General features: G+C 35.7%; 4 protein-coding genes and 2 long non-coding RNA genes across 6 annotated transcripts in view; 2 read left to right on the top strand and 4 right to left on the bottom strand.

The window, feature by feature from the left end:
• Window positions 1–17576: 17576 nt before the first annotated feature.
• On the bottom strand, window positions 17577–18322 carry LOC134805678 (uncharacterized). The gene is made up of 2 exons (XR_010146357.1): window positions 18252–18322; window positions 17577–17891 (listed from the first exon to the last, which is right to left on the bottom strand). It is a non-coding gene; the product is annotated as an uncharacterized LOC134805678 (long non-coding RNA).
• A 3778-nt stretch (window positions 18323–22100) lies between these two features.
• LOC134805671 (uncharacterized) lies at window positions 22101–24796 on the bottom strand. Its single transcript, XM_063778933.1, has 2 exons — window positions 24744–24796; window positions 22101–24385 (listed from the first exon to the last, which is right to left on the bottom strand). The coding sequence occupies exon 2, from the start codon at window positions 23523–23525 to the stop codon at window positions 22128–22130; it is 1398 nt and encodes a 465-aa protein (XP_063635003.1). The 5' UTR covers window positions 23526–24385; window positions 24744–24796; the 3' UTR covers window positions 22101–22127.
• Window positions 24797–27296: 2500 nt separating this feature from the next.
• Window positions 27297–33255, top strand: LOC134805667 (uncharacterized). The gene is made up of 6 exons (XM_063778929.1): window positions 27297–27803; window positions 28155–29425; window positions 32196–32255; window positions 32825–32911; window positions 33005–33076; window positions 33189–33255. The coding sequence occupies exons 1-6, from the start codon at window positions 27297–27299 to the stop codon at window positions 33253–33255; spliced, it is 2064 nt and encodes a 687-aa protein (XP_063634999.1).
• Window positions 33256–60889: 27634 nt separating this feature from the next.
• On the bottom strand, window positions 60890–61635 carry LOC134805676 (uncharacterized). The gene is made up of 2 exons (XR_010146355.1): window positions 61565–61635; window positions 60890–61204 (listed from the first exon to the last, which is right to left on the bottom strand). It is a non-coding gene; the product is annotated as an uncharacterized LOC134805676 (long non-coding RNA).
• A 3778-nt stretch (window positions 61636–65413) lies between these two features.
• On the bottom strand, window positions 65414–68109 carry LOC134805672 (uncharacterized). Its single transcript, XM_063778934.1, has 2 exons — window positions 68057–68109; window positions 65414–67698 (listed from the first exon to the last, which is right to left on the bottom strand). Exon 2 carries the CDS (start codon window positions 66836–66838, stop codon window positions 65441–65443), a length of 1398 nt encoding a protein of 465 aa, XP_063635004.1. The 5' UTR covers window positions 66839–67698; window positions 68057–68109; the 3' UTR covers window positions 65414–65440.
• Window positions 68110–70609: 2500 nt separating this feature from the next.
• LOC134805668 (uncharacterized) overlaps window positions 70610–72089 on the top strand; it is a 12130-nt gene continuing 10650 nt past the window's right edge. Inside the window, exons 1-2 of the mRNA XM_063778930.1 lie at window positions 70610–71116; window positions 71468–72089. The exon at window positions 71468–72089 is cut by the window's right edge and continues 553 nt beyond it. Coding sequence (XP_063635000.1) covers window positions 70610–71116; window positions 71468–72089 — 1129 coding nt within the window. The remainder of the gene's footprint in view (window positions 71117–71467) is intronic.

Consider the following 72089-nt stretch of genomic DNA (forward strand, 5'->3'; position numbering starts at 1 on the left):
CCCATATCTGTTTGTAAATTGCTAGGTACGTGATTAGAATCCAAGATGTTTTGGAATGCTTGGGTGGTTTCTATTTTATTTTTCGTTTTTAAAGGTATTGCCCACGCATATTTAGAAAAACAATCTATAACAACCAATATGTATTTATATCCATTATTCACTGAACCAAATTTAATCATATCGATTAAATCAGCTTGCCATAAATCATTAATTCCTTTTAGTACAACCGCGCAACGTTTAAAATTTTTTCTTGCATCCCTATGAATTTCGTTTACAATTTCTTGTTTGCTCATTTTTATTTCTCCTTTGCGATTTTAATAACATCTGCTTTGGTGCAAAACTTTTTGTCAAATTCGTCTAAGATTGAGTTTATGTGTTGGAGACGAATTATTATGTTAGCCATATTAGTCTGAACTGTTTTATTTATATGATCAACATACTCCTCATTAACCGCTTCATCGTTTGATAGAGGGGATTTTAAACCTTTTAGCCTTGATGACCTCAAATTGTAATCACCGTTATCAGTTTTTTGTAGTGCATCATCATAGTTTTGATCAATACGTAAACGTTTATGTACGTGGTGACCAAATTTGTCAATATTCATTGTCCGTGTGCATTTGTTCAATTGTCACTGTGAACTGATGTGCTTATAAACGAGATGAATGGTTTTATTGAATAATGCCAGCTTCACGTAATTCTTCAACAATCGATATTATTTCATTTTCAAGACCAGTGTTACCAGCGTCGCGAGAAGCGATTAGTAACTTTAGCCTATCAACTAGCTCGTTTGGATCATCCCAGTAAACGTAACCGGTATTAGACTGAACTTTCTTTAATAAATTTAAGCCGTCACCAACTGCAAGATTATCTGTACTGTTGCTAACTCTTGTATGTTTAAATAACGGCTTGATTACTTGCAAATACTTGCTTCCTCTATTACTTTTGATAGGTTTTGTGGAGTCAAAATCCCGGTGGTGTGCATTAGTCTGATGTAACATTAATTTGTAGTTTTCTTTATCGTCTTCGGTTACTAAATTTAAATTCGGAATTTTCTTAAATAACAATTGAACAAGCCCTTGAGTTTTTTGAAAAGCATGTCCATTAATAGTAATAGTTTTATCTGCCACGTAAACCCTCTGCAACCCCATCATAAGTTTTCCTCTGTCTAGTCTGACTCCATAAGGTACATCTTCAAATGCCTTTGCAGAAAATGATAGTGGAGACGAAAAGTTTCTATCTAAACTGGAAACACTCTCGAAAGTCTCCTCATCTGTTGCAACACTGTCGCTGTTGGAATAATCTTCCTCTAATTCACATTCTTCTTCAAAATCTGATTCATTTTTTTTTACATCTTTTCCTTCTAAACGATGTTCTTTAGATTTTGTGCTCGAACGATTTAGTTCGAAAACCGTTTCATCATGAGATGAACTTGGTTTAGTATCACTATAATTCAACTTCAGTTTTTTTGGTGTACTGTGGTAATCAGGACTCTTTTCATACTCATTTTTCGTTTTTTCGTTTATACCGCTTCGTTCTGCGATTTCATTGAGAGGCTGCGTGATTGGCTTAAGAACTGACTCTAGGAATGTTTGGTTTTCACTTGTCATATCACGCATCAATTTTAGTTTTCGCTTAACAGCCTTTGCTGATTTTACAATTTCTTGTTTAGTCATTTTTTCCATAGTTACTGCGAATAAAGACCTTACTTTGTAGACAGACGATAATATTTGAAATGATGAGCAACACTTTGTGTTTATTCTTATATGTCTTTATTCAGTAAGAATAACAAAAGTGTCAAAGTTCTTTCTGTAGCATCCTTTATTTCTTTCACAATCTTTATTTATTACTAAATAATTATATGGTGCACACCAAATTTTAGCGCACATTTCTTTAAATTGCTGCCAAGACATATCTGTATTTACATGTTCGTTATATACATGACGTAAATTATGTTCGTCTTGTTTAAAAAGTATAATAAGATTAGCATTATCTCTTATTAATTGCTTGGGAATTTTTGTGTATGTTTGGTTAAGATAAAAACAATCTATTTTGGAATGTCGGCCCATAGAAAAGTAATCTCTAACGTTGTTTTGCTTTTCACATGCTATATCATCAAATACCATGACTGAATCTGGTTTTGCTTGATTTGGATTTAAGACTTGTTCGTTTTCATTATATTTATAAAATGATACTCCAGACACCTGTCGAAGTACTTTTTCTAGAAATAAGTATTTAGGTTGGAATAAAGTTTTGGAATAAACATACACATTTCTAAATCTTAATCCGTTTTCGTGCATAAGAAGACCTATAACTAAATTAGTTTTTCCACAGTTAGATGGACCGCAAATGAGACAACGAATGGTGCTTGGTAAAAGTTTACCATGACGTAAATGTGTTTTATTAGAAATCAAATAGTCTTTGTGTAAATCAAGTGACTGTGCTTGCTTAATAAACTTCATATCTTGTCAATTTAGTAACGTCTACACTATGTAACGTTTTTTCGTGTAATGAAACTGATATTCAATTATAACTGTTTATAACGTTGCATTGGGTGTTTTAAAACACGAATCGAGATCACTAGGTGTCTAAACGCAAACTGCTAAATCTTTCGTGGTGCATATTGGGTATTTTAGATCATTTAACCCTTTCTTGCCTTAACGAGACAGAAACCAAGCTGTTTATAAGGTCACTTACAACAAAAACTTTCGTAAAACGCATAGAGCGAACGCAGTGAGCGACCAAATGCGGTTACACGAAAGTTTTTGTTGAAAGTGATCTTATGAACAGCTTGGTTTCTGTCTCGTTAAGGCAGGAAAGGGTTAAATGATCTAGAATGCCCAATATACACCTACTATAAAATTATAAAGAAATATTTTGTAGCCGCCGTGCAGGTCAGGATCTCGACGACTCAAATAAAAAGCTTCGATTTGAAGTAAACTATTATAATTTCAATAGGTACTGGTTTTACAAGGGTTCCTTGACTAAACGGTTAAATGTAAAAGTGGTGTGGTAATCGTATGGAGGCTGATGAAAGAGTGATTTGCATAATTTGAATGTCCGAAAATAGTGGTTAAGATTTGGGTGCCTCTAATTGGCCGCGATACATAATATGTGGAGCGCTCCTATTGGTGCTTTAGAAAAAGCTTCCAAATACTAGCCGAGCCCGACGGCTGCGTTTAGTTACTGTATTATACAAATAAAGGTTGCGTTCGCAACATATTTTAACTTATTAACCATAGGTATAATGTACCCATGTAACATGTTATGTTGAAATAAAGTGGCAATGTTATTGTGACGTAGGCCCGTGTCACTCTGGGAATGGAAGACCATGTTTTATTAGACCATGACCAAATCGATTTTGATATAGTAATGAAGCTGTTACCACATTTTCACAGATAATAAATTTGCTGTAACAAAACAGTTTATCGTAATGTGGGCCATTATTTACGGATTTTGAAGGCATCATAGAAAGTTAATGATATGTGTGTAGATAAAGTCACTTATCTAACTAATACAAATAGAGAAATAAGTAAACTAATGGGCTTAAGGGCTCACTCCATACAAATTGAGCTTATAAATTTAAATCGAGGTCTGTGAAAAATTATTTAAAAAAAGACTAAGCGAGCTTTAAACGTACCTATTAATAATACGTTTTACCATACCCCCCATACAACTTATTATTTATTAGTTAGATTTTTTTTTTTTATCTTTATTTAAAGAGCTTGGTAACTTATGTGACGATGTCGCTCTGTAAGTACATACAAAATGTAACTTTATCTTCTACTTCAACTTAATCCTAACGCAACAAGTCTATATACACATTTTGCATCCTCAGATAGTGGGTGCCCCAAAATTTGGTTGCAACCCCCAACTTCAGAATGAGGTTTCTTTCATTATGTCCTTTCTCTCACTTTCGTTTCGGTATGCATCCTTTAAAAGATAACAAAAGATAAGTACATGACCACAACTACTTGTAAGGCTGAATCGTTTACGCTAATGTTTATTGCCTCGGCCTTTATAACTTTTATAAGTTTGCCAAAATCGCATATTTTGCTCTTAGACCCTGAAATTGATAGCCCCTTTTCCTGTAATAGATAATTCAACATTTTTATGAGATTGTATCTTAATATATGTATTATTTATTTATTTATTTTTAAACTTTATTGCACATACAAAAAGTACAACAGGCGGACTTAATGCCGTTATAGGCATTCTCTACCAGTCAACCATAGGGCGAAACAGAAAAGAGTCCATGTGGGTGCAGTGAGAAATAAACAGAAAAAACGTATGTATGTGAGAATTATGTACCTAGTAGTATATAGGTACATTGCATATATTTTATTATTTTTATCTGAGTATTGTATATTATGTAGTTTATTATGTTTTTCAGTCGTTTGCAATAGTTCCTAATTAAATTCTCTTACTTTTCTCCTTGCACCCTTTTTATTACATCTCTGTTTAGCCCTATGGTTGACTGGTAGAGCATACCTTTAGGCATTAAGTCCGCCATTTGTATTTTTTTGTATTTTGTGCAATAAAGTTTAAATAAATAAATAAATATACCATCATTGACGTTCTTGGTTCTTGAAAATAAATTGAATGCTTTTTTGGTAGAGAAGTGTTAGGTACTTGTATACGGTAGATTTTTTTTTGACATAGTTACCGGTATAAGTTGACTTTTTTTTTAATTATTATTGTATTATTGTATTTTAGTTTTTTTTTGTATTCCATTAAGCACTTAGGTACATAATTATAATTTATTATTGTTTGACATTTTTTAATATAATAAATTAATAATGCTTTTGTAAATATTAATTCTGTTTATTTTTAAGATAGGTAATTGTTTTTTTAGTATTTTTTATTTGTTAAGTAATGTTTAGAATTTTTGTAAGTATATATTATATTTCATACACAATCGATATTGTTAATGAATAAATAATGATGATGATGATGGCAGCAGTGTCATCATCTTCCTCGCGTTGTCCCGGCATTTTGCCACAGCTCATGGGAGCCTGGGGTCCGCTTGGAAACTAATCCCGAGAATTGGCGTAGGCACTAGTCTTTACGACACAGTGGTGTAGCTAGAGGATATGGCGCCCGGGGCAGGCATCAAATTTGCCTCCAATCGAAATGAACTAACGAAAGGATTACTTTTTTTCTTATTAAGTTTACTTTTAATTTAGACAAATAAGTGTTATTTTAGTACATCGGTGGCTAACAAGCTTACGACCCACCTGATGGTAAGCAGTCACCGCATCCTGTGGACGTCTACACTCCAGGGCGCGTTGCCGACCATTTTAAAAGTTATACACTTCTTTTTTGGAGATCTCCTTAGACTTAAAGGTCAAAAAAGTGAGACTCAGTAGTCATAATTTGTCAGAGTCGCAGGTCAAAGGAACTGAGGTAGAAAGCTTCCAAATTAGTAATTCATTACCTAAACAAAATCCTCATTTGTTATTTGTACTATTGTTTTATGGGGTCACTTCCCCATTGGTCTGTTCGAGAAACTGAAAACGGTGAAAAATAGAGATAATACTCCTAAAAATACGTGTGACACCTCATTAGATTCCTCATGATGCTTAATGTATTCGAAGCGTGTATTATTAGCACACAAAACGCCTCATTTTCGGGAAACGCGCGCGGCGTGAAAAAGCGACTACGTAACATTAAATATAATTTTAAAGGTATTAAAATATTCATTGAAAACATGTCAACAAATGTAATACTTGTAGAAATTTATCTTAAAGCTTTTTTTTCAACAAGTTAGGTGTTCGTCATCATCATCATCATATCAGCCAGAGGACGTCCACTGCTGGACATAGGCCTCCCCCAAAGAGTGCCACAATGACCGGTCTTGCGTAGAGATGGGTAGGGGTGAGTAAATACTGAGTATTTACTCGGTATTTACTCAAAGCACCCGATAAATACCCGTATTTACTCATTTAGGTGGGTAAAAACGATTGCTTATGAAATATTAAAAAAGTGAGATTTAAGAACAAAATTGTCTTTTATTGAGGAGTGCTAACGTGTATTAACAAAATCTATAAAATAAAACGCATATAGGTAGCTTAATTTTGGAATAAAAGGTAATTATCAGTGAGAGGCAAATTGTGATAATGCATAGTTAACAATTTTGTTTTAAATAAGAAGGTATTTACTCTAAAAATATGGTACTTAAATTCTATCGATGTTCTCGATAAGTGCATGTCGCGCAAAAGTGCGTGTTAACGCGGTACTTACGACCTTTTACTAAGGGTTTTTTAAAGAAAACTCAATACTGGCTCAGCCGACATTGTTCAAAATATTGTTTTTTGTACTCTATTATATTTCTAATCTCCCGATATGTTTTCATATTTTTTCTGAACTTTGGTTCGAAAGATAAAGAGAGATAAACATTATTTTGGCCATTCGAAACGGTTTATTTCCAAAACTATTCAATTTATCCAAAAAAGTTTTTAGAAACATTCCAGTTATTTTTAAAGACCCATTTAATGATGTGCAACACGTTGGTGGTTTCTGAAAATTTTTTTGGTGACAATTAGTTACATGTATGGAGTGCCCCTCTTAAAAATACATTTCTTACAATTTTGAGTACTTAACCCAGTAGCGGCTTACAAAATACACCTATATTTCAAATTGATATGGCCCTTTCAGCCCTCTAAATAGTTTATACCCACCAATTTGGGTATAAACGAGTAAATACGGGTATATTGAGTAAATACTGAGTATTTACTCGGTATTTACCCGTGAGTATTTACTCACTACCCATCTCTAGTCTTGCGCCACCCGCATCCAGCGGACTCCCGCATAGCGGAGTTAGGTGTTAGGCAATTGTTAATGAACAAAATTTTCTCGAAATTTCTTCTTTATTGAAAACGAAAAAAAAATTATAAATAAGTATTGTAAAATTTTCTCGCTTTCTAGAGCCCTTCTCATATACATGCTTAATAAGATCACGTTATAAAAGCTCTGAAAAAATTAATAATTTGGTTATAATATTGTTTTATATTTTACAATTTTTCGTTTTTCGTCAATTTTCTATGTTATATAAAACTTATTTTAAGCAAAGTATTAACTTTATTAAAAAAATTATAATGTTATCTTATTAAGCATTTATATGAGAAGGGCTCTAGAAAGCAACACAATTTCACCATAGTTATTTATACTTTTTTTTCGTTTTCAATAAAGAAGGATGTTCTAGAAAATTTTGTTGATTAACAATTGAATAACTTGTTGAAAAATAACGGTGTACTTTCGTTTGGGCCAAATACCTTTCGCCAAATTTCACTTCCCAATAAACTTATCGCAATAGTTTCATTTCCCAAAGGAACCTTTAGCAAAGTTACACTTCGCATATAATTTATTTGGTCAAATTATCACTTGGCATGATTTTACTTTGTCAAATGTTGTTAGGACAAAAAAATATTTAGCAAACGTTTTTTATTGGCTAATATTATATTCCAAAAAAGCCGTTAAGTGGGTTAGGTTAGGTTAGAACTGCGAGCCTTACAGAAACGAATTGCTACTAGAAAAGTGGGTTTGATTAGGTTAGAACTGCGATCCTCACAGAACCGAACTGCTATCAGAGAAGTGGGTTAGGTTAGGCTAGAACTACGACCCTCACAGAAACGAAATGCTACTTGAAAAGTGGGTAGTGCACCATTTACATTCTACAATAATCTTTCACCGGCCCCCATAGAAATCGATTTTTTTCTTACAATAACTTGCCAAAATAGACTATTGCTAACTGAAAAATTGCGATAAGTTGTTTTGCCAAACATTTTTTTGGGAAATGACAATTTGGGAAACATAGTTTGGGATGTGATACTTTGGGAAACGTTTTTGGCCCATTCGTTAGTAAACCAAAAATAACTTTATACAAGTAGTACATTTGTTAACATGTTTTAAATACACCATAATTAAAAAAAAATTCAATAAGTATTTCATATCTTTCAAATTATATTTAATGTTACGTAATAGTTTTTTCACCTCAGCAGCTCGAACAAGGCTACTTTGCTTCTTAAAAACAGTGAGCAAAATGCGATTTTGCTCACTAAGTCATTTTGTCTCACTCAGTGAGCAAAATCGCATTTTGCTCACTGAGTGAGCAAAATCGCATTTTACTCACTGAGTGAGACAAAATGTCATTCAAGTGACCTTTATAGTCAAATGTCATTTCAACATGCGGGGTCTAATAAAATTTCGATATACTTGGGTTCTATTATCTCTGTCCCTCTAGGTATGTTCTCACTGCTTAGGGTGAAAAATTTTGTGTACTACACGAGATCAAAGTTATTTAGATCTCGTGCGCTTTTGAATCCCTTACTACGCTCAAGATTCTAAATTATAGAATCTTTCGCTTGCACGGGACTCAAAATAAGCACTCGAAGAAATATCAAACTTTGATCTCTTGTTGTACAAATAACTATTTCATGCCGCGCGCGTTTCTCGAAAATGAGGCGCGGAGGCGGAGGGCTGTGTTCAGTTGAATAAAAATAGATAGAGTTCTGCAAGTATGGAATGTTCGATTGGAAATATTCACCTCTGCTATAATATTCATTTTGGTTTCCTAAATTAGGTAATATTTAATATTAATACGTTTTGAGATATTGGGGAAAAAAATGTACCTTTTTCCCCCTTTTTTTGTTAATAACTTTTTATACTCTTGTGTCAAAATATTTTGTGTTTCCTATATAAGGAAACAATAAAATTCTTGCGTCAAGATATAAAATGTTTCAACGTTTATTATTTGAGCAAAATATTCAATACTTTATCCGAGCTATAAAAAGTTTTTTATTTAAAATATTAATACAATATTCTCACCAAGAGCGATTGCGTGTTGTTTTATGTATTGTATTTTTTGAATTAAACCTAAGTGTCTTAGTGCAAGACTTAAAGAACTTGTGCCAAGAAACTTTGTTTCTTGGGGTGAGATGCTCATAATTGAATTGAGAATTATATTTCTCCATAAAAACAAAAAAAAGCATTGGTTCAAGAGTACGTTACTCAATGTAAAATACCTATGATATTATTTATATCTAGAGCTGAAATTTCTTAGCGCAAAGTTTAGTATGTCTTGAAAAAGGAATTAATTTTCTTAAACCAACATGATTTTCGTGATTCGTTGAAGATGTAATGTTCGTAGTTCTAAACAAAACTAAACTAAAAGCACTCTTGTTGACTATTAGAGCTGAGCGTTTTTTTCCGTCAGTGTTTTTAAAAACACTTTCTTGTACTGTAACGAAATAACAGTTTGTGGTAGGAACGACAAACTGTTTTTATAAAAACGATGACAAAGAGGCGATGACATACGATAACATAGTCGCGCATAACGGACGAAACTATCGCAAAGCAAAACGCAGCTCCAAAACTGTTTTATTCGTTTTCCGATGAGCAGGGACAGATATAGGTTATCGGCTAACGAAAGAGCAAGATAGAGATAAAAACGAAACGAAACGGATTGAGCTTTGTTCAGGTAGACGCTAAGCGCGCTTTTTACCAGGCCATTATATTCAAAAACTTCAATGTTCGTTAGACAAGTAAGTGCCCTATTTTCTAAGCATTAGGGTTTACATTAAGGAATCTTTTAATGCGTAAAATTAAAGCAAGTAGCGAAAATAGCGTCAATTGAACCACGTTAAAAATGATTCACGACGCTTAACGAACACTCGCTAGCATCACGAATTGGGGAATTGGGCAAGTGTTTGAGGGGCCATTTTATGTGTGACCTATCGATTTATCTTTATAAAGTACTGAAGTTAGGGGTCAAGTTATATTAGACATTTGTGAGACGATGCAAATTAGGTTTTTTGAAATGTGAATTGCGTATTGTACGTTTTATTACTTCAATACGATTTCGTTTCGTTTCGTTCGACACACACAGGGAATCCAGTTATTTTAGAAACTGTTTTTGAAAACAGTTACGTGATTTAAAAAAACGGTTACGTTTCGTATCTCAAAGAAAAGTTTTTGGTGCTTCTTCTTTGAAATAACTTTGGCTCTTGACTATAGGTTGAAAACATCAAACCAAGAATTAATATATAAAAACTCAAAAGTCTTAAAGCAAAGTTTTGGCCCTTGACTGTATATTGAAAACATCAAATCAAGAATTTATCGATCTCGTCTAATAAGTTAAAAGTCTCAAAGGAAAATTTTGGTGCTTCTTCTTTGGAATTTGGTAATATTTTTGGTTTGATGAAGAGTTACTCAAGCTAAAACCGTTTTTAAGAGCGTGCAATATCTCTTGCCAAGACATTTTTTTTATTGCGACGAATAATTAATTATCTTAACTCAAATCACTGCCATTAGCTTTAAGAATGAGTAAACATACAACTAAATAGTTTTTTCACATCTCATGCTCAAAAAGTGCACCTTTATGTCGTGCGTAGACGACATAAAATCGCATTTTATGCTCTAGAGCATAAAAGTAAAATTTTCTTCTAAGACTAAGGTAATCGGTCTCAACAGCCAAACAGTTAAAACATATTGCACAATTTTACTGAGCAATAAAATTGTGTAGATGACAAAACTTGTTATATTATTTTATTTTTGATACAATTTATTAGAAATCCGTATTTTCTGTCATTAAATTTAGTAAATCACATAAAATAGGAGTCGATTATCGTTCAAAAATGCTCCGAAATGTTTGACTTGGCAGAAAACCAAGCGTCTGAAACTCTGATCACATGTTGAAAATTTAAAAAAATAATTAAAAAGTTAGTTGGCGGGAATTGGTTACCTATGTATTATGTTATTTCGCTTTACGACAATTTCGTGATGTAAATTGCCGTGAAAAATATAATTTATTTTCCTCGCAATCGAAGTGAAAAGCAGAGTGTACAACAAGGGCATAAATGTCAATTTTTACCCTCGTTTACTATTTTGGTTTTCGCTTCGCTCAGACCAAAAAATTGCCTCGGGTGAAAATGGGTCACTTTATGCCCTTGTTGTACAATCTACTATTATTCTTCTTTAAAAAATCACGATGTTTTTAACTCAAGCAAGTCATTTATGTTAGTCTAGACAAAAAAATTCAAAATTGCTCTCCTTCTTGATGCGACTGGCAAATCATATTACTTTTTGGCAACCGAGTTTTTTAAGAGGTCGTTATCAATTTTAGAGCAGAAATGTGAAATTGATGGATTTGGTCGTTGATATTGTACACCGTTTGTTACGTAATATCTAAATACCTAGCAAGTATTGGTTTCTATTAGCACGTCTTCTCATCTTGGCTTTTAATTATGAGGTCGCGAGCGTGCGTCACCGGTAATACATGACGAGAAGGGGCAGTTTTTAAGAAATCATCAAAAAATATGGTAGTAAATTATACTAAATGATGTATAAGAACAGTTTTAGGAAATGTTGTCAATTGTTTAAGTATCAAGATTACGTTGAAATTAAGTCGAGTTTCAAAGATATTGTCACTTGTTTTTGCAGTAATTTCTGGAGAAAATTGATTTCGTTTAACTTTCATTTACACTACTTCAAAGTCATAATAACAAAAATGTACCATGTAATACAAATTTACCATTTTTAGCAGTCCAAACTTTACGAAATTTACAAATAAGATCGACAAAATCAGTGCTTTACGCGCGTTTACCTAAACGTCCTGCAGAAAAAACATCATTACTAATTTAACACTGATTTAAACTTTCACGATTATTAAACATTATCAAACTACACAACGGGACTCAATCGCGTATTTAAGTTTTAAGATTTGCCTCCGACGTTTCGAGGACGGCGTTTTATTTATCGACTGTCGATATTAGTTTCCGCTTACATTAAAAAAAAACGCGCGTAGAAAACTGCGGGAAGCCATTTAAATCAAAAAACATTGCAATTTTAATCGGGACGAGGGTTTTAAGATCTCATCCACATGGAATCCAGTCATTAGTAAATGTATGGGCTACCATAGCAGAACTTACCTTTTCTCTCGGTGTCACTTTACCGCGAGTCGACGAAGAGACGAGAAGATAGGTGCATGCAATCAAGTGCAACGCTACAGGAACACTGATCGGAACGATAATGCACAGGCCCTTTCGGTTCTACCGATCCTAGTGCCGTTTTAACCAATCAGGGTTTGCCGCGACCGTTATTGGCCCTTAGATGTCGACGCCTACCTGATAGTGCACCTGAGATGCATGATAACAGTGATAAATCGAGTACCCCCCATCTCTAACGCTTTCATGACACCCTTACGTTGACGAAATATAATCTGCACCGATTAATCAGAAAAATCATAAACTTTATCCTTATGAATACACATTCGCAAAACAGCGACAAAGTAGGTATGTTTTTATTTATCTTATACCTGGACGAAAAAATCGATCTAGCTTATCTTCTTCGTCTTATCTCTGGAGAAACGCGCATTTTTGAGTTTTTATATGTTTTCCGGGCAAAGCTCGGTCTCCCAGTTATTATTAGGAATAATTACGAGGGTAAGTACTTACATCAAAAAGTCTTTAGAATTGATATCAGCTAAACACATAATGATACGTTTTGATTATTGTTTTTTTTGGTAATAAATTGCATAAGTAAAGACATAAATAAATTAATTACTTTTTATGTTATCGATAAACAATGACAGTAGGGTAGGTGATGTCTTAATATCAGTAAATTCAGGCAAGTTTTTGTGATCATTCAGGAACGATTTTCTCAAAATTTTTGGTGAAGAAGTCATAAAAATTGGTACTTAAATTAAAACTTGGGTTTTTAAGAATGAATAAGTATTTAATAATATGCTTGTAAATTTTAATTTTCAGGCTAGGATGTCCTTTCAATGTTAAAGGTAGTAATTTTAGGTCTTCACACATTTATTTGTTCAATTCAGAAAAAATAATGGAAACATACCACAAAAATAAATATGAAAATACAAAAGAAGGCCTATCAAATATTGTTCAGTAAAAATCAGAAGAATCTTTTTAAGAAAAACGCAATTATTTTAAATAAAATACATAATGTTAAGATGATTTTGGGCCCAGACCATGCAGTTTCCCAAGAATGCTGCGCAGAATCTTGTGCTTGAATTAAAGAGTTGCGTATTGCGTAATCAAGGGTATGTCTTTTGCAATTACTTCACATTCTTTGATTCTTAAAAATCTCCTATAAATTGGCTGTACTAGCGATAAACTAAAAAAAAAGTAAAATTAATACCTAAAATTGTGATTCTTTTTTTTTATGGACGAAGATGCCAGATTTTTTAATACTGAATATGCAGATAAACTAATAAAGAGGTTGCCCAAAAGTAAAAAATAACAGGATACCTGTAAAACCATGATATCATAGCGTTTCTAATTTCTTTTTGATTCCCCCTCGTAGTAACTAATAGTTGTTACTAGTTATGATACTTTTGTTTGTTTGGATTACTATTTCATATAAATACGTAATTAAGTAAATAAAACTTTTTTCAACCATTCATTCATGGTAATTCTGACGCATGGTCCTATATATTAAATTATTTAAAACAATATATAAATAAAAGAATATTATAATATAAATTGAAAAGTTGGTAAACCAGAAAAACTTTGAAACAATATTTAAACTTCAAATTTCAACATTATTTTCTAGAGCCTTAGCGGCTCGCCTTGCGATCCCCTTGGTCACGTCACGCCAATTTATATACGGAACCCTAAAAAAGGTGTAATACCTAATTTAATAAAAAAGTCTATGAACCTATACATGTTGACGACCAGTCTGGCCTAGTGGGTAGTGAGTAGTGACCCTGCCTGTGAAGCCGATGGTCCCGGGTTCAAATCCCAGTAAGGGCATTTATTTGTGTGATGACACAGATACTTGTTCCTGAGTCATGATTGTTTTCTATGTATGTATTTAAGTACATATTTATATATTATATACAGTGAAACCTGGTTAAGTGGGACCTGGATAAGTGAGAAACCTCTATAGCTGGGACTCATGGTGCGGTCCCGACACTTTAGCACTGAATTACCTCTGTTAGTAAGATAAAACGAACCTCTATAACTGGGATTAGTTGTTGTGATTTTGTAGTCACATTTACCTCTATAATTGAGACAGAGTGTATTTTACCTCTTTTACTGAGACTATATTTATAAGATTACATTTTCCTAATTGTTTTTTTAGAATTTTATACGAATTACCTCTGTATCTGAGTAAACGTCAATCTATGACCTCTCTAACTTGGACTTTGATCTATTTCCGTATTCTTACTAACTCTTAGTCTATCCACAAATTCCGCATTTGCTTAATTGTGTCTAAACGACTTCAAGTTTCATCTAGTTTCTTTACGTAGTTAAAACTATCGAAACGAAAGCTGAAATCTTGATAAGTAACAAGAATAAACAAATTTTCATTTAATAAATTTCTAAGACGCAATGAAGTCCGTATCAAATTTAATTGAAAAAATCTATCCTTTGGAAAATCATTCAAAATAAATTCAAAGAAATATTTAAACAGACTTAAAAAATATTTAGGGACAAGGATTATTTTACCTAAACATTTAAAGATAATTACAAAATACCTTATTAACCACCTCTATAACTGAGATATATCCTCTATTCTCACCTCTATTAATGGGACCCTCTGTAAATGAGACAGAAATTTATTTGTACCTGGCTAACTGAGAGCCTGGGTAAGTGGAATACCTCTTTAAGTGAGACAAATCTGCTCGTCCCTTGAAGTCTCACTTATCCAGGTTTCATTGTATATCGTTGTCTGAGTACCCACAACACAAGCCTTCTTGAGCTTACTGTGGGACTTAGTCAATCAGTGTAAGAAAGAATGTCCTACCTATATTTATTTATTTATGTTATATAAATATAATTATCAAAGCTGCTCAAAAATTTCATGAGAATCGATAGAGCAATCCAACCGCCAAGCACCCGGACAAACGGCGTAGGTAGGTACCTACAAACGAAAGCCTATGTGGCTTTCCATTAGAGCAGGGTCCTCATTATGCTTCATGTGCAATAAGAACCTTTCTGTCAGAATTTCAGATAAATAAAATATCATAAAAAGGACATTAATGCACTTGAAGCGTTAACCCTGCTGTATGGAAGGCCATATAATTTGCCTAAGCTGAAACGGAGACGCTTCGCTCGCTTTCGCTCGGTCAGTGAATAATTGAATACCTATGTGTCTGGGCTTGTAGTTGTAGCTTTTAATAGGGAAGTTTCCTCTACTCAAAACATTTTAAGTATTTCATACAGTGCACGAAATAAAACACCAGATAATAATTAGAAAAACATAAATAGTAGTTATTTTTAAACACAATAACTATATAATAAATCATCTAGGTATACACACAAATATAAAAGTAGGTGAGTTGACTGCGACGGTGCGACGTCACTATACTCGTTTTCATACAAATTCCATATTAACAAATCGTTTTGACAGTTCTAAAAAAAAGCTGATTTGACTAGTAGAAAAGTAGTCTATAATAATTATAATTTTTTTGTGTTAACGGTAGATACCTACTCGATTAGAAAATCGTATTCTGATTGCAGTCGACTAATACCTACCTACTACGAGGTAGGGTGGTCTAATGATAACATTCCATTTCTGACCGCAGCTGCACTACCGGTACTGAACGCGTCGCTGTCATTGTCAATTTCCATAGTAAAATTGACAGTAGTGCAGCTGTCGTTGGAAATGGAATGTTACCCTAAGACTGCGCGGTCGATAAGAATGCGCATACGTCATAACTTAGATTCAAAGTGAAGTTCGTGGCTAACTTTAGTGTTGTTTTGAAGTGTAATGGCACCTGTTATTGCTCCAGGAATTAATTTAGTTTACTGTGAAAATACGACACTCTAGGTGAGTTTGAAGTTTTTATCACATGTTGATCTTATTTTTCTTCAATTTAAATGTATTGACACTAAATAGTCTTAAGTAAATTAAAAGATGAGATCTTGAATTTGAATCGCGTATGCGATTGCGCGTTTAGATGGGAGTCGCTAGTTCACGTCATTTTACATAGGTGGCGTTACCAGTATATGCTTTAGTGAAAATGAAGGAATGTGTAAGAATGCGCATGGTACAACCGTGTAAAAATGCGCGCGCAGTCTTGCACATCCATTTCCACATGAATGTGAAAAATGGCTCAGAAATAACCCAGGAAGAACTATAACTGTATTCCAAATGTGTAAAACCTTCTCACCAGCTTGTCTCAAAGCTGCAAACCCCGCAGGTGATGCTGAAAATTTAAAAACTACAGGAATATCACCTTATAGTCCTAAGGTATTCACTGAAGCTGATTTATTGGCTAATTCTGTCACCGATATTATAGAACGATATAACTAGGCTAATTTTGCTGAAGGCAAAGAGACACATCAAGCGCAATCTACAAGCCATGATATGTTGTTGTAAATCATGTTGACCCTCTTGGACATGCCCGTGATGTGGCGAGATCTATAAAGATCCTATTACTGAAGACTGGATCGCTGCCACCTTTGTTTGTGACTTATGTAAATAGTTATGGCCTTTTTGGGTATTGCGCATTCTTACCCTACCCGCGCAGTCTTACACATCTTGCTGCGCATTCTTACAACACAGGTAGTGTAAGAATGCGCATTTCTCATTTTTCAATTATACTCTAATATATCTAGACTGGTTGATTGTCACGATTAGGATCTAAATCTAGAGATGGGTAGGGGTGAGTAAATACTGAGTATTTACTCGGTATTTACTCAAAGCACCCGATAAATACCCGTATTTACTCATTTAGGTGGGTAAAAACGATTGCTTATAAAATATTCAAAAAGTGAGATTTAAGAACAAAATTGTCTTTTATTGAAGAGTGCTAACGTGTATTAACAATATCTATAAAATATAAAGCTTATAGGACGCTTAATTTAGGAATAAAAGGTAATTATTAGTGAGAGGCGAATTGTGATAATGCATAGTTAACAATTTTGTTTTAAATAAGAAGGTATTTATTTACTTTAAAAATATGGTATTAAAATTCTATCGATGTTCTAGATAACTGCATGTCGCGCAAAAGTGCGTGTTTACGCGGTACTTACGACCTTTTATTAAGAGTTTTTTAAAGAAAACTCAAAAATGGCTCAACCATTGATGTTAAAAATATTGTTTTTTGTACTCTATTATACGGCTAATCTCCCGATATGTTTTCATATTTTTTCTGAACTTTGGTTCTAAAGTTATAGAGAGATAAACATTATTTTGGCCTTTCGAAACGGTTTTCTTCCAAAAATATTCAATTTATCCAAAAATGTTCTTAGAAACATTCCAGTTATTTTGAAAGACCCATTTAAAGATGTGCAGCACGTTGGTGGTTTCTGATTTTTTTTTTGTGACAATTAGTTACATGTATGGAGTGCCCCTCTTAAAAATACATTTCTTACAATTTTGAGTACTTAATCCAGTAGCGGCTTACAAAATACTCGTATATTTCAAATTTATATGCCCCTTTCAGCACTCTAAATAGTTTATACCCACCAATTTGGGTATAAACGAGTAAATACGGGTATATTGAGTAAATACTGAGTATTTACTCGGTATTTACCCGTGAGTATTTACTCACTACCCATCTCTATTAGGATCTTAACTACCTTTTAGAAGAGAGAAATGAGTAATCTCGATTCGTGCAAAAGAATATTTAATTTAACTAAAAAAACTAAAAAAAACTAAATGGCCAAGAGGGTCGTAAGTTTGGTTTTATAAATCCACACAATATCCACTTTACTCTGCGGTTAGGTACTCTCGCCTGGGTGTGCGCGGGCGCTGAACTGTGGCCGACTGTACTCAGGGCCGCCCGGTGCTTGAGACGGGGTGGTCTTCCGACTGACGAGAGAAGCGTAGCGCAGTGTAGGTGTGGCTGCGGCGAGTGTACTACCCAACGTAGTAGTAGGCTGCGGTGGATCCTCCACCACAAAATTCAGCCCGAACTTTGGACCCTGGAACGCGTCATCCAAACGCATGAGATTACAGTCCGGCTACGTAATTTGTGAGCATCCCCGGCGAGCGGCAGGAAAAGAAAGCACCTAAAATGTAGCAGTGATGCCGTGGATGTTCACAATCAGAGTCGGAGATTACAATATGTAAAGATGATGCAATAATTTACTATTTCAAAATGAGGGTGGAAATAATTTCTGATGCAATATCGTTACAGCAGCATGATCGAGCAAAATCATTATACACTTAGTATTTAATTGTGAAATGGTTTGATGAAATAAAGTAAAAGCACTAAAATTATCTTAATATTTAATTAGCATGGAAAATCTACATTTGCGTTACCTAATAAATTTACCACTTACCCAATTTGGGGTTTACTTTCACTCGCGATAGTACATAGTCAACGTATTACGACGTTAAGGAAAAACATTTCGACATTTCGAGGAACGTTAGGGACGACAACATATTAAGTTATATCGGTTACATTTTTATAAATTGATGTACGTATTAGAGACCGATGATTAGTGTGACGTGCGTTCTATTTCGAATGAAGATCGGGAATGGTGGACGGGCGATCCGCTAATGCAACTGACTGACCATACGACAAACAAAAGAACTCGTTTCCGTGAGCTCTAAAATGTTGCATTCACAAATCTATCGGAGCGCTAAGACGGCGCTGACGAATACTTGTTGCATTTTTTATGTTTTAATATAGTTTTAATTGTAAATATTAGCTTGTAAAATTAGTTTTAAGTGGTATTTTTATCTATATTTGTATTTTATTTTAATAATAATAGTTCGTGTAACGCATAACGTTACATATACCCGCCTCGTCTGGGTAAGGATTTTGGTCTTAAACAAAATTCGTCTCATTATCCCTAGCATTTACAAATTCATTCTATCATCTTCTATACAATCTTTCAAATTTCACTTTCACTAAAACAGCAACAACTTTTAAAACGCTGTTGATGCACACATTTATGAGATTCGAGGCATCAGCTAGCATAGCTTTTGACTCATGCTAGAAACTAGATGTTCTTGGGGTCGTACCTATCTATACTACCTATTATTATAAAGTTTAAAATCTTTTATATGCCAGGCTCCAATATTCTTGCCTGCCATATCCTCCAAGATATACACTAATGGTGAACTCTTCTCAACTACTCTGCATTGCAAATATTTTGGTGCTAATTTCTTACTAAAATATTTATCCTTATCACTAGGAACGTAAGTTCGCTTAAACACTATATCGCCTACGTTATATTCTGCTGGTTTTCTACGCAAATTGTAATGCATGGTATTCTTTACATGTGCATTCCACAATGAGGCTTGTACATCATTGAATACCGAAGCGAGACATCCTAAGTTCTCAGCATAAATATCACGCGGCAAGAACAAAACTTCATCACCTAGGTCCGTATCAGTGTAGTGCGATCCACATGTGACCAGCTCCCTACCATGTACTAAGAAAGACGGAGAGTAATTAGTCACTTCATTTACGGAGTTGTTCATCGCAAATTGAATCTTTGGGATAAAAGTGTCCCAGGATCTATGGTCATTACCTACAAACGTGGACAAACAAGTGACAAGAGTCTTGTTAAAACGTTCCACTAAATTTATTTGTGGACAGTACTTTGGTGTATAATACACGTTTGGCACCTTGTATTTCTTAAATAACGCGTCTGTGACAGAGCTAACAAATTGACTTCCGTTGTCTAAGAAAATTGTTTGTGGTATACCGTATACCAAAAAAATTGAGTCTTCTAAGACTTTAACAACTGCGTCGGCAGTAGCGCGACGAAGAGGAAATATGTTACAATACTTTGTGAAACAGCAGGTCACGACAAGTATATAGCTATTCTGTTTTCGAGAGACTGGAAGTGGACCTACAAAATCAATGGAGATCATTTGATGGGGGCGGCTGCACTGCTTGGGACGTCCCATTTCTCCCAAAGTAGTGTGATTTTGTGACTTATATGACAGGCAAACGGAACAAGAGTTAACAAACTGAACGACGTCCTGATGCATCCCGGGCCAGTAATATGATAATGCCAGACGCGTGTACGTTTTGAAAATGCCGAGATGTCCAGCAGTTGGTTCAGAGTGGCTCTCGGTTATGACCTTGTCACGATATTCGCTGGGAACAACCTCCTTCCAAGCGAACTCTGAGGTGAGTTGTGATTGTGATACAGTTTTGGAGAGCCTATATAAAGAATTATTTTTTATTATAAAATTTGGAAAATTATTTGGACTGTTTAGACAACCGTTATACATTTTAATGAACCATTCGTCCTTAGTATTGGCTACCGCGTTTGCAAGGGAGATGGCAGACATGGGGACAGCACGTGACAGAGCATCTGGGATCACATTGTCAACGCCACGACGATGCTTGATTTCGAAGTTGAAAGAACTTAGACGGACTCCCCAGCGTGCAAGTCTACCGGTTGGATTCTCCAAGGAAAGAAACCATTTCAACGCGATATGGTCTGTACACAGTGTAAACTTTTGGCCATTCTCTAAGTAACAGCGCCAGTGCTCGAGCGCTACTATTGCACTGAGTGTTTCCCTCTCAGTAATGCTGTAGTTTTTTTCGGCACCGGTGAGAGCTCGGCTCATGTAGGCTACTGGGTATTCCTTTCCATCTATGGTCTGGGTCAGCATGCCGCCAAGACCATAGTTGCTAGCGTCAACGTGAACCTCAAAGGGCTTAGAATAGTCCGGGCAAGCGAGGATCGGCGCGGAAACTAAACAATCCTTCAACGCATTAAAAGCCGCTTCAGCTTCGGGCGTCCACTTGAACGGCGGTGCTTTCTTGCCATTCGAAGTCAAACTATTGAGCGGCCAGGCCACGGTGCTGAAGTTTGGAACGAAACGTCGGTACCACGTTGCTGTACCGAGAAAGCGTTTCAGTTCAGTTTTGCTTGTCGGAGCAGGAAAATTTAAAATGGCGTCTACTTTATTTGGGTCCGTACGCAAACCACGAGAATCTACAATATAGCCTAAATATTTTAATTCGCTACGGAAGAATTGACATTTCTCGAAATTTACTGTCAAATAAGCAGACTTAAGCTTATCTAGAACGCGCAAAAGACGAGACACGTGTTCTTCAAAAGTCGAGCTAATAATGATAATATCGTCTAAGTATGCAAAAGTCTTAAGTTCCATGTCGCCAAACAACAAATCTACTAGGCGTTGCTGAGTCGCAGGCGCATTGGTGAGGCCAAAAGCGGTGGTTTTAAACCTTAATGTTCCGCGACCTGGCACATAAAAAGCAGTTTTATCGCGATCTGAAGGTTCTATGGGGATCTGCCAGAACGCCTTAGAAAGATCAACGCTGGACAGGTACTTTGCGTCTCGAAGATTATCGAGAATTTCCGAAACGTATGGCAAATTGTACGCGTCACGTTTAGTCACAGCGTTGAGCTTCCTACTATCGAGGCAGAACCTAGGCTGTCCATTCTTCTTAGTCACTATAAGTACTGGTGAAGACCACGCGCTCTCACATGTTTCAACAACGTCTAAAGACAGCATTTCGTCGACCTGCTCCACTAGAATACGCTGTTTTTCAGGCGACATCCTGTAATAACGCTGCCTAATAGGTTGAGCGTCACCTGTATCTATTTTGTGCGTTATCAAGTTCGTCCTACCTAAACCTTTTTCTTCCATAGATATGGATTTGAATTGAGCTATAACATTATCAGCAATTGACTTCTGCGATTCGACTAGGTTTTCATAAGAGTTAATGAAAGAATCTGGGTTGTCAACGTTTACCTTGTCAAGAGGGCTCTCAGATAATGTTATACTTCCTACATATTTGGGACAAATGTTAAATGCACGCCAAAAGTCAACACCTAATATTATGTTAGTGGGGTCCTCAGGGACCACATAAGCTGTTATTACATGGAACTGACCTTCAAAAGTGATGGGTAGATTCATGTACCCGATACAGTTTAGAGGGTGATTGCCAGCTGCTGTTAAAGGAGGACGGACATTCTGTTGCAAGGTGCAGTCTATTAAATTGAGATGCGCATTGTTACCGATTACAGTTACTGCAGCACCAGAATCCAGCAAAGCACAAGCATCCATATTGTTAATTTTAATATTTACATAAGGCCTAGTATCAAAGAGAGGCTTATTCTGCAGAATTGTAGATATTTGATAAGATGTAGAGAATGTTTTGATGAATTTAAGCCCAGAGTCCCAATCTTGCTTATCAAAATGACTACAATTCCGCTCATCTAGTTTTTTGTATCTGCCTTTTTATTACAAACCGGACAATCAGGTGTTTTGACATCTTTCTTGCCACATTTAAAACAAAACACGTCCCTACTAGCCGTACATTGCCGAATATGATGATTATTACTACGGCACCTTGGGCAATACGGTTGTTGTTTATTGTTTTGATCAGCATTGGACACAGAATGTATATAATTTTGTTGTTGAGACTTGTTTTGATTTTGATTCTGGCTATAATTTGTGGTGTTTTTAGAATATTGCCCTTTATTATAATTATTGTTATATGTGTAATTTTGTTTATTATATGTATTGTTGTTAAATTTATTTGGACTTTTATTTGATTCCCTAGAGTACGCAAATTCGGGTGCAACAGTGTCAGAAGTCACTCTTGGTGGCTCCTGAAATTGTGAGTGTCGAGAATGATAAGTCTCGTAATTGCGACACAATGAGCGTAAAGAATCAATTGTCCTAATTTCGGTAGATGATGCTGCTAGTGTACTTGCGTAACACGGCCTAATATTGTGAAGTAAGGTTTCGAGCTGCTCCGCTTCGCTTGGGGGTGTCGAAAGACGAGAAAACATACCACTCATAATGGAAAGATAAACAGTTATGTTTTCATGTTCACCCTGAGTCCGAGAGCGAATCTCCGTCGTTAGTCGGTAATCATAATTAGATTGATCGAAGTCCTCTTTCAATTTAGCAGCGAGTTCTGGCCAGGAAGAAATATTGTCCCGTACCGAACGGAACCAATGCAGAGCGTTGTCCTGAAAAATTTCGGTGGCGAAAGCTAATACTTTTGTTGATGCAATGTTACGTGCAACAATAAATTCGTCGACGCGCTGTATAAATGAGCGGACACAAGTTTTGCCATTAAATTTTAATTTACTCAAGTCAGCTACAGTGCGATCGCAAGTCACCGAAATCAAGTTCTGAACCTCTGGGGCCGCCGTCGAGGTCTCACTAGAGGGACCCGCGCCTAAATTAGAAGAAGTTGTCGCTATTTGTGTAGGCCTCTTAGCTTGAAGAGCCGCGAGCTTCTGGGAGGCGACTTTATGCCCCTCTAGGATATCCTTATATTCTTTTCTGTCGTCACCGCACGTTATCCTCGCTAAACGATTATGAAGATGATTTAGCATATTTTGCGTTCTCATAATAGTAGGTACACTTGGTTCAGAAATATCAAGATTCAATTGTATTTTTGTAAGAACTTCTACGCAACCCCTAAGATCCTGTCGAATATCTAGCGGAGACTCTAATATGTGCTCAGCCGGGTGCTCCGCGGCTAATTTTACAATTTGTCTTCGCAATTCCTCTACTGAAGAACCGGCAGTAGCACCTCGGATCTGAACCTCATATTCAAGCTCCGATTTTTGAAGAGAAAGATATTTGACAGGCAGCATCGTGAATTTAAATTTAATTAGAGGGTAAGTGGTAAGGAGCAGAAACTAATAAGCTTATATTAAAAATTCTCCGATCTGTTACAAAAGTTGATGAATGATAAACGTTTGGTTTTCCCAATTAGTAGAAATAAAGATAAAAACAGGTTAGTTGCAAATAAAAAGAAGAAAAGCGTGCTACTAATGTGTACTTTCCACTCGATAGAAACAATTAATACTAATTTCACTATATTTGTGATACTAAGCGTAATTTAACACTAACATAAAATAAATTATAGAATTTGACTATATGTGGGTAGAAATCAATTTACGAAACACCTTACAAAATTACCAAATTACTTTCCACTAATAGTACACCTTAGTAGCAAATGAAACCAAAAAAAAACGTTGCACAGAAAAAAGAATAAGCCACAAACATACACTAACTACAAAAGCCGAGAAATAAATAGGATTTGTGTGAATTTAACCACGTTAGAGGGCGCCAGTGTCACGATTAGGATCTTAACTACCTTTTAGAAGAGAGAAATGAGTAATCTCGATTCGTGCAAAAGAATATTTAATTTAACTAAAAAAACTAAAAAAACTAAAAAAAACTAAATGGCCAAGAGGGTCGTAAGTTTGGTTTTATAAATCCACACAATATCCACTTTACTCTGCGGTTAGGTACTCTCGCCTGGGTGTGCGCGGGCGCTGAACTGTGGCCGACTGTACTCAGGGCCGCCCGGTGCTTGAGACGGGGTGGTCTTCCGACTGACGAGAGAAGCGTAGCGCAGTGTAGGTGTGGCTGCGGCGAGTGTACTACCCAACGTAGTAGTAGGCTGCGGTGGATCCTCCACCACAAAATTCAGCCCGAACTTTGGACCCTGGAACGCGTCATCCAAACGCATGAGATTACAGTCCGGCTACGTAATTTGTGAGCATCCCCGGCGAGCGGCAGGAAAAGAAAGCACCTAAAATGTAGCAGTGATGCCGTGGATGTTCACAATCAGAGTCGGAGATTACAATTTGTAAAGATGATGCAATAATTTACTATTTCAAAATGAGGGTGGAAATAATTTTTGAAGCAATATCGTTACAGCAGCATGATCGAGCAGTCATTATACACTTAGTATTTAATTGTGAAATGGTTTGATGAAGTAAAGTAAAAGCACTAAAATTATCTTAATATTTAATTAGCATGGAAAATCTACATTTGCGTTACCTAATAAATTTACCACTTACCCAATTTGGGGTTTACTTTCACTCGCGATAGTACATAGTCAACGTATTACGACTGTTGGCGATGCGCTCGTTATATCTGTACCTAGTTATGTTTTACTTATGAAAAACCATAGTCGTGTTAAATTAGCTTTTAATTCCTTAGTCTTAAGGTTGATATTTGTTTGTAGCATGTCTAATGCAACCTGTTACCATGCGCCGCCAGGCAGTCCGCTGCTGGCCGCGAGCCTATGCACATACGATCTCGTGACATTTTTTGTAATTGTGTTTTTTCCGAAATACATCATCGTGTTAGAAGTCGGCCTTTTCTTCAAACGAACCCCATACAGTTAACAAAGTGGTCTTCAAACCGGATCCATGCACCGTACCCCGACCACGATAGAAACGCGTGGGTCGAAAGCGCGTCGTGCAGAACAATTAAGGAGGCTTCTAGAAGAAGAACAAAGAATGTCCCTAAATGGCGAGCCGAGTAAAGCACCTTATGGTCATAGTTCTACAGCCAGGTTGGAAGAAATTAAGCCAGCTTCAAGTATTCCGAAAGATTTAGCTATCACAAAAACAATAGCCGGTAGCGTAAAATCTGAACCAACCGCGGCAGAATTTCGCAAGAAAATGCTTCATACTTCTGCTTCGTATGCCAGCAAAGCTTCTAGCAGCAAGGGCTCAAGAACTTCATCGGCTTCTAGAACAGCAAAGAAGAAGCAACTTTTGTTAGAAGCCGCAAAACAAAAAGCTGCCATACAGATGGAGATCATCGATAAGACTCTGGATGCTCAGTTAGCAGAGCTTGACGACGAGGAACAAGAGTACGGTTCACAAGTAAGTCGAAGGAGCTATTCTCGAAGTCACGTTGCAAACTGGGTGGAAAATCAGAGCAACTTGGAACCGCAAGACGACCTGCAGCCAGCCCCCGATAATGGCATAAATATGGGTGAGTTGCATCAGCAAGTGTCACGTTTACCGCCCGAACCCGGTCCAGCGCCACGCGCCGCCACGCCCGCGCCAGCCCCGGCGCCCGTGCCGGCCGCCCCGCTGCCGCCGCCCGACGGCACCGTCATGGCACTCAACAATGCGATACAAGTTATGGCCGATGCTGTGAAGAACATTTCCACTGCCAGTGCACCGAATACCAGCCTGCTCAGTCGACTCAGCACACCCAAAGATCTCCCCGAGTTCTCTGGCGATTATTTAGAATGGTTGCAGTTTAAACAAGCATATTACGAGTCCACTGAGTTATGTAAATTCACCGATAAGGAGAACCTTTGGAGGCTTAGAAAATGTTTGCGCGGAGCCGCTAAGGATGCAGTCAACGCTTTGTTCATAAGTGCCACGTCACCTGAGAAAGTTATGTCGGCGTTGGAACTACGATATGGTAACTCCGAGTGCATCATTTCCCGCGTTTTGTACGACATTAAAAAGCTTCAACCATTGCACCAAGATTACCACAAAGATATTATTACGTTCGCATTAAAAGTTCAAAACTACGTGGAAGCAGTACGAGCAGTCGGTCAAGAGGAGCACCTACAGGGGGTAAACATAGTTTCCATAATCTTATCTAAGCTGCCGACAGTACTAATATCGAAGTGGTCAGATTACAGCTTCAGTTTAATCAAAGATGGTAAAAAACCTAGATTGGTCATCATGTCTGACTTTCTTAACGAAGAGGCAGTCAAGATTTCAACCACTGCAAGTACCTATATGGCCACAAAAAGTGAGAATTATAAACATAAAACCTCAGACACTAATAACGCACGTAACCACACAATATTAGTGCACGGCGAAGGAAGTGATAAGAAATGCCTTTTTTGCCGAACATCTGTTCACAAGATAACTGATTGTAAACAGTTTAAACGAGCGCTGCGCAAAGTGAGGTGGCAATTCGTTAGAAAAAACGGGCTATGTTACAAATGCCTATTATCTAAACACGAACGAGAATCGTGCCTTGCACCTGCTTGCGATAAGGACGATTGTGGCGAAGCACATCATCGACTTCTGCACTACACGGTAACCAAGGGCGAGGTACCGCTTGCGTCATCATCATCATCGGGCCCTTCGAGATCTACAACATCTCCTACTACGAGTGCGTCAACGCAGCAAGATCTCGAATCCAAATCGGTTCCTGGGACTTTGACGCATATTAACGCAAGTGATAAAAGGGTGTTGCTCAAAGTAGTGCGTATCAGCGTTAATGGACCTAACGGTGTGTTTTCGACTACGGCTTTATTGGACGGTGGTTCTTCGGTTAGTTTAATAAGTTCGAAATTAGCGCGGCGCGCGGGATTAAGTGGACGTACTAGCACGTTTTGCACACAAGGTGCATTTGTCGGCAGCGAATTAGTGCGCAAATTTACCATTGTGAATGTGAACATTACGGGTATAGACAATAAGGTGCATAATATAAGAGTGCGTAGTGTCGATGACTTGAGTGTACCGTTGCAAAGTCTATCAGTTTTAAAATGTACTAACTTTGCTCACTTAAAAGATATAAAAGATAAATTATGTACTTCCGATTCAAAACCTGAGATTTTAATAGGTCAAGATAACTATCATTTAATGATGCCTTTACAAGTTAGAGAGGGTAAAAATAACGAGGGTTATGCTAGCCTCACTCCCTTGGGTTGGTGCGCTCATGGGAAGGTGTACGTGCCGCAGGGTGTCCGCCCGCCCACGCAGGTCGAGTCTAACCTTTTTATTTCAGAGTCGGAGCACACGACGGATACCTCAGAGGGTCTCGATCTGTTAAGGCAGATCCACGAGGAGGTCCGCCTGTCATTCAAGTTGGACACGTTGGGCGTGACGTGCGCGCCGCGGCAGAATGCGCAGGACGCGCGCGCGGTGGTGCAGCTGCAGCAGTCCGCTGAGCTGCGCGCCGGCCGCTGGCACGTCGGCCTGCCCTGGAAGGAGGACCACCCATCCATGCCTGACTCGTATCCTAGCGCTCTTAAAAGGATGAAAGGTATCGAAAAGAAAATGACTAAAGACTCTGGTTTTGCTGAAAGGTATCGGGAGCGCGTGGCTCACTTACTTCAAAATGATTACGCATCTGAACTGTCAGATACTCAGGTGAGACCCAAAAAATGGTATCTCGCTCATTTTGGAGTAGACAACGTCAACAAAAAGCGTCTGCGCTTGGTCTTCGACTCAGCAAATAAGGTAAATGGCTTATGTTTAAACGATTTCTTATTAACAGGTCCCGATTTGTTGTCATCGCTATTTGGTATTATGTTACGCTTTAGGGAAAACAAGATTCGAGTAACAGGTGACATCAAAGATATGTTTTTAAGGATCAAGATTCGGGCCGAAGATCAACACGCTTTAAGGTTCCTATGGAGGGACGAGCCTACTGACGAATTAAAAACGTATGTAATGACATCACTTCCGTTTGGGGCTAATTGCAGTCCATTTGTTAGTCAGTTTATAAAAAACTTGAACGCGCGACGGTTCGAGTCAACTATGCCAGAAGCTGTCGATGCGATATGTAACTCGCATTACGTAGATGACTACATAGACAGTTTTGCAGACGAAGCCTCGGCCATCAAAATGGTAAGAAATATAAATTTTATTCACAGTGCGGGCGGTTTCGAGATGAGAAACTGGACTAGCAACAGTGTCTCAGTTTTAAATAGTCTGCCAAATCAAACCTTAGGGACAGCGGCCGTAAGGTTTAAAGACTTTAAAGTCGATCAGCAGCAACAAGGTGAGCGTACTCTCGGGCTAATATGGTACCCAGCCGATGATAAGTTGACATTCGACTTATCATTAAAACGGATTCCCGAAAGTATTGTCAACGGTGATGAGCGTCCTACAAAGCGTCTTATGCTTAGGGTAATAATGTCTATTTTCGACATTTTAGGATTCTTATCTCCTTTTACCATTCAGGGTCGAATAATGCTGCAGGATACCTGGCGGTTAAATATAGACTGGAATGATTACATTCCGGATGCTATTTACAACAAGTGGCGAAAATGGATTGACCTACTTAAGGTAATTAGCGACATACGTATACCAAGGTGCTATCAATCAGCTGTTCGCAATCACAGCCACGGAGATGCCGAGTCTCCATCTGTGCGAGTAAGCGAGACAGCAGATCACCGGAGCGCAGCATCTGCTGGTACCCCGAGCGCGACGTTGCCGTTATCGACGTACGCGCCTGGCAACGGTGCGCCTACGTCATGCGCTACGAAGGCCTACGAATCCGTAGCAGGAGCTACAAGCGCTACGCGCACGGCAAAGGTAGGTTATAACAACTTACAATTGCATGTTTTTTGTGATAGTAGTACTCGGGCTATGTGTACTGTAGCTTATTGGCGTTGGCAGATAAATGGTAGTATTAAAGTTGCCTTTATTGCCAGTAAATGTAAGGTTATGCCTGTAAAGCCATTGACAGTACCTAAGGCCGAGTTACAAGCTGCACTATTAGCCGCAAGGCTGGCTAATACGATAGGTAAGGAGCACAAGATAGTTCCCGAGCGGCGTTACTTTTGGTGCGACAGTTCGACTGTCTTGCACTGGGTGCGTAACAATACGCGCTCATATAAAACGTTCGAAGCGAACCGGTTGGGCGAGATCGATGAGTTATCCCGCAGTAGGTGTATATTGGGCATTCTAGATCATTTAACCCTTTCCTGCCTTAACGAGACAGAAACCAAGCTGTTCATAAGATCACTTTCAACAAAAACTTTCGTGTAACCGCATTTGGCCGCTCACTGCGTTCGCTCTATGCGTTTTACGAAAGTTTTTGTTGAAAGTGGTCTTATAAACAGCTTGGTTTCTGTCTCGTTAAGGCAAGAAAGGGTTAAATGATCTAAAATATCCAATATACACCACGAAAGATTTAACAGTTTGCCCTTAGACACCTAGAGATCTCGATTCGCGTTTAAATTGTTTTAAATAAGGAATGTTTAAGTCAAGTAGCAGTTTACAGACACAAAATGTCAAAGCATTTAAACTTAAATATTTAATCGAAGTACAGGATGTAAGGTACATCAGTCCTCTGTTGGACTAGGGTATGAGCCTTAAGGACACAGGTTGTACTGAAGGCTTAAAACCTAAACGTTGACATTAAATATTTTATAATTGTAATGCCTTAACATGGTTTGTCTAAACCAAACGTCAAACGCTTAGAAACTAAATCAGAATACGCTTTACAATCGAATCAGTATGATCTGTGTAAATAATTTTTATTTATAAAATCTCAATTGATGTATTTATTACTTACTGAAATTAATTTCTCAATTACACTTATCAATTTTTAACGTTACTTAACAAAAACACTCTTTACTTTGACGAAAACAAACGTCACATGCTTAGATAATACGCATTACAGCCGAATCAGAATAATCTATGATCATAAAACGTGATTATTACAAATCTTGATATTGATATTTTTTTTTTTTTACTGAACTTAATTTCTAAATAAGACTTACCAATTGTTAAAAGCAACAAAACACACCATGTCACAGAGCTGATCAGTCCCTGTGAACACGTAGACCCCCAAGGCGTATGAGCCCTGGCAGAGGATCTGACAGCATTCTTCAGTCTATAGTACAAATTAGACTTTAGATTGCCGTGTGTGATAAAGTACAACACATCATAGAGTTGGCCAATCTCATGACATGATGCAGCTCCCAGGGAGGCGGTCCCCGGCAGAAAGCCGCGTTTGACGTACTTTGCTTAGGGTCCTCCTTACACTATCAACCGGCATAGTGATGGATTCTCCTGTTCGTTCGATTGCATGTTTGGTTAATAGCACAGCTCAACACAAAGGTGGCCAGCCTTCATGTCAAGACGCAAGTCCCAGGGAGGTAGTCCCCGGCAGAAACTTGTGTGCTAGGATCACCCAGCTAGCTCCGGTTGACAGCAGCGGGATCTCCGACAAATCATAATTGAAAAATGTATATATGCAGTTAGTTGCAAAAACTTTAAAAGCGCGATGTAGGACAGAGCTTCTGATTGGTAAACTCAATTAATTTATGTATGACGTCAATAAAGGATTGTTGTTTAGATCCATGGAGTCGACGTTACAATTATATGTATATATTTTTACAGACTTATATTTCTTTAATTTTTGAAAAAAGAGAGGTTTTCAACAAATAGATAAGAATTTACTACAAAACACTATTTAAAAGACAAACTTAAAACAAACACTATATCAAATTATAAAATTAATTTCTCTGTGATTTGAAGATATTTTTTTATGTAATGAAATATAAAACAAAATCAAATTACAATGGTAGATTACACTCATTATAATTTGATTTTATTATATTATAAATATAAACATATTATATAAATGATAAGACGATAATTATCATTTTCGAATTTAAAAAAATTAAATCAGATTATTTTAGCAATAAAACATATTTATTAAAAAATAAAGAAAATCGAATACCATATTATTTTCTATTTAAATACAAAGAGTAAAAATAAATGTATGAGAGAGGAATGTCTACTCTTCTACATTTCGAACCTGTAGGTCTGCTGAGCACGCATTTGAGTTACTCGGTAAAAGATTGTTGTTTAGATCCATGGAGTCGATATTACAACTATATAATATTTACTTTACGGTCTTACATTTCTCTATTATTTTATGAAAAACTATTAGAAGCCTTTATAAATAAATAATAATAAAATTGACAAAACAAATAGAGACTTATTTTAAAACATTATTTAAAATTTAATCATCGATTTCTCTATAATTTGTAGAGCTTACCTTACCCTATAAAATAATATTTTATGTAATTAAGTATAAAACTAAATTACATTATATAAAGAATAATTGAACAATATTTTTATAATTTTTATTCTATTTTGATAATAAAGACATTTAGGATAATATAATGCTACTGCTGATGATGATGATTTTCGAATTAAAAAGTTAGATTATTGCATTTTAAGTGATACAGATTATTACATATTAATATGAATTTATACAGTAAAATTTATTACAATAGTAATAAAAAAAAGTTATATTATTATAATATAATATTAATTTAATTAAATTACAATAAGAAAATCGAATACTATTTAATTTCAATGTAAAAGGTAAAAAAAAAAAGTTATATTATTATATGTGAGTGGAATTCTACTCTATTACATTTCGAACCTTTAACCTGCCGGTGTGCATACCGCTGAGCATGCATTTGAGTCGGTCCGCGATTGAGACTCTTATTACTTACACGAGTTGTTAACATGAAACTTTAGTGTGATGCAATGTGGGAATAGGGTTGTACATGAAGCATTTATTACGAATGTATGTTTGTCTATCTTTCCTTTGTGAATGCAAACTGGAAGTCTATATAATAAATTTAAAAAAAAAGTGTCTATAATTATAAATTTGAAACCCATAATGTTTTTCTATTAAAAAAAAAAAAGGTTTTGTATTGTTAAACTGAACTCGTAATAATACTAGAACTATAAACTAAACACAATATTTCATCAATTTTGATCTTACAGAGATGTTATTATCTACGTGCTATACCTAGATTTTGGTCAAGCAGGGAAGTGGACCAACAGGTAAATTATACAGCCTTGTCCAAAAGTATTAGCACCTATTATTACAATACAATACAATACAAATACTTTTTACGGAACACTCTATATAAACTAGTACAGAGAATAAAATTGATTAACTTAGAGGTAAACAACAGGCGATCTAGCAATAAGCCCGATTTTTTTTAATTTTAAAAATGATTTTTTTTTTTCTTCCAAAGACTATTAAACCATTTCATAAAATTTCAAACAAGTCTTTATAAATTAAAAATACTTTAAAAGAAGTATGAAATAAGAAAACTAAATGCAGTAAAGTTAAGGCTTAAAATAACTGTGACAACCCTAGCGTTTGACGGCAAGGTTAATTTTTTTATAATTTAATTTAAATAATTCATTATTGTTGTGACAATCCTGAGGTGAAGAACTATCAAGATTAAATTTGAAGACTATTCCAGTGCAAATAATTTAATAACCATGTAAGTAAGTTAACCATTTAGTTTTACATAACTTCTTTTTAAATTATTGAATACTGTATTTTTGCAAAGTATATGCAAATATAGGTAGTTTAAATAACAATTTTGTTTTTTTATCAGGTCGGACTCAGAATATGACTCAACCTGCGAATACATGTCCTGTATGACAAGCAAGAAGAATTCCAAGACTAAGGACCTTGCACAGAGGTAATTATGATTATTGTTACAATTTCATTTGTTTCCTATTAAAAATATTCTTTCTATGAGTGATAATTAATTCTTATATTATTTATTCTTTAGATCGGACTCAGAGGAAAAGGAGGTTTTTAACGAGCAGACTGGAAAGAAACAGAAGACTCCTGCACAGAAAAGGTGATTTAAACTTTGTGTTTCATGTAAATGAAAAAATAATATATCTGATTTCGATATACAAAGGTAGTTAAATTATCACGAACTATTATTAACTAATATTTATATTTTTCAGATCTGCGGAGGGGGACACGAAAGCTTCTAACAATAAAAAACAGAAGGCGTCTACTTCTAAAACGTAAGCATTGTTTGAAATATTTAGTATAAAATTCAGCATTTTTCATTCGATTCTTGAGAAATTTTGTTGCTCAAAAAATTGGTTGGCGTTAAGTACCTAGTTTTTATCTAGTCACTTTTTTATTAAAAAAAAAATGATGGAGCTATGAAGGTCGTTTGGGACTACAATTCAAGAACCCATTATTTTATTTTGGGACAATTTATTTATTTTATACTATTTCTTACATAGATCTGTGAAACGAAATGAGGAGCCATCACCGTGGAATGAATCTTTCGACTTGTTCGGGCTGCTGACAAAAGAGGAGGCAACTACAGCGGGACAGAAGGAGGCTTCAGTTGTTCTGCCGTCGGTACTGAGTTCGCGTGTGGCCAATGGGTCAGTGATTCGTCGGAAACACCTTGACGGCGATTTTTACGTTGAAATAAAGGTATATAAGACGGCAGATGCGATTTCCGTTGGTCGCGAAGATCGTTGGCAAAAAGCTCTAAATTCATTAAAAATCCAAATTAATGCCAACGGAGACGAGTGGAAAAAGCTTCAAGGTTTTTTCAAAAGTGCTCGTAAACTGTTTAATGATACGGAATCAGTGTTTTACGCACATAAAAATAATTAATTTTAATTAGTTAATTTTTATAATGTAATATAAGGTTAATTTATTTGCACAGTGGAAAGGCTAATTTTATACAAATCAAATGAAAATAGGGGCACAAAATTAATAACTTCATTTGGAACAAGTTTTATTTTAGAATATTTACCTAAATTATAACGAAAGTTATGTTTTGCGATTTTTTAACAAAATACACATCATAATTTAATATTTTATATATATATATATATATATATATATATTTTTAGTGACGATACAAATATCAGTGACCCTTATTTTTTTTTTGAGTCGTATATGTTATAGACACATCAAGGTCTAATAAATTCAAATAAAATACATCAAAATGCCATTTTGTTCAAGTTGCTCGATTACTATTGAAAATCGTAAATGGGTTGGCCATCTGCGCAGCAATCTTCATAAAAAAAATTCTTCCGAAGAACATATAAAAGATGTTTTTAGAATATCGTCTGCGTTTCGATCTAGAATTGCTACATATAAAATTATAGCAAATGATGATAAAATAAATTTGTTACCTGCAGACTTTTTTAAATCAATTTCTAATAAAGTGCGACACCTGATAAATGAAGCAATTCAAACACATACTTCGGTTAAAGTCAATTTTGAACTCTATAGTTTATTTTACTTATGCAAAAATGACACACAAGAAATTAAATCATTTGGTACTAAAAATATAATAATACATACACATTTTGATTTCGAAACAATATATGCAACAGTCATCGCAAATTTGTTGCGCAAAATAGAGAGTTTCCAGCATAGAGACAGTGGTTGGTCGTTTTTAAGTAATTCTCATGTCGAAGTAAACATAAATAAATACGAACCGATGCGAGGTTCTTGTTATATAGAGTTACCTGCATTTATTAAAAACAAAAAAGCTTGTATAAATATAAAAAATAAGGATGATTTTTGTTTTCTTTGGAGTGTCGTTGCAGGTTTATATCCTGCTAAACGAAACGTAAATCGTACTACCTCTTACCCACATTTCAAAAATGTTTTAAATGTAGAAGATTTATCATCTCCGGTAACTTTTCAGGACATTTCAGTGTTTGAACGCAACAATAATAACATTAGTATAAATGTTTACGGATTAAAAGGCACAAATGTGGTTGGACCTCTTTACAAATCATCATTTAAAAGAGAAAATAAAATAAACTTACTCTTACTAGAAAAAAACGACCAGACACACTATTGCTTAATAAGTAACTTGTCTCGACTTGTTAGGAATCAAATAACGAAACATCATAGTGCACTGCATTTTTGCGATGATTGCCTATTGTTTTTCAATAGTAATGCTCAGTTAAGTAAACATAATTGTGCAGGTGTAGCTACAGTGTTACCAAAATCAGGTAGTACTATCAAGTTTAATCACTATGAACGAACACAATCAGTTCCTTTCGTTGTTTACGCTGATGCCGAAACATTATTAGAAACTTATCAAGGGTGTGACAATGATCCTACAGTATCAGATACATTTGTATTTCAAAAACACATACCAGTAGCATTTGCTTTTAAACTTGTGTGCTCGTATGATGAAAGTTTAAATGATTATGTTTCATATAGGGGTCCCGACTGTGTACAAGTTTTTGTTGAGTCACTCTACAAAAAAGTTAAAGATATATCGAATATTCTAGGAAAAACTAGGCCTATAGTATTTACAGATTCAGATCGCGAAGCATTTTCTAACGCTATAGTTTGCTATATTTGTCAAGGTCTCTTATGGGACGAAAATAAAGTTCGTGATCATTGCCATTTATCCGGTCAATACCGCGGCGCAGCTCATTCGCAATGTAACTTGAAACTTCAGGTGCCTCGATTTCTACCAGTTTTCTTTCATAATCTGTCAGGTTACGATTGTCACTTATTTATCAAAGAATTGTGTAAATCTCCTGGTGAAGTTAAATTGATTCCAAAGTCTATGGAAAAATACATTTCGTTTACAAAATATGTCGTCTTGAAAGATGAAGAACAATGTTTTCCGCTCCGCTTTGTTGATTCTTTTAAATTTTTAAGCTCTAGTTTGGACGACCTCGCAAAAAGCATGGATAGATCCTGTTTTTATCATTTACAAAAAAGTTTTCCGGATATGAATAAATTTGAGTTATTATTAACAAAAGGAATTTATCCTTATGAACATATGAAAACATGGCAATCGTATGAAGAAAAAGAGTTACCCCAACAGAATGAGTTTTTTAGTTCACTAACTAACCAAACGGTAACAGATGAACAATATAATCATGCTAAGTTGGTGTGGGAGATGTTTAAAATCAAGGATATGGGCCAATATACCGATCTTTATTTAAAAACTGATGTACTGCTTCTTACTGACATATTTGAGCATTTCCGAAAAACGAGCAACACATTATCGATTAGATCCAGCATTTTATTTCTCAGCGCCTAGTCTATCATATGATGCAATGTTGCTTAAAACCGGAGTCACTCTAGAGCTTATACACGATTTTGAAATGATTCGAATGATTCAAAGCGGTATTCGAGGAGGCATATGTTTGTGTTCGAATAGATATGCTGAAGCTAATAATATTTATATTGAAAATTATGACAAAAATAAACAAGACTCATATATTGTGTATATAGATTGTAATAACCTGTATGGTTATAGTATGTGTCAGTACATGCCTTATGCTGAGTTTCAGTGGTTGAACAAAAATGAAATTGAGACATTTGAAGTTATGAAATTATCTGATGAAGGGACTTTCGGTTATATTTTAGAAGTAGATATCCAGTATCCTAATTATCTTCATGACACACACAACGACTTGCCGTTTTGTGCAGAGAAAATGATTCCTCCTGGTGGAATGATGGAGAAATTGATACCAAACTTATATGACAAATACAATTATGTCATACATTACGTACACCTTAAAACTTGTCTTAGTCATGGTCTTAAATTAAAAAAAATCCATCGTATTATCAAATTCCGGCAAAGCAAATTTCTTAAAGAATATATCGATTTAAACACAGAATTAAGAAAAAAAGCAGAGTCCGAATTCGAACAAGACTTCTTTAAATTACTAAATAATAGTGTTTTCGGTAAAACGTTGGAAAATACTGAAAATAGAGTAAATGTAAAATTTATCAATACTTGGATTGATCGTAATAATATTTCTAAAAAGAAAACCGGAGCGTGTGATTTAATAAACAAACCTAATTTTCATCGTATTTCAATTTTATCAGATAATTTAGTTACAATTCAGATGAAACCAGAATGTGTAGAACTTAACAAACCAATTTATATTGGTTTCACAGTACTAGAACTATCGAAAAGCCACATGTACGACTTTCACTACTCGGTTATTAAACCACATTATTCTGATCGTGTAAGTCTTTTATATACAGATTCATTCGTTTATTCCATCAAAACGCAAGATTTTTACAAAGACTTGCGGTTGTGCTTTTTAGACCACTTTGACACCAGCAATTTGGAACCAAAAAACCAGTTTAATATTCCATTAATTAATAAAAAGATTCCAGGGTTATTTAAAGACGAGCTCAAGGGTAAAGTTATAACGAGTTTTGTTGGGTTGCGATCAAAATTATATTGTATCACGACAACACCCCAGGGTACCGACTGTACCAAAAAACCCTATACGGTGAAAAAGGCAAAAGGCGTTAAAAAATCTGTTGTACGTGATCTTAAAATTTCTGAGTATACGGATGCACTATTTTTAGATCAAATAATACGCAAAAAACAAGCGCTGTTTAAGTCAATTAAACATGAAATATTTACGCAGTTTGTAAATAAAGTGGCATTATGTAACAAGGATGATAAAAGGTTCATTAATACAGACAAAATGTCTACTTTATCATGGGGGCATAAGATGCTTCAAATGTAATAATACAGCACTGTGCAAGTAAATAACTTTCAACATATATTTTATAACATGTATCAATATTTGTAATTTTTTTTTTTAAGTGTATATGTAAAACAATAATGTATGTGAGGTTTTTATGTTTACCGTATGTATGTAATTAATATAAAAGGGTTTAATAAAGGGTAAAATAAACGATAAACATTTTTTTTTTACCAATTTTTTCCTTGCAAATCAAATCATATCAAATTGTTAAATAATTCAGTTTGATATAATATTGAACAGCTTACAATGGAGATGTCAGACGGAACCATTATTATTTTTATTTCTTTGAAAGATGAGTAGTAGGTACATTATTTCGTTGACCTCGACTTTTGTTACCGCATAGGTATATAATATATTAATACTACCTAAATAAATCATTAACATCATAGCGCAAAAAATGATGGGTGTGCTATTTCCTACTACCGTTTAGAAGTTTCATTTGAAGCCACATTCTTCAATCTGCTGGTCGTTGCAATGGATAGTTTTCCTTTATATCATGTAAGTTTTAATTATATCTGACTTTTTTTTTGTGTAACTGATAGTAACAGTTATCGTGTACTGGTAGGCCTTTCCTGTTTTTATTTATTTTCTTAATCTTTATCTTTGTACTATTTATATTGTACTTATGTATTATGATGACCATTTATTATTTATCTTTTCTTACATAGTATAAAACAAGTAGGCAACTAATAAATTAATATATTTCGTCTTATTCTTTAGGACATCGATACGAATGTGTACGCGCAAGACCCTTTGGAAGGGTTTACACAACGAATGGAAGATTGGAAAAATGAAGATTTAAAAAATGCAGATTCAAAAAAAACTAAACCCAAAAACAAAAAACGAGAATCATTATCTAAAAAAAAAACTTAAAGACCAGGCTCGAACATCGTACGTAATTTGCAAAGAGTTTCAAAGGGGTCAGCGTTTAATAAAAATCAAGATTTATGACTTCATGGAGAGCATGACAGAACAAGTTGATTTTTCATCGGACGATAGTGATAGTGAGTTTTTAAGTATGAGTGCACAATATGTTGTTAAAAACCCTGTCGATGAAATTTTAGACTCCACGGAAAATATTATCAATAAGATATCTAAGGAAATTAATAAACGGGGATTGTAATCGCAAATAACAATTTTATAAATAAAAGCATGTTATGAAAAAAATGTTTTATTATAACTAAATCCTTAAACTAAGAAATATATAAATATATCAACAATCATAAAACAATATAATTAGTTCATGTTAATTGTACAATTATTATCATACCATTTCTTGATACAAATGACATTTCTTAATGAGTAGTGTTTATTGATAACATGATATAAAGTACTTTTACTTTTTTCCTTAAGAAACTTATTATAAAGTATTACAAAATTCGGACAGCCATTTTCTGTAATATCAGTAACGTAACAGTTTTCACATAAATTTTGCACCCATTTCGTTTTTTCTAGACCTTTCACATATATTTTTTTATTTTCGAGATAGGGAATTATAATATTTTGGAAATGACTATAACTTATATGTCCATCACTCCAACGAAAACCGAAGTTATTTTCAATCCAGCGCACATGTTTACGTTCTTCATGCGATAATCGTGAATAAGGAAATGGCGGCTTTATTGAAAATACCAGAGTAAAGTCATCAGCAGCCAAAGCTAACTCTTTAATAATGAATGTATTCTGAGCATCTTTAAAGCCTTGTATGTCCGCAATATAATAATCTAAGTTCATGATATTTTTTTTACAATACTACTTAAAGGTTTATATTCCACAATACAATCGTTAAATATTAAACAAAATGCAGATGTATTGTCAGGAATTTCTTTATCACTCTCAATTTCTATTCTTACGTCTATAGGTCCTGACTTCAAACGATCGTTTTGTCTAGAAGTGTCCAAGACATATAAAGTACATTTTTTAAAGTCGTGTATATTTAACATTGGTTCAGCACGACGTCCATGATATGACTGTTGAAATCTTGTATATTGTTCATATAATATTGCATAATTGTCGTGATCGAATTTAACGTTTAAACTTTCATATGGAAAATAAGTGGAGTTTAAAAAAACACGCACTTCACGCAAGTTGCAATGATCAAAACAAGAAAAATCGGTTTCGGATTTATTTTTTCTTTCGGTAGACAAAGCTAACACTACAAACCGAGGTTTTTCTAACTGAGATGATGTTTTGATTGCCCATGTATGTTTAGTTGTTTTAGGTAGAAGTGGATACTCGTATAAATCCCAATTTCTAAAAGCCAAGTTCAGAGGACGGTCTTTTTCTAACAACTTTAACATTTGTATTCGTTGACGGTCAGATACCTTGATATGTGGCACTCTCCATACGATTTTGTCAATAACAATATCTTCCAACACTTCGTTTGTATTCAGTTTTACTGCATTTAAATTAGTATTGCTTCGCAATAAAATCAATTCATGTTTACAATTTATTATTATTTTGTTGAAATCTTCAGCAAATCCTAAAATTTTGTTTAAAGGTAAAGATACAGCAAAACGTCCACCTTGAGTATTTTTTGTACCGTTCAAATCCCATCCCCATGCTTTTGACATCGATGATTCATTACTATTCATAGATAACAAAGATTTAATAGTGGTAGTGATACCTACATTTTTAACTTTGTCAATCTCAACTCCATTCAATTCGTAACGAATATCTTGAAACAGGAATAGAAATGAATTGTTTGTAAATTGAATGCTTTGCACTTCTGAATTTGATTCCCTGTTAATAACCTTGACGGTGCCTTCTAAGTATAAAGTACTAGCGGACGGTAAAATATATAGGTCTTGTTGATTAATGGGTATTCGAATTTCATCGTTTTTATTAAACGTTGTTACATATGGTCTATAAGAATGAACTTCAAAGCTTTCAATTGCATTGTCTTCAGCAAAAGACTCTGTCACACTGAGTATTTCACTCATTTTAATAATCCTACAAGTTTTAAAAACTTTACGTTTTCCTTTGTTAATTTGATAGGTGTTTTCCTTTTCACAGTAGTATCTAAACTGATTTTTTTAGGAAGTTGCATAGACTTTTTATTAAAGTCTATCATTATACCTTTTTTCTGAGGTGGAAATATAACTGAATATCTTCTCCTCTTAAATTAATTAGTTGATTTTTTGCGTCAAGTATCCGTACATTAATTGAACTTATGGTATCTTGATTTACAGGAAAATATATAAGATTTCTTGGAACTTCTATGATTCGATATCCAGGCGGTACGTTAGGAACAAATTCATGAATTATATGACTAGGTTTTCCGTTAACAAATGATCCGCTCACAATATCACATTCTATCCTGATAACAGTCGTTGATATAATGTTGACAGGGAATTGTGAACAGTTTTTTATATTCGCCTTTAAGATCTCATTTCCAAAGCCTAAAGTTTTCGCAATAGAATTTTTCTTTTCAAAGTGAATATCTTTTGAACAGTATATTTTAGTTTTTAGGGTATTGTTATTACAAATTAGTTTAAATGTACAATCTTTCACATTTTCTTTTATATAATCACCAATATCTTCAAGTTCATAGGATCCTTCAGGTATTTCAATACACTCATTATTACCATAGCAGAATTGGTTATTTTTGCTATCAATATTAGGTATTGAATTAAACGTAGAAAAATATAGAAGCCCACACTCATAACTTCCTTCAAGTTGCAAAGGAGGGGTATAATTAGTGGTAAGCGTAGAAGTTAATCCGGTAACAGATATGGTAAACGACATTTTGGGAACTGGTAATATTCACGAACTGTGTCTTAATTTATATATTTTTTTTTTTGCCAAAAGTTTCGTAAGTATTTTAAACATAGATGACCGCAGTTTACAGTATTCATTTTTTGATAGGTACAATAGTTATAAAAAATGTTATATTTCTTTAAATATGATATTAGTTCTACAGGAGGTTTTATATCTCCGTAACTATTAAAATACTCGCAATACGTGTTCAATTTCACATAGGCTACCCAATGAGTCCCCATATTCTTAGAAATATCTAAATTAACAATTGCACATTCCATCCGTCGAGGTCGCTTTGGTAAATTGTCGCGCATAAATACACCTCTGAAATATGGTATATCACCTCCGAATTTTATTAAATCTAAGTTTGTGAGAGCTCTTCTAGGCAGCCTTCTATTTAGTTTTTTGATGCATTTAAAAACAAACCATTACCCTTCTTATAAGGTTTTATGTACAAGCCTTTGCCAATCGCAATCGATTCCATCATTTTATTATGACGTTCTGACTCCTGCAGGTTTTTTTGGGCTGATTTATAATCATTTACAGCTTTTGCAATACCAGCCGCTCCGCCAGCTAATGAGCCCAATGCTGACAAACCAGCAAAAATAGGTATCAAGGGCAAAATACCGCCAGTTTTTGGAATTGGAATAATGCGTGGTAAACGAATAGGTATATTTTTATGAAGTAACTTTTTTGCTGCTTTATATGCACATTTAATTGTTGATGATCGACCTTTAGGTTTTCGCATTTTAATATGTTTTCGAATCTTGGAAATAACAGTTTTAAAAGATTTCATTCCAGCGCCAGCTCGCAATTTACCTTTCATAACTTTCTTAACTAACCACGAAGCTAATTTTTCACCTTTGCTAGCATTTGTCGATTTAATTCTTTGTTTGGCCATGTTTATTAACTCGCTATCAGCTTTATGACGGTGAGGTATGTCTGAATAATTGCTGTATGCAATATCGTGTTGCTTGCAGGCTTCGTCCAATGGATTAATACCACGGTCTCCTCTTAACAACCTTTCCTTAAGTTTTGTACCTGGACCACAATAATTATAACCAGGCAAATGTAACTCAAAAGGTAGGTTATTTATCACACTATTAACTAGTCCTCTTCCTTGCATTACTTGTTATGTTATGTGAAGAAATATAGTATGACTATTATTTATATTTAAACTATATCTTTTTTGTGTATCCAGCTATTTTCTGCTTCGCTCAGACCTAACCATTTGACAAATAGTAGGTTACCTCTTTTTTTTATAACTTTTTCAACAAGATACACATTTGGATAAACTGTTTTTTGTAATTCTTGTTCGTAAAACGAGCCGAGGATAATATTTTTATGAGAATCTTCAATGTTATACGTTACAGGATTGGTTTTCTTCACTTTGATAATACAAAATAGTTCTGTAGACCAATTCGGAGTAAAACCTTTCTTGAAAGCTGATTTATACTTACTAATTCGTACGTAGTCTCCTATTTTAAACTTTGGTTTCTTTAGAGATTGCTTTTTTTTACTATTTAAGATATTCTTTCTCACAATTTGCTCATTTGTGGAATTAACATCAGTTGGTCTAAATTTAGTTGTTCTATGTTTAGTTGCGTTATAGGTTTTAATTATGTTATTTAAAGGATTCCCAATCCATTTGTAATTTCCATATAAACTAAAATGTTTATATAATTTTGCTTTAAGTGTTCTAATTAATCTTTCTACTATAGAAGCTTTTTTGGTAGAGTATGTAGAGTAGTGGTTTATATTTTTTAGTTTTATCAACTGTTGAAATACATCGTTATAAAACTCTTTGCCCATATCTGTTTGTAAATTGCTAGGTACGTGATTAGAATCCAAGATGTTTTGGAATGCTTGGGTGGTTTCTATTTTATTTTTCGTTTTTAAAGGTATTGCCCACGCATATTTAGAAAAACAATCTATAACAACCAATATGTATTTATATCCATTATTCACTGAACCAAATTTAATCATATCGATTAAATCAGCTTGCCATAAATCATTAATTCCTTTTAGTACAACCGCGCAACGTTTAAAATTTTTTCTTGCATCCCTATGAATTTCGTTTACAATTTCTTGTTTGCTCATTTTTATTTCTCCTTTGCGATTTTAATAACATCTGCTTTGGTGCAAAACTTTTTGTCAAATTCGTCTAAGATTGAGTTTATGTGTTGGAGACGAATTATTATGTTAGCCATATTAGTCTGAACTGTTTTATTTATATGATCAACATACTCCTCATTAACCGCTTCATCGTTTGATAGAGGGGATTTTAAACCTTTTAGCCTTGATGACCTCAAATTGTAATCACCGTTATCAGTTTTTTGTAGTGCATCATCATAGTTTTGATCAATACGTAAACGTTTATGTACGTGGTGACCAAATTTGTCAATATTCATTGTCCGTGTGCATTTGTTCAATTGTCACTGTGAACTGATGTGCTTATAAACGAGATGAATGGTTTTATTGAATAATGCCAGCTTCACGTAATTCTTCAACAATCGATATTATTTCATTTTCAAGACCAGTGTTACCAGCGTCGCGAGAAGCGATTAGTAACTTTAGCCTATCAACTAGCTCGTTTGGATCATCCCAGTAAACGTAACCGGTATTAGACTGAACTTTCTTTAATAAATTTAAGCCGTCACCAACTGCAAGATTATCTGTACTGTTGCTAACTCTTGTATGTTTAAATAACGGCTTGATTACTTGCAAATACTTGCTTCCTCTATTACTTTTGATAGGTTTTGTGGAGTCAAAATCCCGGTGGTGTGCATTAGTCTGATGTAACATTAATTTGTAGTTTTCTTTATCGTCTTCGGTTACTAAATTTAAATTCGGAATTTTCTTAAATAACAATTGAACAAGCCCTTGAGTTTTTTGAAAAGCATGTCCATTAATAGTAATAGTTTTATCTGCCACGTAAACCCTCTGCAACCCCATCATAAGTTTTCCTCTGTCTAGTCTGACTCCATAAGGTACATCTTCAAATGCCTTTGCAGAAAATGATAGTGGAGACGAAAAGTTTCTATCTAAACTGGAAACACTCTCGAAAGTCTCCTCATCTGTTGCAACACTGTCGCTGTTGGAATAATCTTCCTCTAATTCACATTCTTCTTCAAAATCTGATTCATTTTTTTTTACATCTTTTCCTTCTAAACGATGTTCTTTAGATTTTGTGCTCGAACGATTTAGTTCGAAAACCGTTTCATCATGAGATGAACTTGGTTTAGTATCACTATAATTCAACTTCAGTTTTTTTGGTGTACTGTGGTAATCAGGACTCTTTTCATACTCATTTTTCGTTTTTTCGTTTATACCGCTTCGTTCTGCGATTTCATTGAGAGGCTGCGTGATTGGCTTAAGAACTGACTCTAGGAATGTTTGGTTTTCACTTGTCATATCACGCATCAATTTTAGTTTTCGCTTAACAGCCTTTGCTGATTTTACAATTTCTTGTTTAGTCATTTTTTCCATAGTTACTGCGAATAAAGACCTTACTTTGTAGACGATAATATTTGAAATGATGAGCAACACTTTGTGTTTATTCTTATATGTCTTTATTCAGTAAGAATAACAAAAGTGTCAAAGTTCTTTCTGTAGCATCCTTTATTTCTTTCACAATCTTTATTTATTACTAAATAATTATATGGTGCACACCAAATTTTAGCGCACATTTCTTTAAATTGCTGCCAAGACATATCTGTATTTACATGTTCGTTATATACATGACGTAAATTATGTTCGTCTTGTTTAAAAAGTATAATAAGATTAGCATTATCTCTTATTAATTGCTTGGGAATTTTTGTGTATGTTTGGTTAAGATAAAAACAATCTATTTTGGAATGTCGGCCCATAGAAAAGTAATCTCTAACGTTGTTTTGCTTTTCACATGCTATATCATCAAATACCATGACTGAATCTGGTTTTGCTTGATTTGGATTTAAGACTTGTTCGTTTTCATTATATTTATAAAATGATACTCCAGACACCTGTCGAAGTACTTTTTCTAGAAATAAGTATTTAGGTTGGAATAAAGTTTTGGAATAAACATACACATTTCTAAATCTTAATCCGTTTTCGTGCATAAGAAGACCTATAACTAAATTAGTTTTTCCACAGTTAGATGGACCGCAAATGAGACAACGAATGGTGCTTGGTAAAAGTTTACCATGACGTAAATGTGTTTTATTAGAAATCAAATAGTCTTTGTGTAAATCAAGTGACTGTGCTTGCTTAATAAACTTCATATCTTGTCAATTTAGTAACGTCTACACTATGTAACGTTTTTTCGTGTAATGAAACTGATATTCAATTATAACTGTTTATAACGTTGCATTGGGTGTTTTAAAACACGAATCGAGATCACTAGGTGTCTAAACGCAAACTGCTAAATCTTTCGTGGTGCATATTGGGTATTTTAGATCATTTAACCCTTTCTTGCCTTAACGAGACAGAAACCAAGCTGTTTATAAGGTCACTTACAACAAAAACTTTCGTAAAACGCATAGAGCGAACGCAGTGAGCGACCAAATGCGGTTACACGCAAGTTTTTGTTGAAAGTGATCTTATGAACAGCTTGGTTTCTGTCTCGTTAAGGCAGGAAAGGGTTAAATGATCTAGAATGCCCAATATACACCTACTATAAAATTATAAAGAAATATTTTGTAGCCGCCGTGCAGGTCAGGATCTCGACGACTCAAATAAAAAGCTTCGATTTGAAGTAAACTATTATAATTTCAATAGGTACTGGTTTTACAAGGGTTCCTTGACTAAACGGTTAAATGTAAAAGTGGTGTGGTAATCGTATGGAGGCTGATGAAAGAGTGATTTGCATAATTTGAATGTCCGAAAATAGTGGTAAAGATTTGGGTGCCTCTAATTGGCCGCGATACATAATATGTGGAGCGCTCCTATTGGTGCTTTAGAAAAAGCTTCCAAATACTAGCCGAGCCCGACGGCTGCGTTTAGTTACTGTATTATACAAATAAAGGTTGCGTTCGCAACATATTTTAACTTATTAACCATAGGTATAATGTACCCATGTAACATGTTATGTTGAAATAAAGTGGCAATGTTATTGTGACGTAGGCCCGTGTCACTCTGGGAATGGAAGACCATGTTTTATTAGACCATGACCAAATCGATTTTGATATAGTAATGAAGCTGTTACCACATTTTCACAGATAATAAATTTGCTGTAACAAAACAGTTTATCGTAATGTGGGCCATTATTTACGGATTTTGAAGGCATCATAGAAAGTTAATGATATGTGTGTAGATAAAGTCACTTATCTAACTAATACAAATAGAGAAATAAGTAAACTAATGGGCTTAAGGGCTCACTCCATACAAATTGAGCTTATAAATTTAAATCGAGGTCTGTGAAAAATTATTTAAAAAAAGACTAAGCGAGCTTTAAACGTACCTATTAATAATACGTTTTACCATACCCCCCATACAACTTATTATTTATTAGTTAGATTTTTTTTTTTTATCTTTATTTAAAGAGCTTGGTAACTTATGTGACGATGTCGCTCTGTAAGTACATACAAAATGTAACTTTATCTTCTACTTCAACTTAATCCTAACGCAACAAGTCTATATACACATTTTGCATCCTCAGATAGTGGGTGCCCCAAAATTTGGTTGCAACCCCCAACTTCAGAATGAGGTTTCTTTCATTATGTCCTTTCTCTCACTTTCGTTTCGGTATGCATCCTTTAAAAGATAACAAAAGATAAGTACATGACCACAACTACTTGTAAGGCTGAATCGTTTACGCTAATGTTTATTGCCTCGGCCTTTATAACTTTTATAAGTTTGCCAAAATCGCATATTTTGCTCTTAGACCCTGAAATTGATAGCCCCTTTTCCTGTAATAGATAATTCAACATTTTTATGAGATTGTATCTTAATATATGTATTATTTATTTATTTATTTTTAAACTTTATTGCACATACAAAAAGTACAACAGGCGGACTTAATGCCGTTATAGGCATTCTCTACCAGTCAACCATAGGGCGAAACAGAAAAGAGTCCATGTGGGTGCAGTGAGAAATAAACAGAAAAAACGTATGTATGTGAGAATTATGTACCTAGTAGTATATAGGTACATTGCATATATTTTATTATTTTTATCTGAGTATTGTATATTATGTAGTTTATTATGTTTTTCAGTCGTTTGCAATAGTTCCTAATTAAATTCTCTTACTTTTCTCCTTGCACCCTTTTTATTACATCTCTGTTTAGCCCTATGGTTGACTGGTAGAGCATACCTTTAGGCATTAAGTCCGCCATTTGTATTTTTTTGTATTTTGTGCAATAAAGTTTAAATAAATAAATAAATATACCATCATTGACGTTCTTGGTTCTTGAAAATAAATTGAATGCTTTTTTGGTAGAGAAGTGTTAGGTACTTGTATACGGTAGATTTTTTTTTGACATAGTTACCGGTATAAGTTGACTTTTTTTTTAATTATTATTGTATTATTGTATTTTAGTTTTTTTTTGTATTCCATTAAGCACTTAGGTACATAATTATAATTTATTATTGTTTGACATTTTTTAATATAATAAATTAATAATGCTTTTGTAAATATTAATTCTGTTTATTTTTAAGATAGGTAATTGTTTTTTTAGTATTTTTTATTTGTTAAGTAATGTTTAGAATTTTTGTAAGTATATATTATATTTCATACACAATCGATATTGTTAATGAATAAATAATGATGATGATGATGGCAGCAGTGTCATCATCTTCCTCGCGTTGTCCCGGCATTTTGCCACAGCTCATGGGAGCCTGGGGTCCGCTTGGAAACTAATCCCGAGAATTGGCGTAGGCACTAGTCTTTACGACACAGTGGTGTAGCTAGAGGATATGGCGCCCGGGGCAGGCATCAAATTTGCCTCCAATCGAAATGAACTAACGAAAGGATTACTTTTTTTCTTATTAAGTTTACTTTTAATTTAGACAAATAAGTGTTATTTTAGTACATCGGTGGCTAACAAGCTTACGACCCACCTGATGGTAAGCAGTCACCGCATCCTGTGGACGTCTACACTCCAGGGCGCGTTGCCGACCATTTTAAAAGTTATACACTTCTTTTTTGGAGATCTCCTTAGACTTAAAGGTCAAAAAAGTGAGACTCAGTAGTCATAATTTGTCAGAGTCGCAGGTCAAAGGAACTGAGGTAGAAAGCTTCCAAATTAGTAATTCATTACCTAAACAAAATCCTCATTTGTTATTTGTACTATTGTTTTATGGGGTCACTTCCCCATTGGTCTGTTCGAGAAACTGAAAACGGTGAAAAATAGAGATAATACTCCTAAAAATACGTGTGACACCTCATTAGATTCCTCATGATGCTTAATGTATTCGAAGCGTGTATTATTAGCACACAAAACGCCTCATTTTCGGGAAACGCGCGCGGCGTGAAAAAGCGACTACGTAACATTAAATATAATTTTAAAGGTATTAAAATATTCATTGAAAACATGTCAACAAATGTAATACTTGTAGAAATTTATCTTAAAGCTTTTTTTTCAACAAGTTAGGTGTTCGTCATCATCATCATCATATCAGCCAGAGGACGTCCACTGCTGGACATAGGCCTCCCCCAAAGAGTGCCACAATGACCGGTCTTGCGTAGAGATGGGTAGGGGTGAGTAAATACTGAGTATTTACTCGGTATTTACTCAAAGCACCCGATAAATACCCGTATTTACTCATTTAGGTGGGTAAAAACGATTGCTTATGAAATATTAAAAAAGTGAGATTTAAGAACAAAATTGTCTTTTATTGAGGAGTGCTAACGTGTATTAACAAAATCTATAAAATAAAACGCATATAGGTAGCTTAATTTTGGAATAAAAGGTAATTATCAGTGAGAGGCAAATTGTGATAATGCATAGTTAACAATTTTGTTTTAAATAAGAAGGTATTTACTCTAAAAATATGGTACTTAAATTCTATCGATGTTCTCGATAAGTGCATGTCGCGCAAAAGTGCGTGTTAACGCGGTACTTACGACCTTTTACTAAGGGTTTTTTAAAGAAAACTCAATACTGGCTCAGCCGACATTGTTCAAAATATTGTTTTTTGTACTCTATTATATTTCTAATCTCCCGATATGTTTTCATATTTTTTCTGAACTTTGGTTCGAAAGATAAAGAGAGATAAACATTATTTTGGCCATTCGAAACGGTTTATTTCCAAAACTATTCAATTTATCCAAAAAAGTTTTTAGAAACATTCCAGTTATTTTTAAAGACCCATTTAATGATGTGCAACACGTTGGTGGTTTCTGAAAATTTTTTTGGTGACAATTAGTTACATGTATGGAGTGCCCCTCTTAAAAATACATTTCTTACAATTTTGAGTACTTAACCCAGTAGCGGCTTACAAAATACACCTATATTTCAAATTGATATGGCCCTTTCAGCCCTCTAAATAGTTTATACCCACCAATTTGGGTATAAACGAGTAAATACGGGTATATTGAGTAAATACTGAGTATTTACTCGGTATTTACCCGTGAGTATTTACTCACTACCCATCTCTAGTCTTGCGCCACCCGCATCCAGCGGACTCCCGCATAGCGGAGTTAGGTGTTAGGCAATTGTTAATGAACAAAATTTTCTCGAAATTTCTTCTTTATTGAAAACGAAAAAAAAATTATAAATAAGTATTGTAAAATTTTCTCGCTTTCTAGAGCCCTTCTCATATACATGCTTAATAAGATCACGTTATAAAAGCTCTGAAAAAATTAATAATTTGGTTATAATATTGTTTTATATTTTACAATTTTTCGTTTTTCGTCAATTTTCTATGTTATATAAAACTTATTTTAAGCAAAGTATTAACTTTATTAAAAAAATTATAATGTTATCTTATTAAGCATTTATATGAGAAGGGCTCTAGAAAGCAACACAATTTCACCATAGTTATTTATACTTTTTTTTCGTTTTCAATAAAGAAGGATGTTCTAGAAAATTTTGTTGATTAACAATTGAATAACTTGTTGAAAAATAACGGTGTACTTTCGTTTGGGCCAAATACCTTTCGCCAAATTTCACTTCCCAATAAACTTATCGCAATAGTTTCATTTCCCAAAGGAACCTTTAGCAAAGTTACACTTCGCATATAATTTATTTGGTCAAATTATCACTTGGCATGATTTTACTTTGTCAAATGTTGTTAGGACAAAAAAATATTTAGCAAACGTTTTTTATTGGCTAATATTATATTCCAAAAAAGCCGTTAAGTGGGTTAGGTTAGGTTAGAACTGCGAGCCTTACAGAAACGAATTGCTACTAGAAAAGTGGGTTTGATTAGGTTAGAACTGCGATCCTCACAGAACCGAACTGCTATCAGAGAAGTGGGTTAGGTTAGGCTAGAACTACGACCCTCACAGAAACGAAATGCTACTTGAAAAGTGGGTAGTGCACCATTTACATTCTACAATAATCTTTCACCGGCCCCCATAGAAATCGATTTTTTTCTTACAATAACTTGCCAAAATAGACTATTGCTAACTGAAAAATTGCGATAAGTTGTTTTGCCAAACATTTTTTTGGGAAATGACAATTTGGGAAACATAGTTTGGGATGTGATACTTTGGGAAACGTTTTTGGCCCATTCGTTAGTAAACCAAAAATAACTTTATACAAGTAGTACATTTGTTAACATGTTTTAAATACACCATAATTAAAAAAAAATTCAATAAGTATTTCATATCTTTCAAATTATATTTAATGTTACGTAATAGTTTTTTCACCTCAGCAGCTCGAACAAGGCTACTTTGCTTCTTAAAAACAGTGAGCAAAATGCGATTTTGCTCACTAAGTCATTTTGTCTCACTCAGTGAGCAAAATCGCATTTTGCTCACTGAGTGAGCAAAATCGCATTTTACTCACTGAGTGAGACAAAATGTCATTCAAGTGACCTTTATAGTCAAATGTCATTTCAACATGCGGGGTCTAATAAAATTTCGATATACTTGGGTTCTATTATCTCTGTCCCTCTAGGTATGTTCTCACTGCTTAGGGTGAAAAATTTTGTGTACTACACGAGATCAAAGTTATTTAGATCTCGTGCGCTTTTGAATCCCTTACTACGCTCAAGATTCTAAATTATAGAATCTTTCGCTTGCACGGGACTCAAAATAAGCACTCGAAGAAATATCAAACTTTGATCTCTTGTTGTACAAATAACTATTTCATGCCGCGCGCGTTTCTCGAAAATGAGGCGCGGAGGCGGAGGGCTGTGTTCAGTTGAATAAAAATAGATAGAGTTCTGCAAGTATGGAATGTTCGATTGGAAATATTCACCTCTGCTATAATATTCATTTTGGTTTCCTAAATTAGGTAATATTTAATATTAATACGTTTTGAGATATTGGGGAAAAAAATGTACCTTTTTCCCCCTTTTTTTGTTAATAACTTTTTATACTCTTGTGTCAAAATATTTTGTGTTTCCTATATAAGGAAACAATAAAATTCTTGCGTCAAGATATAAAATGTTTCAACGTTTATTATTTGAGCAAAATATTCAATACTTTATCCGAGCTATAAAAAGTTTTTTATTTAAAATATTAATACAATATTCTCACCAAGAGCGATTGCGTGTTGTTTTATGTATTGTATTTTTTGAATTAAACCTAAGTGTCTTAGTGCAAGACTTAAAGAACTTGTGCCAAGAAACTTTGTTTCTTGGGGTGAGATGCTCATAATTGAATTGAGAATTATATTTCTCCATAAAAACAAAAAAAAGCATTGGTTCAAGAGTACGTTACTCAATGTAAAATACCTATGATATTATTTATATCTAGAGCTGAAATTTCTTAGCGCAAAGTTTAGTATGTCTTGAAAAAGGAATTAATTTTCTTAAACCAACATGATTTTCGTGATTCGTTGAAGATGTAATGTTCGTAGTTCTAAACAAAACTAAACTAAAAGCACTCTTGTTGACTATTAGAGCTGAGCGTTTTTTTCCGTCAGTGTTTTTAAAAACACTTTCTTGTACTGTAACGAAATAACAGTTTGTGGTAGGAACGACAAACTGTTTTTATAAAAACGATGACAAAGAGGCGATGACATACGATAACATAGTCGCGCATAACGGACGAAACTATCGCAAAGCAAAACGCAGCTCCAAAACTGTTTTATTCGTTTTCCGATGAGCAGGGACAGATATAGGTTATCGGCTAACGAAAGAGCAAGATAGAGATAAAAACGAAACGAAACGGATTGAGCTTTGTTCAGGTAGACGCTAAGCGCGCTTTTTACCAGGCCATTATATTCAAAAACTTCAATGTTCGTTAGACAAGTAAGTGCCCTATTTTCTAAGCATTAGGGTTTACATTAAGGAATCTTTGAATGCGTAAAATTAAAGCAAGTAGCGAAAATAGCGTCAATTGAACCACGTTAAAAATGATTCACGACGCTTAACGAACACTCGCTAGCATCACGAATTGGGGAATTGGGCAAGTGTTTGAGGGGCCATTTTATGTGTGACCTATCGATTTATCTTTATAAAGTACTGAAGTTAGGGGTCAAGTTATATTAGACATTTGTGAGACGATGCAAATTAGGTTTTTTGAAATGTGAATTGCGTATTGTACGTTTTATTACTTCAATACGATTTCGTTTCGTTTCGTTCGACACACACAGGGAATCCAGTTATTTTAGAAACTGTTTTTGAAAACAGTTACGTGATTTAAAAAAACGGTTACGTTTCGTATCTCAAAGAAAAGTTTTTGGTGCTTCTTCTTTGAAATAACTTTGGCTCTTGACTATAGGTTGAAAACATCAAACCAAGAATTAATATATAAAAACTCAAAAGTCTTAAAGCAAAGTTTTGGCCCTTGACTGTATATTGAAAACATCAAATCAAGAATTTATCGATCTCGTCTAATAAGTTAAAAGTCTCAAAGGAAAATTTTGGTGCTTCTTCTTTGGAATTTGGTAATATTTTTGGTTTGATGAAGAGTTACTCAAGCTAAAACCGTTTTTAAGAGCGTGCAATATCTCTTGCCAAGACATTTTTTTTATTGCGACGAATAATTAATTATCTTAACTCAAATCACTGCCATTAGCTTTAAGAATGAGTAAACATACAACTAAATAGTTTTTTCACATCTCATGCTCAAAAAGTGCACCTTTATGTCGTGCGTAGACGACATAAAATCGCATTTTATGCTCTAGAGCATAAAAGTAAAATTTTCTTCTAAGACTAAGGTAATCGGTCTCAACAGCCAAACAGTTAAAACATATTGCACAATTTTACTGAGCAATAAAATTGTGTAGATGACAAAACTTGTTATATTATTTTATTTTTGATACAATTTATTAGAAATCCGTATTTTCTGTCATTAAATTTAGTAAATCACATAAAATAGGAGTCGATTATCGTTCAAAAATGCTCCGAAATGTTTGACTTGGCAGAAAACCAAGCGTCTGAAACTCTGATCACATGTTGAAAATTTAAAAAAATAATTAAAAAGTTAGTTGGCGGGAATTGGTTACCTATGTATTATGTTATTTCGCTTTACGACAATTTCGTGATGTAAATTGCCGTGAAAAATATAATTTATTTTCCTCGCAATCGAAGTGAAAAGCAGAGTGTACAACAAGGGCATAAATGTCAATTTTTACCCTCGTTTACTATTTTGGTTTTCGCTTCGCTCAGACCAAAAAATTGCCTCGGGTGAAAATGGGTCACTTTATGCCCTTGTTGTACAATCTACTATTATTCTTCTTTAAAAAATCACGATGTTTTTAACTCAAGCAAGTCATTTATGTTAGTCTAGACAAAAAAATTCAAAATTGCTCTCCTTCTTGATGCGACTGGCAAATCATATTACTTTTTGGCAACCGAGTTTTTTAAGAGGTCGTTATCAATTTTAGAGCAGAAATGTGAAATTGATGGATTTGGTCGTTGATATTGTACACCGTTTGTTACGTAATATCTAAATACCTAGCAAGTATTGGTTTCTATTAGCACGTCTTCTCATCTTGGCTTTTAATTATGAGGTCGCGAGCGTGCGTCACCGGTAATACATGACGAGAAGGGGCAGTTTTTAAGAAATCATCAAAAAATATGGTAGTAAATTATACTAAATGATGTATAAGAACAGTTTTAGGAAATGTTGTCAATTGTTTAAGTATCAAGATTACGTTGAAATTAAGTCGAGTTTCAAAGATATTGTCACTTGTTTTTGCAGTAATTTCTGGAGAAAATTGATTTCGTTTAACTTTCATTTACACTACTTCAAAGTCATAATAACAAAAATGTACCATGTAATACAAATTTACCATTTTTAGCAGTCCAAACTTTACGAAATTTACAAATAAGATCGACAAAATCAGTGCTTTACGCGCGTTTACCTAAACGTCCTGCAGAAAAAACATCATTACTAATTTAACACTGATTTAAACTTTCACGATTATTAAACATTATCAAACTACACAACGGGACTCAATCGCGTATTTAAGTTTTAAGATTTGCCTCCGACGTTTCGAGGACGGCGTTTTATTTATCGACTGTCGATATTAGTTTCCGCTTACATTAAAAAAAAACGCGCGTAGAAAACTGCGGGAAGCCATTTAAATCAAAAAACATTGCAATTTTAATCGGGACGAGGGTTTTAAGATCTCATCCACATGGAATCCAGTCATTAGTAAATGTATGGGCTACCATAGCAGAACTTACCTTTTCTCTCGGTGTCACTTTACCGCGAGTCGACGAAGAGACGAGAAGATAGGTGCATGCAATCAAGTGCAACGCTACAGGAACACTGATCGGAACGATAATGCACAGGCCCTTTCGGTTCTACCGATCCTAGTGCCGTTTTAACCAATCAGGGTTTGCCGCGACCGTTATTGGCCCTTAGATGTCGACGCCTACCTGATAGTGCACCTGAGATGCATGATAACAGTGATAAATCGAGTACCCCCCATCTCTAACGCTTTCATGACACCCTTACGTTGACGAAATATAATCTGCACCGATTAATCAGAAAAATCATAAACTTTATCCTTATGAATACACATTCGCAAAACAGCGACAAAGTAGGTATGTTTTTATTTATCTTATACCTGGACGAAAAAATCGATCTAGCTTATCTTCTTCGTCTTATCTCTGGAGAAACGCGCATTTTTGAGTTTTTATATGTTTTCCGGGCAAAGCTCGGTCTCCCAGTTATTATTAGGAATAATTACGAGGGTAAGTACTTACATCAAAAAGTCTTTAGAATTGATATCAGCTAAACACATAATGATACGTTTTGATTATTGTTTTTTTTGGTAATAAATTGCATAAGTAAAGACATAAATAAATTAATTACTTTTTATGTTATCGATAAACAATGACAGTAGGGTAGGTGATGTCTTAATATCAGTAAATTCAGGCAAGTTTTTGTGATCATTCAGGAACGATTTTCTCAAAATTTTTGGTGAAGAAGTCATAAAAATTGGTACTTAAATTAAAACTTGGGTTTTTAAGAATGAATAAGTATTTAATAATATGCTTGTAAATTTTAATTTTCAGGCTAGGATGTCCTTTCAATGTTAAAGGTAGTAATTTTAGGTCTTCACACATTTATTTGTTCAATTCAGAAAAAATAATGGAAACATACCACAAAAATAAATATGAAAATACAAAAGAAGGCCTATCAAATATTGTTCAGTAAAAATCAGAAGAATCTTTTTAAGAAAAACGCAATTATTTTAAATAAAATACATAATGTTAAGATGATTTTGGGCCCAGACCATGCAGTTTCCCAAGAATGCTGCGCAGAATCTTGTGCTTGAATTAAAGAGTTGCGTATTGCGTAATCAAGGGTATGTCTTTTGCAATTACTTCACATTCTTTGATTCTTAAAAATCTCCTATAAATTGGCTGTACTAGCGATAAACTAAAAAAAAAGTAAAATTAATACCTAAAATTGTGATTCTTTTTTTTTATGGACGAAGATGCCAGATTTTTTAATACTGAATATGCAGATAAACTAATAAAGAGGTTGCCCAAAAGTAAAAAATAACAGGATACCTGTAAAACCATGATATCATAGCGTTTCTAATTTCTTTTTGATTCCCCCTCGTAGTAACTAATAGTTGTTACTAGTTATGATACTTTTGTTTGTTTGGATTACTATTTCATATAAATACGTAATTAAGTAAATAAAACTTTTTTCAACCATTCATTCATGGTAATTCTGACGCATGGTCCTATATATTAAATTATTTAAAACAATATATAAATAAAAGAATATTATAATATAAATTGAAAAGTTGGTAAACCAGAAAAACTTTGAAACAATATTTAAACTTCAAATTTCAACATTATTTTCTAGAGCCTTAGCGGCTCGCCTTGCGATCCCCTTGGTCACGTCACGCCAATTTATATACGGAACCCTAAAAAAGGTGTAATACCTAATTTAATAAAAAAGTCTATGAACCTATACATGTTGACGACCAGTCTGGCCTAGTGGGTAGTGAGTAGTGACCCTGCCTGTGAAGCCGATGGTCCCGGGTTCAAATCCCAGTAAGGGCATTTATTTGTGTGATGACACAGATACTTGTTCCTGAGTCATGATTGTTTTCTATGTATGTATTTAAGTACATATTTATATATTATATACAGTGAAACCTGGTTAAGTGGGACCTGGATAAGTGAGAAACCTCTATAGCTGGGACTCATGGTGCGGTCCCGACACTTTAGCACTGAATTACCTCTGTTAGTAAGATAAAACGAACCTCTATAACTGGGATTAGTTGTTGTGATTTTGTAGTCACATTTACCTCTATAATTGAGACAGAGTGTATTTTACCTCTTTTACTGAGACTATATTTATAAGATTACATTTTCCTAATTGTTTTTTTAGAATTTTATACGAATTACCTCTGTATCTGAGTAAACGTCAATCTATGACCTCTCTAACTTGGACTTTGATCTATTTCCGTATTCTTACTAACTCTTAGTCTATCCACAAATTCCGCATTTGCTTAATTGTGTCTAAACGACTTCAAGTTTCATCTAGTTTCTTTACGTAGTTAAAACTATCGAAACGAAAGCTGAAATCTTGATAAGTAACAAGAATAAACAAATTTTCATTTAATAAATTTCTAAGACGCAATGAAGTCCGTATCAAATTTAATTGAAAAAATCTATCCTTTGGAAAATCATTCAAAATAAATTCAAAGAAATATTTAAACAGACTTAAAAAATATTTAGGGACAAGGATTATTTTACCTAAACATTTAAAGATAATTACAAAATACCTTATTAACCACCTCTATAACTGAGATATATCCTCTATTCTCACCTCTATTAATGGGACCCTCTGTAAATGAGACAGAAATTTATTTGTACCTGGCTAACTGAGAGCCTGGGTAAGTGGAATACCTCTTTAAGTGAGACAAATCTGCTCGTCCCTTGAAGTCTCACTTATCCAGGTTTCATTGTATATCGTTGTCTGAGTACCCACAACACAAGCCTTCTTGAGCTTACTGTGGGACTTAGTCAATCAGTGTAAGAAAGAATGTCCTACCTATATTTATTTATTTATGTTATATAAATATAATTATCAAAGCTGCTCAAAAATTTCATGAGAATCGATAGAGCAATCCAACCGCCAAGCACCCGGACAAACGGCGTAGGTAGGTACCTACAAACGAAAGCCTATGTGGCTTTCCATTAGAGCAGGGTCCTCATTATGCTTCATGTGCAATAAGAACCTTTCTGTCAGAATTTCAGATAAATAAAATATCATAAAAAGGACATTAATGCACTTGAAGCGTTAACCCTGCTGTATGGAAGGCCATATAATTTGCCTAAGCTGAAACGGAGACGCTTCGCTCGCTTTCGCTCGGTCAGTGAATAATTGAATACCTATGTGTCTGGGCTTGTAGTTGTAGCTTTTAATAGGGAAGTTTCCTCTACTCAAAACATTTTAAGTATTTCATACAGTGCACGAAATAAAACACCAGATAATAATTAGAAAAACATAAATAGTAGTTATTTTTAAACACAATAACTATATAATAAATCATCTAGGTATACACACAAATATAAAAGTAGGTGAGTTGACTGCGACGGTGCGACGTCACTATACTCGTTTTCATACAAATTCCATATTAACAAATCGTTTTGACAGTTCTAAAAAAAAGCTGATTTGACTAGTAGAAAAGTAGTCTATAATAATTATAATTTTTTTGTGTTAACGGTAGATACCTACTCGATTAGAAAATCGTATTCTGATTGCAGTCGACTAATACCTACCTACTACGAGGTAGGGTGGTCTAATGATAACATTCCATTTCTGACCGCAGCTGCACTACCGGTACTGAACGCGTCGCTGTCATTGTCAATTTCCATAGTAAAATTGACAGTAGTGCAGCTGTCGTTGGAAATGGAATGTTACCCTAAGACTGCGCGGTCGATAAGAATGCGCATACGTCATAACTTAGATTCAAAGTGAAGTTCGTGGCTAACTTTAGTGTTGTTTTGAAGTGTAATGGCACCTGTTATTGCTCCAGGAATTAATTTAGTTTACTGTGAAAATACGACACTCTAGGTGAGTTTGAAGTTTTTATCACATGTTGATCTTATTTTTCTTCAATTTAAATGTATTGACACTAAATAGTCTTAAGTAAATTAAAAGATGAGATCTTGAATTTGAATCGCGTATGCGATTGCGCGTTTAGATGGGAGTCGCTAGTTCACGTCATTTTACATAGGTGGCGTTACCAGTATATGCTTTAGTGAAAATGAAGGAATGTGTAAGAATGCGCATGGTACAACCGTGTAAAAATGCGCGCGCAGTCTTGCACATCCATTTCCACATGAATGTGAAAAATGGCTCAGAAATAACCCAGGAAGAACTATAACTGTATTCCAAATGTGTAAAACCTTCTCACCAGCTTGTCTCAAAGCTGCAAACCCCGCAGGTGATGCTGAAAATTTAAAAACTACAGGAATATCACCTTATAGTCCTAAGGTATTCACTGAAGCTGATTTATTGGCTAATTCTGTCACCGATATTATAGAACGATATAACTAGGCTAATTTTGCTGAAGGCAAAGAGACACATCAAGCGCAATCTACAAGCCATGATATGTTGTTGTAAATCATGTTGACCCTCTTGGACATGCCCGTGATGTGGCGAGATCTATAAAGATCCTATTACTGAAGACTGGATCGCTGCCACCTTTGTTTGTGACTTATGTAAATAGTTATGGCCTTTTTGGGTATTGCGCATTCTTACCCTACCCGCGCAGTCTTACACATCTTGCTGCGCATTCTTACAACACAGGTAGTGTAAGAATGCGCATTTCTCATTTTTCAATTATACTCTAATATATCTAGACTGGTTGATTGTCACGATTAGGATCTAAATCTAGAGATGGGTAGGGGTGAGTAAATACTGAGTATTTACTCGGTATTTACTCAAAGCACCCGATAAATACCCGTATTTACTCATTTAGGTGGGTAAAAACGATTGCTTATAAAATATTCAAAAAGTGAGATTTAAGAACAAAATTGTCTTTTATTGAAGAGTGCTAACGTGTATTAACAATATCTATAAAATATAAAGCTTATAGGACGCTTAATTTAGGAATAAAAGGTAATTATTAGTGAGAGGCGAATTGTGATAATGCATAGTTAACAATTTTGTTTTAAATAAGAAGGTATTTATTTACTTTAAAAATATGGTATTAAAATTCTATCGATGTTCTAGATAACTGCATGTCGCGCAAAAGTGCGTGTTTACGCGGTACTTACGACCTTTTATTAAGAGTTTTTTAAAGAAAACTCAAAAATGGCTCAACCATTGATGTTAAAAATATTGTTTTTTGTACTCTATTATACGGCTAATCTCCCGATATGTTTTCATATTTTTTCTGAACTTTGGTTCTAAAGTTATAGAGAGATAAACATTATTTTGGCCTTTCGAAACGGTTTTCTTCCAAAAATATTCAATTTATCCAAAAATGTTCTTAGAAACATTCCAGTTATTTTGAAAGACCCATTTAAAGATGTGCAGCACGTTGGTGGTTTCTGATTTTTTTTTTGTGACAATTAGTTACATGTATGGAGTGCCCCTCTTAAAAATACATTTCTTACAATTTTGAGTACTTAATCCAGTAGCGGCTTACAAAATACTCGTATATTTCAAATTTATATGCCCCTTTCAGCACTCTAAATAGTTTATACCCACCAATTTGGGTATAAACGAGTAAATACGGGTATATTGAGTAAATACTGAGTATTTACTCGGTATTTACCCGTGAGTATTTACTCACTACCCATCTCTATTAGGATCTTAACTACCTTTTAGAAGAGAGAAATGAGTAATCTCGATTCGTGCAAAAGAATATTTAATTTAACTAAAAAAACTAAAAAAAACTAAATGGCCAAGAGGGTCGTAAGTTTGGTTTTATAAATCCACACAATATCCACTTTACTCTGCGGTTAGGTACTCTCGCCTGGGTGTGCGCGGGCGCTGAACTGTGGCCGACTGTACTCAGGGCCGCCCGGTGCTTGAGACGGGGTGGTCTTCCGACTGACGAGAGAAGCGTAGCGCAGTGTAGGTGTGGCTGCGGCGAGTGTACTACCCAACGTAGTAGTAGGCTGCGGTGGATCCTCCACCACAAAATTCAGCCCGAACTTTGGACCCTGGAACGCGTCATCCAAACGCATGAGATTACAGTCCGGCTACGTAATTTGTGAGCATCCCCGGCGAGCGGCAGGAAAAGAAAGCACCTAAAATGTAGCAGTGATGCCGTGGATGTTCACAATCAGAGTCGGAGATTACAATATGTAAAGATGATGCAATAATTTACTATTTCAAAATGAGGGTGGAAATAATTTCTGATGCAATATCGTTACAGCAGCATGATCGAGCAAAATCATTATACACTTAGTATTTAATTGTGAAATGGTTTGATGAAATAAAGTAAAAGCACTAAAATTATCTTAATATTTAATTAGCATGGAAAATCTACATTTGCGTTACCTAATAAATTTACCACTTACCCAATTTGGGGTTTACTTTCACTCGCGATAGTACATAGTCAACGTATTACGACGTTAAGGAAAAACATTTCGACATTTCGAGGAACGTTAGGGACGACAACATATTAAGTTATATCGGTTACATTTTTATAAATTGATGTACGTATTAGAGACCGATGATTAGTGTGACGTGCGTTCTATTTCGAATGAAGATCGGGAATGGTGGACGGGCGATCCGCTAATGCAACTGACTGACCATACGACAAACAAAAGAACTCGTTTCCGTGAGCTCTAAAATGTTGCATTCACAAATCTATCGGAGCGCTAAGACGGCGCTGACGAATACTTGTTGCATTTTTTATGTTTTAATATAGTTTTAATTGTAAATATTAGCTTGTAAAATTAGTTTTAAGTGGTATTTTTATCTATATTTGTATTTTATTTTAATAATAATAGTTCGTGTAACGCATAACGTTACATATACCCGCCTCGTCTGGGTAAGGATTTTGGTCTTAAACAAAATTCGTCTCATTATCCCTAGCATTTACAAATTCATTCTATCATCTTCTATACAATCTTTCAAATTTCACTTTCACTAAAACAGCAACAACTTTTAAAACGCTGTTGATGCACACATTTATGAGATTCGAGGCATCAGCTAGCATAGCTTTTGACTCATGCTAGAAACTAGATGTTCTTGGGGTCGTACCTATCTATACTACCTATTATTATAAAGTTTAAAATCTTTTATATGCCAGGCTCCAATATTCTTGCCTGCCATATCCTCCAAGATATACACTAATGGTGAACTCTTCTCAACTACTCTGCATTGCAAATATTTTGGTGCTAATTTCTTACTAAAATATTTATCCTTATCACTAGGAACGTAAGTTCGCTTAAACACTATATCGCCTACGTTATATTCTGCTGGTTTTCTACGCAAATTGTAATGCATGGTATTCTTTACATGTGCATTCCACAATGAGGCTTGTACATCATTGAATACCGAAGCGAGACATCCTAAGTTCTCAGCATAAATATCACGCGGCAAGAACAAAACTTCATCACCTAGGTCCGTATCAGTGTAGTGCGATCCACATGTGACCAGCTCCCTACCATGTACTAAGAAAGACGGAGAGTAATTAGTCACTTCATTTACGGAGTTGTTCATCGCAAATTGAATCTTTGGGATAAAAGTGTCCCAGGATCTATGGTCATTACCTACAAACGTGGACAAACAAGTGACAAGAGTCTTGTTAAAACGTTCCACTAAATTTATTTGTGGACAGTACTTTGGTGTATAATACACGTTTGGCACCTTGTATTTCTTAAATAACGCGTCTGTGACAGAGCTAACAAATTGACTTCCGTTGTCTAAGAAAATTGTTTGTGGTATACCGTATACCAAAAAAATTGAGTCTTCTAAGACTTTAACAACTGCGTCGGCAGTAGCGCGACGAAGAGGAAATATGTTACAATACTTTGTGAAACAGCAGGTCACGACAAGTATATAGCTATTCTGTTTTCGAGAGACTGGAAGTGGACCTACAAAATCAATGGAGATCATTTGATGGGGGCGGCTGCACTGCTTGGGACGTCCCATTTCTCCCAAAGTAGTGTGATTTTGTGACTTATATGACAGGCAAACGGAACAAGAGTTAACAAACTGAACGACGTCCTGATGCATCCCGGGCCAGTAATATGATAATGCCAGACGCGTGTACGTTTTGAAAATGCCGAGATGTCCAGCAGTTGGTTCAGAGTGGCTCTCGGTTATGACCTTGTCACGATATTCGCTGGGAACAACCTCCTTCCAAGCGAACTCTGAGGTGAGTTGTGATTGTGATACAGTTTTGGAGAGCCTATATAAAGAATTATTTTTTATTATAAAATTTGGAAAATTATTTGGACTGTTTAGACAACCGTTATACATTTTAATGAACCATTCGTCCTTAGTATTGGCTACCGCGTTTGCAAGGGAGATGGCAGACATGGGGACAGCACGTGACAGAGCATCTGGGATCACATTGTCAACGCCACGACGATGCTTGATTTCGAAGTTGAAAGAACTTAGACGGACTCCCCAGCGTGCAAGTCTACCGGTTGGATTCTCCAAGGAAAGAAACCATTTCAACGCGATATGGTCTGTACACAGTGTAAACTTTTGGCCATTCTCTAAGTAACAGCGCCAGTGCTCGAGCGCTACTATTGCACTGAGTGTTTCCCTCTCAGTAATGCTGTAGTTTTTTTCGGCACCGGTGAGAGCTCGGCTCATGTAGGCTACTGGGTATTCCTTTCCATCTATGGTCTGGGTCAGCATGCCGCCAAGACCATAGTTGCTAGCGTCAACGTGAACCTCAAAGGGCTTAGAATAGTCCGGGCAAGCGAGGATCGGCGCGGAAACTAAACAATCCTTCAACGCATTAAAAGCCGCTTCAGCTTCGGGCGTCCACTTGAACGGCGGTGCTTTCTTGCCATTCGAAGTCAAACTATTGAGCGGCCCGGCCACGGTGCTGAAGTTTGGAACGAAACGTCGGTACCACGTTGCTGTACCGAGAAAGCGTTTCAGTTCAGTTTTGCTTGTCGGAGCAGGAAAATTTAAAATGGCGTCTACTTTATTTGGGTCCGTACGCAAACCACGAGAATCTACAATATAGCCTAAATATTTTAATTCGCTACGGAAGAATTGACATTTCTCGAAATTTACTGTCAAATAAGCAGACTTAAGCTTATCTAGAACGCGCAAAAGACGAGACACGTGTTCTTCAAAAGTCGAGCTAATAATGATAATATCGTCTAAGTATGCAAAAGTCTTAAGTTCCATGTCGCCAAACAACAAATCTACTAGGCGTTGCTGAGTCGCAGGCGCATTGGTGAGGCCAAAAGCGGTGGTTTTAAACCTTAATGTTCCGCGACCTGGCACATAAAAAGCAGTTTTATCGCGATCTGAAGGTTCTATGGGGATCTGCCAGAACGCCTTAGAAAGATCAACGCTGGACAGGTACTTTGCGTCTCGAAGATTATCGAGAATTTCCGAAACGTATGGCAAATTGTACGCGTCACGTTTAGTCACAGCGTTGAGCTTCCTACTATCGAGGCAGAACCTAGGCTGTCCATTCTTCTTAGTCACTATAAGTACTGGTGAAGACCACGCGCTCTCACATGTTTCAACAACGTCTAAAGACAGCATTTCGTCGACCTGCTCCACTAGAATACGCTGTTTTTCAGGCGACATCCTGTAATAACGCTGCCTAATAGGTTGAGCGTCACCTGTATCTATTTTGTGCGTTATCAAGTTCGTCCTACCTAAACCTTTTTCTTCCATAGATATGGATTTGAATTGAGCTATAACATTATCAGCAATTGACTTCTGCGATTCGACTAGGTTTTCATAAGAGTTAATGAAAGAATCTGGGTTGTCAACGTTTACCTTGTCAAGAGGGCTCTCAGATAATGTTATACTTCCTACATATTTGGGACAAATGTTAAATGCACGCCAAAAGTCAACACCTAATATTATGTTAGTGGGGTCCTCAGGGACCACATAAGCTGTTATTACATGGAACTGACCTTCAAAAGTGATGGGTAGATTCATGTACCCGATACAGTTTAGAGGGTGATTGCCAGCTGCTGTTAAAGGAGGACGGACATTCTGTTGCAAGGTGCAGTCTATTAAATTGAGATGCGCATTGTTACCGATTACAGTTACTGCAGCACCAGAATCCAGCAAAGCACAAGCATCCATATTGTTAATTTTAATATTTACATAAGGCCTAGTATCAAAGAGAGGCTTATTCTGCAGAATTGTAGATATTTGATAAGATGTAGAGAATGTTTTGATGAATTTAAGCCCAGAGTCCCAATCTTGCTTATCAAAATGACTACAATTCCGCTCATCTAGTTTTTTGTATCTGCCTTTTTATTACAAACCGGACAATCAGGTGTTTTGACATCTTTCTTGCCACATTTAAAACAAAACACGTCCCTACTAGCCGTACATTGCCGAATATGATGATTATTACTACGGCACCTTGGGCAATACGGTTGTTGTTTATTGTTTTGATCAGCATTGGACACAGAATGTATATAATTTTGTTGTTGAGACTTGTTTTGATTTTGATTCTGGCTATAATTTGTGGTGTTTTTAGAATATTGCCCTTTATTATAATTATTGTTATATGTGTAATTTTGTTTATTATATGTATTGTTGTTAAATTTATTTGGACTTTTATTTGATTCCCTAGAGTACGCAAATTCGGGTGCAACAGTGTCAGAAGTCACTCTTGGTGGCTCCTGAAATTGTGAGTGTCGAGAATGATAAGTCTCGTAATTGCGACACAATGAGCGTAAAGAATCAATTGTCCTAATTTCGGTAGATGATGCTGCTAGTGTACTTGCGTAACACGGCCTAATATTGTGAAGTAAGGTTTCGAGCTGCTCCGCTTCGCTTGGGGGTGTCGAAAGACGAGAAAACATACCACTCATAATGGAAAGATAAACAGTTATGTTTTCATGTTCACCCTGAGTCCGAGAGCGAATCTCCGTCGTTAGTCGGTAATCATAATTAGATTGATCGAAGTCCTCTTTCAATTTAGCAGCGAGTTCTGGCCAGGAAGAAATATTGTCCCGTACCGAACGGAACCAATGCAGAGCGTTGTCCTGAAAAATTTCGGTGGCGAAAGCTAATACTTTTGTTGATGCAATGTTACGTGCAACAATAAATTCGTCGACGCGCTGTATAAATGAGCGGACACAAGTTTTGCCATTAAATTTTAATTTACTCAAGTCAGCTACAGTGCGATCGCAAGTCACCGAAATCAAGTTCTGAACCTCTGGGGCCGCCGTCGAGGTCTCACTAGAGGGACCCGCGCCTAAATTAGAAGAAGTTGTCGCTATTTGTGTAGGCCTCTTAGCTTGAAGAGCCGCGAGCTTCTGGGAGGCGACTTTATGCCCCTCTAGGATATCCTTATATTCTTTTCTGTCGTCACCGCACGTTATCCTCGCTAAACGATTATGAAGATGATTTAGCATATTTTGCGTTCTCATAATAGTAGGTACACTGGGTTCAGAAATATCAAGATTCAATTGTATTTTTGTAAGAACTTCTACGCAACCCCTAAGATCCTGTCGAATATCTAGCGGAGACTCTAATATGTGCTCAGCCGGGTGCTCCGCGGCTAATTTTACAATTTGTCTTCGCAATTCCTCTACTGAAGAACCGGCAGTAGCACCTCGGATCTGAACCTCATATTCAAGCTCCGATTTTTGAAGAGAAAGATATTTGACAGGCAGCATCGTGAATTTAAATTTAATTAGAGGGTAAGTGGTAAGGAGCAGAAACTAATAAGCTTATATTAAAAATTCTCCGATCTGTTACAAAAGTTGATGAATGATAAACGTTTGGTTTTCCCAATTAGTAGAAATAAAGATAAAAACAGGTTAGTTGCAAATAAAAAGAAGAAAAGCGTGCTACTAATGTGTACTTTCCACTCGATAGAAACAATTAATACTAATTTCACTATATTTGTGATACTAAGCGTAATTTAACACTAACATAAAATAAATTATAGAATTTGACTATATGTGGGTAGAAATCAATTTACGAAACACCTTACAAAATTACCAAATTACTTTCCACTAATAGTACACCTTAGTAGCAAATGAAACCAAAAAAAAACGTTGCACAGAAAAAAGAATAAGCCACAAACATACACTAACTACAAAAGCCGAGAAATAAATAGGATTTGTGTGAATTTAACCACGTTAGAGGGCGCCAGTGTCACGATTAGGATCTTAACTACCTTTTAGAAGAGAGAAATGAGTAATCTCGATTCGTGCAAAAGAATATTTAATTTAACTAAAAAAACTAAAAAAACTAAAAAAAACTAAATGGCCAAGAGGGTCGTAAGTTTGGTTTTATAAATCCACACAATATCCACTTTACTCTGCGGTTAGGTACTCTCGCCTGGGTGTGCGCGGGCGCTGAACTGTGGCCGACTGTACTCAGGGCCGCCCGGTGCTTGAGACGGGGTGGTCTTCCGACTGACGAGAGAAGCGTAGCGCAGTGTAGGTGTGGCTGCGGCGAGTGTACTACCCAACGTAGTAGTAGGCTGCGGTGGATCCTCCACCACAAAATTCAGCCCGAACTTTGGACCCTGGAACGCGTCATCCAAACGCATGAGATTACAGTCCGGCTACGTAATTTGTGAGCATCCCCGGCGAGCGGCAGGAAAAGAAAGCACCTAAAATGTAGCAGTGATGCCGTGGATGTTCACAATCAGAGTCGGAGATTACAATTTGTAAAGATGATGCAATAATTTACTATTTCAAAATGAGGGTGGAAATAATTTTTGAAGCAATATCGTTACAGCAGCATGATCGAGCAGTCATTATACACTTAGTATTTAATTGTGAAATGGTTTGATGAAGTAAAGTAAAAGCACTAAAATTATCTTAATATTTAATTAGCATGGAAAATCTACATTTGCGTTACCTAATAAATTTACCACTTACCCAATTTGGGGTTTACTTTCACTCGCGATAGTACATAGTCAACGTATTACGACTGTTGGCGATGCGCTCGTTATATCTGTACCTAGTTATGTTTTACTTATGAAAAACCATAGTCGTGTTAAATTAGCTTTTAATTCCTTAGTCTTAAGGTTGATATTTGTTTGTAGCATGTCTAATGCAACCTGTTACCATGCGCCGCCAGGCAGTCCGCTGCTGGCCGCGAGCCTATGCACATACGATCTCGTGACATTTTTTGTAATTGTGTTTTTTCCGAAATACATCATCGTGTTAGAAGTCGGCCTTTTCTTCAAACGAACCCCATACAGTTAACAAAGTGGTCTTCAAACCGGATCCATGCACCGTACCCCGACCACGATAGAAACGCGTGGGTCGAAAGCGCGTCGTGCAGAACAATTAAGGAGGCTTCTAGAAGAAGAACAAAGAATGTCCCTAAATGGCGAGCCGAGTAAAGCACCTTATGGTCATAGTTCTACAGCCAGGTTGGAAGAAATTAAGCCAGCTTCAAGTATTCCGAAAGATTTAGCTATCACAAAAACAATAGCCGGTAGCGTAAAATCTGAACCAACCGCGGCAGAATTTCGCAAGAAAATGCTTCATACTTCTGCTTCGTATGCCAGCAAAGCTTCTAGCAGCAAGGGCTCAAGAACTTCATCGGCTTCTAGAACAGCAAAGAAGAAGCAACTTTTGTTAGAAGCCGCAAAACAAAAAGCTGCCATACAGATGGAGATCATCGATAAGACTCTGGATGCTCAGTTAGCAGAGCTTGACGACGAGGAACAAGAGTACGGTTCACAAGTAAGTCGAAGGAGCTATTCTCGAAGTCACGTTGCAAACTGGGTGGAAAATCAGAGCAACTTGGAACCGCAAGACGACCTGCAGCCAGCCCCCGATAATGGCATAAATATGGGTGAGTTGCATCAGCAAGTGTCACGTTTACCGCCCGAACCCGGTCCAGCGCCACGCGCCGCCACGCCCGCGCCAGCCCCGGCGCCCGTGCCGGCCGCCCCGCTGCCGCCGCCCGACGGCACCGTCATGGCACTCAACAATGCGATACAAGTTATGGCCGATGCTGTGAAGAACATTTCCACTGCCAGTGCACCGAATACCAGCCTGCTCAGTCGACTCAGCACACCCAAAGATCTCCCCGAGTTCTCTGGCGATTATTTAGAATGGTTGCAGTTTAAACAAGCATATTACGAGTCCACTGAGTTATGTAAATTCACCGATAAGGAGAACCTTTGGAGGCTTAGAAAATGTTTGCGCGGAGCCGCTAAGGATGCAGTCAACGCTTTGTTCATAAGTGCCACGTCACCTGAGAAAGTTATGTCGGCGTTGGAACTACGATATGGTAACTCCGAGTGCATCATTTCCCGCGTTTTGTACGACATTAAAAAGCTTCAACCATTGCACCAAGATTACCACAAAGATATTATTACGTTCGCATTAAAAGTTCAAAACTACGTGGAAGCAGTACGAGCAGTCGGTCAAGAGGAGCACCTACAGGGGGTAAACATAGTTTCCATAATCTTATCTAAGCTGCCGACAGTACTAATATCGAAGTGGTCAGATTACAGCTTCAGTTTAATCAAAGATGGTAAAAAACCTAGATTGGTCATCATGTCTGACTTTCTTAACGAAGAGGCAGTCAAGATTTCAACCACTGCAAGTACCTATATGGCCACAAAAAGTGAGAATTATAAACATAAAACCTCAGACACTAATAACGCACGTAACCACACAATATTAGTGCACGGCGAAGGAAGTGATAAGAAATGCCTTTTTTGCCGAACATCTGTTCACAAGATAACTGATTGTAAACAGTTTAAACGAGCGCTGCGCAAAGTGAGGTGGCAATTCGTTAGAAAAAACGGGCTATGTTACAAATGCCTATTATCTAAACACGAACGAGAATCGTGCCTTGCACCTGCTTGCGATAAGGACGATTGTGGCGAAGCACATCATCGACTTCTGCACTACACGGTAACCAAGGGCGAGGTACCGCTTGCGTCATCATCATCATCGGGCCCTTCGAGATCTACAACATCTCCTACTACGAGTGCGTCAACGCAGCAAGATCTCGAATCCAAATCGGTTCCTGGGACTTTGACGCATATTAACGCAAGTGATAAAAGGGTGTTGCTCAAAGTAGTGCGTATCAGCGTTAATGGACCTAACGGTGTGTTTTCGACTACGGCTTTATTGGACGGTGGTTCTTCGGTTAGTTTAATAAGTTCGAAATTAGCGCGGCGCGCGGGATTAAGTGGACGTACTAGCACGTTTTGCACACAAGGTGCATTTGTCGGCAGCGAATTAGTGCGCAAATTTACCATTGTGAATGTGAACATTACGGGTATAGACAATAAGGTGCATAATATAAGAGTGCGTAGTGTCGATGACTTGAGTGTACCGTTGCAAAGTCTATCAGTTTTAAAATGTACTAACTTTGCTCACTTAAAAGATATAAAAGATAAATTATGTACTTCCGATTCAAAACCTGAGATTTTAATAGGTCAAGATAACTATCATTTAATGATGCCTTTACAAGTTAGAGAGGGTAAAAATAACGAGGGTTATGCTAGCCTCACTCCCTTGGGTTGGTGCGCTCATGGGAAGGTGTACGTGCCGCAGGGTGTCCGCCCGCCCACGCAGGTCGAGTCTAACCTTTTTATTTCAGAGTCGGAGCACACGACGGATACCTCAGAGGGTCTCGATCTGTTAAGGCAGATCCACGAGGAGGTCCGCCTGTCATTCAAGTTGGACACGTTGGGCGTGACGTGCGCGCCGCGGCAGAATGCGCAGGACGCGCGCGCGGTGGTGCAGCTGCAGCAGTCCGCTGAGCTGCGCGCCGGCCGCTGGCACGTCGGCCTGCCCTGGAAGGAGGACCACCCATCCATGCCTGACTCGTATCCTAGCGCTCTTAAAAGGATGAAAGGTATCGAAAAGAAAATGACTAAAGACTCTGGTTTTGCTGAAAGGTATCGGGAGCGCGTGGCTCACTTACTTCAAAATGATTACGCATCTGAACTGTCAGATACTCAGGTGAGACCCAAAAAATGGTATCTCGCTCATTTTGGAGTAGACAACGTCAACAAAAAGCGTCTGCGCTTGGTCTTCGACTCAGCAAATAAGGTAAATGGCTTATGTTTAAACGATTTCTTATTAACAGGTCCCGATTTGTTGTCATCGCTATTTGGTATTATGTTACGCTTTAGGGAAAACAAGATTCGAGTAACAGGTGACATCAAAGATATGTTTTTAAGGATCAAGATTCGGGCCGAAGATCAACACGCTTTAAGGTTCCTATGGAGGGACGAGCCTACTGACGAATTAAAAACGTATGTAATGACATCACTTCCGTTTGGGGCTAATTGCAGTCCATTTGTTAGTCAGTTTATAAAAAACTTGAACGCGCGACGGTTCGAGTCAACTATGCCAGAAGCTGTCGATGCGATATGTAACTCGCATTACGTAGATGACTACATAGACAGTTTTGCAGACGAAGCCTCGGCCATCAAAATGGTAAGAAATATAAATTTTATTCACAGTGCGGGCGGTTTCGAGATGAGAAACTGGACTAGCAACAGTGTCTCAGTTTTAAATAGTCTGCCAAATCAAACCTTAGGGACAGCGGCCGTAAGGTTTAAAGACTTTAAAGTCGATCAGCAGCAACAAGGTGAGCGTACTCTCGGGCTAATATGGTACCCAGCCGATGATAAGTTGACATTCGACTTATCATTAAAACGGATTCCCGAAAGTATTGTCAACGGTGATGAGCGTCCTACAAAGCGTCTTATGCTTAGGGTAATAATGTCTATTTTCGACATTTTAGGATTCTTATCTCCTTTTACCATTCAGGGTCGAATAATGCTGCAGGATACCTGGCGGTTAAATATAGACTGGAATGATTACATTCCGGATGCTATTTACAACAAGTGGCGAAAATGGATTGACCTACTTAAGGTAATTAGCGACATACGTATACCAAGGTGCTATCAATCAGCTGTTCGCAATC

This window comes from Cydia splendana, unplaced genomic scaffold, assembly GCF_910591565.1.
Source record: "Cydia splendana unplaced genomic scaffold, ilCydSple1.2 scaffold_48_ctg1, whole genome shotgun sequence".
NCBI classification, from domain to species: Eukaryota; Metazoa; Arthropoda; class Insecta; order Lepidoptera; family Tortricidae; genus Cydia; species Cydia splendana.

Coding starts and splice junctions, on each gene's coding strand:
- LOC134805671 (XM_063778933.1), bottom strand. CDS start 23,525: ATGCTGCCTGTCAAATATCTTTCTCTTCAAAAATCGGAGCTTGAATAT.
- LOC134805667 (XM_063778929.1), top strand. CDS start 27,297: ATGCCTTTACAAGTTAGAGAGGGTAAAAATAACGAGGGTTATGCTAGC. Junction 27,804..28,154: donor CTGAACTGTCAGATACTCAG/GTGAGACCCAAA, acceptor TTTGTTAGTCAG/TTTATAAAAAACTTGAACGC. Junction 32,912..33,004: donor ACTAAGGACCTTGCACAGAG/GTAATTATGATT, acceptor TTTATTCTTTAG/ATCGGACTCAGAGGAAAAGG.
- LOC134805672 (XM_063778934.1), bottom strand. CDS start 66,838: ATGCTGCCTGTCAAATATCTTTCTCTTCAAAAATCGGAGCTTGAATAT.